Genomic DNA, 72,089 nt, shown 5'->3' on the forward strand with positions numbered 1-72,089 from the left:
ATGAAACGTTCAACAAGAAAAATTATTCTTATTTGTAGTTGTAATTATCAAAAAAAATTTATGCGATGAAAAATAATTTCAATCTTTGAGTTCAATAAAGAATAAAAATCCAAGTAGGTGTCATGTGAAAAAACTGGAAAAACCGTGACACTTTTGCAAAAAAGTCGAGACGGCCAGAAAAACAAAGAAAACCGGGACTGTCCTAAAAAATACGGGACGTATGGTCTCTCTAGTTTAGAGGATAATTTTGGATGTAAATATTTTAAGAATCTGGCAACTCTATATATCTTGCGTTTAACTCCTTATTCCCGGGTTCTCAATTCCTTGGGTTGGACGCGAATTTCTTGGGGGTTTGAAAACCTCGTGTTTTGTCCGTATTTTAACGTATTTTCGTTGTAAAAATGAAAGAAACCGCAATACGAAACCTATTCGAAGCTGGTGAGATTAAACTTCATTTATTTAAAGATAAAATACAGCGCTTTTGTGTTAGTTATTCTTGAGCAGTGTTGGTTTAGATATAAAAGAAACTTTCTAGGAATTTCTATGTTTTTTTTAGTTAATTATTATAAGAAGCTTGCAGCTAATTATTGTTTTGTATCATGTTGATAAGCTGAACTCGACCTGTAATGAAGAATAATTCTCTTCACTCCGGGTGACCCTTAATTAATGGTTGTTTAGGTAATAGAAATTCACATTTGGAGGGAATGGGCCTTAATTTGGGGAACACTTAAAGCAAAATTTCTCAAAGTGTAAGTCGCGACTCCTAGGGGGCGTCGCCAACTTTTGTCGCTCGTGGTGGGTGGGCTGTCCATGTGGCCTTTTGCTATGAAGTAGTTCGTTTCAAGACCATAGTTTTTTTATTTTAAATCGAGCGCAACTTTGGTCTATCGCCATGGGCAATTTACTACAGAGCGAGTTGTGCCGAAAGTGAGTGTGTGTATCTAACAGTCTCTGAGTATTCAGTGTTGTCTGATTTTTTAGTATTGTCATCTATATATTTCAAAGTGTGACTCAAAGTGCAATGATTGAATATCTGTACTGTTGGCCTGTTGCTCTCTGTGGGGAGTTTTTAAATTGGGATATCGGTTTGTCTTCACGGTTGGTTGAAAGTTGCGAACCACAGGTAACCACCACTGGTGCCTGAATCTGGGTGCTGACAATGCAAATCTGTCTCTATGTTTGACTTGTGGGTACAGCTTACCCACAACATAAACCTGATTAGCAGAAAGATAATGAATCTATAAAGTTAGTGTTGTGCAGTGAAATACTAATTTAGAATTTTAATTGTTTTGTTGTTGAAGTAAATTGTTTTAAGGAGATGGAAATTCTATGTAAGAAACATTTTAGAGTGTCAATCAACTGCTGTGTCCAAAATTGCAGAAGTGGAAAATTTTCTTCATATTATATGTATGTTACCAGATAAGTAGTTGCTATAGTTCTGTATGCCTCGAAGTTGTTCCTAGGACTATTTCATGCAGGTTTGGACAAATTGAAAAAAACTATTTGGCTCTAAGCAAGGTTTTTATTTAAAAAAATTGTTGTAAATGTTTTTCAAATTTCCTTGTTCGCATGACTTTCACATGTAGGAAGACCTGTGCCACAGAATGAAATCTGAAAATTTTTGTCATCCTTTCACAAATCCCGAGGGCCATATTGCCATGGCGACTAAAGAATCAGCATTGTTGCCCAATATTTTCTATGTGTAGTTACTAGCGTGGGAGCTCCAAAAATATTTGTTTGGCACCTTGTTCTTTGATTTGTCTAGTCCTGTTGGGACTGTAATTTTCTTTGTGGCTGAATTGGAGTCTGAGTACAACTCAGAATTTTCAGATGTCGTGTCACCGATTTAACATGGTAGAAGGGGACCAAATCCCGGGAAAGACTAAAAGAAACATATATTAGTCATTCTCAGAAAAATGTTTGGATACAGTAAAATCTTTCAGTTCAGACGTCTCCCTACATTGGATGGTTTTGAATTTGACCACCCATATTCCTATAGCACAATATCCACAATACTGTACCACCCCTACATCTTGGGACACCTCTTTAATGACTATTCACCATTCCGTAGTTACGAGGAGGGTAAGACATGGTTGAAGGTAAGAGCCGTGGTAAAAGAAAACCTGTGTTCTCTATAAAAAGTTTCCTTACTCAAAGTAAGAGATGATGCTTCACTCTGATTTGTCAAAGAAAATCGCGTGTTAAAGGGCAAAAGGAATTCTCTGCTCCTCATGGTTTTTGCACGTGGTATTTCTCCTCCCCCCGGGTCAGTTATAGTCATGGATAACAAGCAAGTCAGGAAAAATTTCTCCAATTTAAAAAATGAAATCCTGATCACTTGTTAGCGAATTCAGTGAAATAATCGGGAATAAAATATTATAATATAATGTGTGGCAGAAATATGTGTGGGAGGTCCTGGGGAAAAAATTTAATACATCCCAGGAGTGTTCCCCAGGACGACCAGGCAACTTCATGTTCGTTACCGTAACATTTGCGTAATGCATCCGTGTAATCAGCGATCTTTCACCATTTTCAACTCTTTCGAGAGCTTGAAGTTACAACAAATATCTGTGATAGGATGCCATGTTTCACTAAGTAAATAATACTAGCATGTACGTGTTTACCAGCTCGGTAATGCTAACCACCAAAAAACAGCAGTAAAAGTTAAGGAGAAAAGGAGTAACTCATCAGTTAAACTGACAGAGAATACTGTTTATCAGATAACTGTCATTTTAATAACTATCTGCCGATTAAATGGTGGCAGGGAATACAGCTGTAACTTGAACGATTTTAATAGAACCTGTTGGTGTTCAACTTAGGTTTTACTGTATTACAAAATTTGTCTAATATGGTCCCTAATTTCTTTTTCGAATTTGCCAATCCCCCGCCTCAGAATCTAATTTAGATACTATCACGAATAGAAAATATTTAGGCACCAATACTGATTTTATTAGTTGCCATAAATTGTTGCCTGTCATTGTCGAGTCTTGATTTCATGCATTCATTTTTGAGATAACATGGCAACTGTGAATGATCTCAAATGTGTAGTTAATTGCAATGTTTACTTTTAATTGTATATCTTTTGTAGGTCAACGCCTGAAAGTGTCTTCAATAGATGTTATGTGTGCTGCCATGGCATATCACAAAACTGTGAAACTTTTGGATGTTCATGATCCGTATTATAAAAATGTATGTTAAAACTTGATAGTTATATCTACCTCCCTCTCACCTGCTCCTCCCATTGACGAAATTTAAAACTATTTTTTCTTTTCTGTGTAGAATCTTCCTTCATTGATCCTAATGCAAAATTTTTTATATCATTCGGGTTGTCAGTTCAAGTTACTGGCTGGAACAGCTTCGGTATAAGGGACACGCCAACTTGGCGACTTTTTTTCTGACGATAAGTCGCCGGCGCACTCTATTGTTCTGCGTTGCCGTTGCCTGCTGGGTTTTTGTTGTTCTAGAATGTTCTTTGTTAAAAAAAATACAGTGAGATGCCGCTGGTGGTTTTCTATTGTTTCTAGCACATCTTTTATAACTTCCAACTGCCATTTTCAAACGTGTCTTCATTCTATCTCTCTCTTTTTCTTCCAAATGACATCACTTTATAGCCCCAGTGTTTTGAATGATTTGAAAAATCGTTGGAGATTAGTTCATTTTCTCTTCCTTCCGTATATTTAATGTAGTGTGTGGGTCAGATTATTGGATATCTCTTTCCTCAGATTGTACCTTTAATATTTTCCAATATTTATTCTTTTCTACATACAGGATGCCCCTGTATACTTTTTATTTATTTTTCTTATTTTATTTAAAAGAACCTGGATTCCCGGAAAGAGAGTCTGGGTTTTAATTAATAATTATTTTTATTGTAATTATGGTTGGTTTTAGCATGTTTATGCTTGCTTGAGCATCAATAGCATCCCACAGCCTCATATCATATTTATTAACCCAGAAATCATATTTATAATCCAGATCTTATTTTTTTTCATGATATTTTTCATATTGTTTTCATTATTTTCTATGCTGGCGATTTTTTTTTTCGGCACCCGTAATGTGTCGAACGGCGTTGGCGACTTTTGATGGGGTCGTCGGACATGTTTGGCACCGAAAAAAAAGTCGCCGAAAATCGCCAACCTATCCCTTATACCAAAGCTGTTCCGAATAACTAGAATACGAATATCGATAATACACTATAAAGAAAAATTATTACCAAGGGGAGGAGGGATCAATACAATGAATGTACCTGACTGGTGTTTGTGGTATTGTAATAATCAGTGGTATTGTAATAATGAGATCGGAAATGCCTATGGGACATACATGTCCCACTGGTAGAGAAAATGTTAAATAATTATTTATTTTTTTGGTTTATATTCCCTGCAATCATTAATTTTTAAGTCTTTCTTATTTTGGTAGATATTGGCTGCTGGAGCTCTCTGTGCTGTTTTCACATCGTCCAGAAAGGAGCTGGATTTTGAAAGTGTGATTGCTGTTTATTACGAGTAGGTATGCTTATTATTTTTTAAAGTTTCCTGTTCTCACTCTCTCTGTGTTCATGGCAAGAAATTGATGCTGTTGTAAACAGGGTTGTCAAACTTTCTCCCGGGTAGATACCCATTTCCCCCCCCCCCCCCGGGCTGGGTTTTTTATGGGGAAAATGGGTTTTTTAGGGAATATTCGTTTTCGAAGAAAATGTGTTACTTTCAGGTTGAAATTTGAGTTTGAGCTTAGTTTATGTATTCCAAAAATTGCTGCATAGTGCAGTGTTTAGAATATGTATATTTTGAAATATTTTTTAATGATTTTTTAGGAACAAAAATGTGATAATAAATAATTTCTTGGAATCACAAACACCCTTTTTTATAATTCTTCTACCTTTTTATGTAAGCATTTAGGTATGAGATCCACATATTAAAATATTTTACAAGAAATCACTAACAGGAAATTGTAACCATGGACCTTAGTTTAAAAAATATACCTGATATATGTGATAAGCATACCTACAGAAATTTATTTATAATACGCACGCACGCACTCACGCATGCACGCACACACACACACACTTCAAAAAATATTTATATGTTTTTGCAATACTTTTTTTTATAAGTTTTATACAGGTACATCAGACTTTCATAACTGAAATATCAAGAGATAAAAATAACATTATCTCATAATGAAAAGAAAACTGTGGGATTCTTGAATTGAACATTGGCAACGAACATCTTCATCATACAACTCAAGGTTCAGATATAATTACGCAGAAGTGGGTGTGTTTGTGTGTGAACAATTATTCCCTTACTTATAATCATGGTCAATTTTATTGATCAAATACATAGTTTAACATTCACCAAAAATGTATATTTAGACATAATAGAAGATGTAGGCTTACACATAAAGGATGTGCATTAGGGTGGATCGAAAAAAAATATTTTATCTGCAAATCGCTATAGTGCGGAAAAGTAGCTGCTTTTAAGAAAAAGGAAAAACGACGTAAAAAAATTTAAAATCGATTGACATCGTGCTGACCAGATGTATGTGAGGTTTTTACTGCTTGCAGGTGGCAAACTGGTGTATTGTGGGTATTTGCAGTATTAGGGTGGCTCTCAGCCATAGGTAATTTTTCAAATGTTAAAATTTTGCTGCTCCCACCCCTCTAATTCTGTTCCAGTCAACAAAAAAAAAGGATCTATACAAAATTTTAGCTCAGTCAGAAAACTGAGGTGGCCCTGAAATCAGAACATATATAGTAAGTAATATTAATTCCATTCAAAAGAGTAGTATAGATGTCCCTATTTCAATTTTTTTTCCTCATAGAGGAACTATGAGGACACATCCCCAGGCAACACCAGCAATTGCTTAAAAATATTCTGAATCAAATTTTCCAAACAAGTTTTGTCTTGATTCGAAAAATACAGTAGAGGTCAATTATAACAACAGCTCATAATCATTGTCAAATCAGAAAGCTTGATATAAATGAATGTTTTTTTGTAGCATTGGCTCTTTGACAATCACCTGCAAATCACTCGTTAAATCGGGATTCTCGTTATGAGCCGTACTCGTTGTAACACTGTACCTGAAATAACATGAAATATTTGAGAAATATTAAGTTTTTTTTCAATTCGCACAACTTCTATTAGAGAAACACATTTTGATTTACAGCAATATTAGAACATTATTTTCTCCTAAAACAGGATTTAGTAGCAGTTGGGTATTTTTTCCGGTCTCCTGCAATGATTTGTTTCATAGATCGTTGCCAGAGACAATGTTTTTTTAGAAATTGGATTCAGAATGTGCTGGGAGTTGCAGAAAATAATGAAGACACATTTAGGCAAGAGGAAAAAAAATGTCAAGATATATATATATATGGAAGAGTATACTGCGTTTGAACACAATTAATCATAGCGTATGAGGAATTAACTTTGCTTATTTTGTTCCAACTTCAAGGCATTTGAGGGATCACCCAGCGGTTGTCTGATTGAGCTAAAAGTTTGCTCAGGTAGCTTTTTGTTGTTGGTTTTAACAAGATGGGGGTGTAGGAGTTTAAAAGACATCAATCTCCTCAATAATTTTTTCTACTTCGCTTTGTAGGATCATCTACTACAACAAAGCATTCGAAAAGATGACCACCTATGAATACAGATCACTACAGCAGCATATACCAGTGACTTCAAAAATTGTTGCTCGAGTGATGAACTATGAAACAGTGAAAGCATTGCCTATGAATGTGAGTAAAAGTCTGTTATACACACACAGATGTTTGATGTGATTGACGCTACTCAAAGTTGCTATGATTTGACTCAAAAGACAGAATAGTACAAAATGTAACATAAGCACCAATGAAAGTGTTCGATCAATTTGATCTTGCAAAAAATTATCTTGAAATTTATCCATAGGGAAAGATGTGTAAGGTTTTTTTTGCAATCGAGCGGTCTTAGTGAAATTTAGGTCTATTATTTCGATTATCAATTGACTACGACAGTTGCAGTTGCTCTGCACGGCTCTGAAGGGGCTAGGAAAGTAATGTTACAGAACCACCTTCCCATTGTCAGTTATGTTCTGTATACATGTTTTTCTTTTTATGATACTTTACTTCCACTAGTGCAATGCTGCTGTTGCTCTTCGTGTAGTTTAGAATATTTCTGACATTGCATGATAGCCTTCTATACGTTTGGTATATTGCATATTTGGATTAATACATGGAGCCTATTATAGATTTCTTTCTAAAAAAAGTTACTGCATTCTCTGAAATTTTGTTCATGAGGTGCCTGAAGAATCAGTGGTCCTTAGATCTCATGGAGGAATTAGAATTAAAACTTTTTTTTTTGTGACATTCAGGCTTGAGTTTCAGAGTGGTCGCTAGTCATTTAAGACATATTTTACTATCATCCAAAATCAGATCCTTGACTCTTAACACTCCGATGGTGGCCCTTGATCTAAGAGATCCCATGCTCCAATTTTTTCACGACCATTCCAGGAGTTTAAAGGAGAGGTGAGGGCTTCCCCCACCCATCTTCCTACTAGGAAGAGCACCACCTGATACTATATTAGTCACCATTATTTGGTGCATATCGTACTGTTAAAAGTCTGGTGAATCTATGAGTTCCTTTTGCCATCAAATAAGTAAATATCTGTATTCTTAATTATATAATTTTTTGAATTTTTATTTCTTTTTTAAAATTTGTTTGTAGATAGTCATAAATATATTGTTGATATCAGGTGCAATTAAGTGAGAGTAATTCTAGTGTTCTGCAATAATTTTCAAATCTGTATTTTATAAATACAACTATTTCATTTTCAAAGTAATTTTTCAAGTTTTTGTTCGAGAATTTTTCATGTTTTAGTTGATATTTCTTAAGAGTTTTATATTAATACATCTGAATTATTCAATCACTTTTCCCCGAATAATATGATGTGTATTTGTGATTATGATTGATTTTTAGTCATCTCGCAGATCTGATGCCACCATTGGTGTTACTCCAAAGATGCCACCATCACAGTGTTAAACTGTGCAAATAGTTGAAAATATACCTTTTTCTCCTATACTGCAAATCAAAAAGTTATCACACTATCTATATCTATTCTCAGAGTAATTTAAGGGGATTGATGTAGAGCTGTGTCACATGAGCAAAATTCAATATGCTCTGAAGAGGGATGATTTGAAGATCTTGGGGTGGGGGGTTTGTAGATGGTATATACAGGTCATTCTCATATTAGACAGAAAAAAATGAACGAAAAGTTATCAAAAATATGAATTTCCTTGTTACTGTTGCTTACATCAGGTTTTAATTGCAATGTTAACCAAGAAATCAAAAAAAAAAAAAAAAAAAAAAAAAAAACATTTCCAAGGGGGCACTTCCTTACCTGCTGATAGATAAAATTAGCAGTATATTTTTTTCACAATTAGTGGTGAAAAAAAATTTTGGTTTAATCATGTTAAGAGATGAGCAAATTCAATATGGCATTTTGTCTGTTTCAGCACTTGATATTTATGCTTGACAATTGCAACATGCTCCATCTATTTTGGTAGCTCTTTAAAAAAAAAATTATGGGAAAAAAATTGTTGAGGGATTCATTGTTATATTGAGCACCGTTGTAGCAAGGTTTCACTGTATTCCCATTACCATAAGGGGCTGTTCAAGTATTTACGTAATTTTTAGCCATTTTTGACCCCCTCCTCCATCAGCGAAAGTCAGCAAAACGCTGACCCCCCCCCCTTGTCAGCGAAATTTCGCCATCAGCTCTGCCCCTCTGAATCCTAACTCATATTTTCATAAAGGGTGGTTGATGACGTAAGCATTATCTAAACCCTCCTCCCCCCTTGTGATCAAAAGTCAGCAAATCGGAAACCCCCTCCACCCCATCGATGATGACGTAATACTTGAACAGCCCCTAACAGGCTGCAAAACATTTTGACCATACTTTTGCTTCACACTATCAGTGAGTTTTTTGAGCCATTGTTGTGCAGGCAACCAACAAATGCATGCAATACATGTGACAATTTATCTACTGTAAATAGTGGAGTCACCATTTGTGTTAATTCAACCACGCAACATCGAAGTAATAGTTGTATCTTTTCTAATTAGAGTTGCTATTAGTTCTTATTTTTACTGTGAATCTTTCATCGTGCTGAGTTTCAGTGATGCTTTCATGCTCATCTATTTTTATTTATGTATTTTTTAATTTTCAGTATCTTCTGTCTTACTTGAGGGTTTTACAATTCTCTGTGAATGCCAAGAATGTGAAGAAACTTGATAAACTTCGTGAGAATGCTTGGATGATCATGCAGATCCTTGTTCGTGACCCCGTTGTCATAGATCAGAAACCAGAATATTTAGCTGGGACGATTTTATACTTGTCATTCCTCAGGGAGGCCATTGCCTTCCCTACAAAAAGTCCTATGCAATGGATGGAAGTAAGTAATTGATCACAATGCAGCACATTTGAAAAATTTTATTTAATGGTAAATTGAAGTGTGAATATTTTGGTGTTGAAAGAGTCATCTTGAAGTCATTGAAACCTCTGGTAGTTGATCAATCTGTTATATCTATATTTTTTTTCGATTTCAATTTTAAATTTATTAATATATTAGGGTAATGAACACTATACATTTGATTGACGAAAACCACCAAGGTCCCATAGTAGTTACTACAATGAAGTTAATTAAATAAAATTTTTCAATCATCAAACAATATAAAGTAAAATGTCGTTATTTAGTAATTTTTGAGAGTAAAAACAAAAAATTATGAAAAAAGTGAGCAAAATAAAAAGGGATAGGGGTTGTGGTGGAAAACGTAATTACACAAACACATATAATATATAAAATACGCAAACATATAATTATGCAACAGGCAGGGGTGCTTTAGTGATTTCAAAAAAAAAAATCTATAAACCAACAAGAGATCCCCAAAGCAGAATGTTTTGCATAGTTCTGCAATCAACCCTTGGCTGACAGGAAATATTCTGCAGTAAAAAGTCCCATATAGTGTTTCTTTACGACATTTTTCTTGAAAATTCTTTTAGATTGTTCTGTGAATACATAACAGATTTTGGCATATTCTGCTTTGGGGCATGAGATTGTGTATGAATTGGACTGACACAACAGAATTGACAGCATGGATATTTTTAAAAATTTAACCGGGGTGGTCAGTGACAAAGGAGTGATTTATACAATTGAATAATCGACGTTAGATTTTCCCAAAATTCCAAAACAAACATGGCTAGATTTGGAATTTTGGGTAAATCTGACATCGGTTATTCAATTGTATTATCAAACCCAAAAGGTAATTCATTTCCAATTTAATATGGATAATAATAGTGATTATCAATCTGAGGATGAAATTGAAAGTAATTTCCAATATTGAAAATTTGCAGCAAATGTTGTTTAAGATTTTTTTTTGAAAATTGAAAATGTGGTAGACTGGTCACTTGGAAGGCCATTATAAAATTTGGAGATTAGAAAGTCTATAGGTGTTTATTGAGAATAGTTTGTTGAACACTAAAAGCATTGAGTGTATAAAATTGTGTCTAAGCCATTTGTCTAGTTGTTTATTACATTTTACATAGACATTGGGCAAAGAAATGTACACAGTTATTCAAATTGAATCTACTTATTTGAGCTAATTACTCCGTTAAGAGTTGGAAAATTAGTAGGCCTATGTTGTTGGTCGATACAGGTTATTTCAACCATATCTGACTTTTGCATGAAAAGATTCAGATGAGGTGAAAGTTGCACTGTTGGTCTGCAACTATGTATGTCTGAGGTTACTGATCTCTATTTTTTTTAGGAAGATGCCATCTTTTGTGATTAATGCAAGCCTTGCTTAACCTTTTGCCTTGTGCAATATGTTGACCGCCGAGGAGCACACAGTCGGAAAATATAATAAATACCTAAATTGAATTCATTTATGTAATCACCAAGTGATGAACATCATTATTAGGGGTGTCAATGGAAGGAAAAACACAAGTTTCTGCAAAAAATAATGTATTTGACATAAAACCAGTCAAATTTTAATTTAATGCTGTGGAGTGAGCTGAAAAAATAGCTGTGCTGAGCTGGTCAGATCAAATGCTCTCGATGGAAGGAAATTAGCGAGAACCTATAGCAAATCGTTCCACTCACCTGTCAGTAAAGGAAAGAATTGCATTGCCAGTAAAATGCTGCAAGGGGAATTATTGAATCACCCTGTACTAATATTGAAGAAACGATACGTTTTGAAATGCACATTTTGAAATGTACATAACTTAGTTTATTTAGTCAAAGCTTATTGTCTGTGCTTATTAGGTAATGTTGAAAGACTTCCAGAAAGAGACACTCTTCGAGGTGATTGCAGCAGTTCGCAAAGCAGTACCAGCATCTTACAGGTGAAAAGTTCCACAGGTAAATACAAATTGTATTTTGAGACTAGTGTTTTTCATTTTGAACATGTTTTTTTCAACCACATACCATAGTTTATTGCATACAATCTGCAGTGGCACTAAATCTGTGAACAAAATATTGTGGCATATATAAGTGCTCCAGTTCATTAACCCCCTAACTGCAGACAGCATTATACATGATTCATTACCCAGTGCCATCCTTATTTAGATCATAAAGATTAAAAGTATAAATATGTGGCAGTTAATGCATTGACTCCCTAGGACATATATATATGCCATAGCTGCCAAGTCTCCCGAATTTTAGCTTCATCGCTCGATCTCCCGAAAAGTTCTTGATTCTCCCAAATTTCACAAAATCACAAAAAATCCCTAATTGTCCCTAAAAATTCCCTACTTCATTAAAAAAAATCCCCGCTTCTGAAAACAATCCCTAAAGAACTTTTTGTGGGGCATGAAGTCTTTTGCCTCTGTTTTTTTCCCCCTTTCGAAATGATGTCACACGTCGTAAATGGAGAAATTCCTTTTTTAAGGAAGTTTTACAACCCCTCTGATGGTAACAAGAAAGTTGTTTGTCTTATCGTGCAGGGAAATAGCATTGCAGCCAATACCTCCTGGATAATAATTGAAGATTATAGTGACGCGCATGTGGTCTAAATTTCTTTAGTTGAAGTTACATACGTGCGATATAACAAAACATGATTACTGATAAGCAGAAACATATTTAATCAATTTTAAAGGTACTTATTCCCTGATGAATTTCCTTTCATCAAATGTTCCAGAAAAGGCTGACTTTTCCTTTTTGTACAAGTTGTGTTACGGACATAAAAATTGGTCATGGTGGAAAGACTGACATCATTACTCGTGTGAAATGAAAAAAAAAAAAAACATCAAGCAAATGTCAGAAAGTCAGTGTTCTTCAAAAATTGACGCTTTTTTCCCCTTCATCTTGCTATGATTTTGGGTTCATTCGCACAGAATGTTTGCTCACATCGTTTCTGATTGAACACAATATATGTATATATTTTATTAGATCACCATTGACGTTTTGGCCTCCAATTTCACTTGTTGTTTGCATAGGGATTTTATTCTCAAGGGGTTAACTTCCATGTGTGGAAAATCCCTATTTTATTTGGAAAAATCCCTTTTGTATTTATTAGGGAGTGGTTTTAGCATAAAATACGGGTCAGCGCAAAAATCTCCCTAATATTCATTTTCAAAAGTTGGCAGCTATGATATGCCCATGGCAGTTAAGGGGTTAACATAATGAGTGAAACATTAACATAATGTGTAAAAACGCTGATAACTTTTCAATTTTCATATATAAGGCAAAATATTTTAGTTCGATTTTGGGCTCAACATTATGATGACCAACACAGCTGTGATCTGAATCACTGCTGTTGGAATCTTGAAGGCTCTACACTATAAATGCTGGGGTTCCTCTGAAAATTACAAATAAATATGATTGGATTTTGCTTTTTCCTTTTTTAAACATACAAACAAACCAGTTGCAACCTCACATTATCACAGCTTTTCCACCATGCAAGATTCTGGAGGCATGACAAGTCTTTTATTTACCCACGGGAAATGGATCCCAGGGACAGCAGATTGTCTTCTCAAAACCTGTCACCCTGTCCATGTTGACCCAATGCGGATCAGAAAAAATTTAAAACTAATTAACAGATTAATCTGCGCACGGATAAAATCAAGGTTCTACTGTATTTCATCATGAAAATTGCAGGATATAGTTAGTTTACAGCATTACAGTGATTACTTCAAAACGAAAAACTGAATTTTGGACAAATTTGTCAAAGTTGTTGAATTGTGAAAAAATAAAAGACTGCTACAAATCTCAGTATGGAAAAATGTATTTCAAGAAAAAAAAATGCTCATGGCTAGGTGAACATATTTCAATAAGAAAAATAGGGCGAATTCAGATATTTAAAGGCAAAATATGACAGATCACCGATTGTTGCAAAAAATGTGCATAAATTGTTGAAATCACCAACTGTTGCTAAAATTATTGAAAAAAAATTACCAATAGTTGGGAAATAAGGGGCTTTTGGAAATCGCAGCAAATTAAAATGTTATCAAAGGAAAGAAAAGACACATGAAATGAAAATGTATAAGTTACAGCCTTGATAATCATAATAACTTATCAATCATGGAAAACTATTTTCATTGAGTAATAAAGTAAAGATTTTAAATTCAAATAAGCTTCTTTAAAAAAAAACCAGGACAATTTGTATAAAGAATGTTGGAAAAGCCAAATATGTGAAAATACAGGAATGTTTCGTAAGATACTGGACACATGCTCACACTAGCCATGTGGTAATCAATGACCTGCCAGATTGTTTTTAGAGATTTTACGATTTTATTGGTCTTTTTGGGTGTAGAAAAGTTGAAATGCTGGTTTAGACATATTAACCATACAATTCATGAAAAAAGTTTTTCCTGTATGTTTTCTTGATTTTTCCATGCTCATAGAAACATTAAAATAAAAAAATGAATGTTATTCCTTCTTGAAAATAGGTGATTTGAAAGAAAATTAAATTTGCACTGAAATTAATGAAATTTTTGTTTTGTAAATCGTGTGGAATCTCACATGTTCTGTGGAAGAAAAATTAAGTGCTTTTATATATGTAAGAAAAATATTTTCTTCCAATTTAAAAAAATGCTCCCAATTGGGAACATTGACCATTAAAAGACTAAGTGGTAATTGGAACTGATTTTTCCCCAAACTTTATTAAGATGATCCCAAAATTTTGTAACATTCTGGTTGAGTAGTTAGGTCTGTTCAAAACTGTTTCAGTTCAGGAAACAGGAAAATTTTAATTCTGGACACCTGTGCATCAAGTGTTTTTTGTTTATGTGAAGTCCTGAGGATTATTTTTTCACGGCTATTCACACATTGTGTTTGAGTTATTGCTGTCTTTTTTATTTAGTCCTTTTTCCATGTTAAGAGTCTGGAAAAATTTGTCATCCCTTTCTTCTAATGGTTACAACAACATTCTCGTAAATTTATATAATGACATAGAAGATTGGCATGTGCAGAGATAACTTTTTTGTTTTGTTTTACAGAATGAGAAAAGAGGCAACATCATGTGCTTGTGTTTGGAGTCAAAAGCCAAATGTAAAGATAGAGAGTATAATTATTTGAAACTGACAAGACATAGTTGTTTTTTCCACTTATTCAAGTTTCCTTGAAAAAGTTTTGTTTTGGAACGATATAAGTTTGTTGTGTATATATATATATGAGACTTTTTGAGCTTATTTTAAAAAAATGAAGTCAATTTTTTTTTTTGTTTCATAGTGTCTGTTCATACATAAACTTTTGATGTTTTGTAGTAATGTTATATACATGTTGTACATGGGCGACTTTTTGACGTGTTAAAAACACGCTTTTTTGTTAGCGCAGGGGGAATAAGTTGCCTGAGAATATATGTAAAAATTGGTCTGTTATTATTTCAACTTTGTATAATTTTTACCCTGACAGCCATAGGGTCTTTAAAGAGGTTGTGCTGGACATTAAAAACATTGAATATTTTTTGTATCTGAAATCATTTTATGAATTGGATGAGAGTGCAGTTCATATGTATTTATACAGGTTGTCTGACTCAGTTGTTTATATTTCTGAAAATGTTACAGATGGCAGTGCACATCTCGAACCGGAAACGTGTTACTTAAACATCATGAATACATTAGGCCCTTGAATATATACACGACATATTTCAAAATACACCAGTTTATCAGAGGAATGTTTATCAGGTGCATGTATGTAGTAGCCATTTTCACTGCAACATTTCAGGATATTCGTAACTGGAAAAATTGTTTTTGTTAGAGCAAGTTTTTTTTGCTATTGAATGGTATTTAAATATTACTAATAGAACACGGGGCCCTCTGTATGATTAATATTAATTAAACAATTACTGAATTCCGTAACTTTCACAAATTTTTTAATGTACTTTAAATCTGTAATTTTAGGACAAAGCATTATTTTCATATTCAAAACTATTTGGTTGGCTGAGTTTTCTTGCCATCGCCATGCTCTTGATCTAGAATTGTTTACAAAAAATGAGAATGCGCTGGGATGCTTCTGATTGTTGGCACCTTATTTCTTCTATTTAATGATTATCCTCTTAGAGGTGTGAAACCTCTTAAAACTGATTAGTCAAAATTGTACCTTAAGTGAAAGCAAAAATGTTAGCAAATTTTCCACCCCTGGAATTACAATTGCTGCAAACTGTTACAATTTCTGACATCTGTGCATTCTGTTGCAATTTTGACAATTTTCCCTCATTCGCTACATTCTGTTACAAAAATGCTGAAATTCTTCAATTCTGCGCCATCTTGTGCCAAAAATAAAATTTCCCCAGAAGAAACTTTGAAGTTGCATGACGATAGAAGCTGACTTTTCGATGATGTCATTTGTTCTCCCCACAATTTTATTTCTTGGGGCCGCAAATGGAATTAGCTTGAGGTCCCCCTCCCAAGATTTGGCGCTTAGGTTTCCGACAACATATAAAATGGGAGTCAAGCTACGTGAATTGTCGCTCATCCTCAGAACAACAAAAAACAAAAACCCTTCAATTGCTGTTTGCGACTATTTTTTTTCCAAAAAAAGTTGACTCCTTTGATTTATTTTCACATTCAATCCCAGTACATCTGTTTTCACTCCCTATTTTTAACTGATTTTAGATTGCTCCATGTATTTTATTTTCTATTATTCATTTTCTACTATTCTTCTGATGTGTCATTTCCTTTTACACTATATACCAGCATGTTTAATGTTCAATGGAAAATAGTTTCCAGCTGTGCATTAATTAAAATTACTTTGGCTAGACCATGGTTGCGTGGTTGGTTTGTTTGAAAGGTATTTGATGTAACCAGCAAAGCTTATTTAGGCAGACTACCTGATGTCAACAAAAATTCACAACTTTTCTTTGAGTATATGGTAGACACACTGATGACGAAAATCGTACAGTAACAAGCTAGCCCTTGTAGCTGTAGTGACCATTTTTGTCACATATTCTGCATACCAGGGCTAATTGTATTGGGATCTACAGGTTATAGCCAATTTCAAAACACAGTTCCAGTGAACAGTGATCGCCCTTTTCAAGATCTGAATACTATGAGAGACATTGGGTATATCATAAAATACGAGATCTAACAAACCTATGAAATAAATCACCCTGGACCTGTCCCTTTTTATTAAGTCATCCCACGTGAGCTACAGTATTTTGAGATGGAGTAGTTATACAGACAGCTAGGTACTTCCACATCTGGGAATGTGATTTGCCTAGGTCGTTATTTTCTATGGACACTTGGGTCATAATTTTTCATGGGTCCCTTTATTAAAAAAATATCCTCTGTCCAATCATGTGAAGGAGCCTGGAAGGCTTGAGGCAAAATTCTCACCTGGCAAGACATAATTTTGGTGCATCTCTGGCATTTAAGCCGTGCGAGTAAAATTATCGGGGAGAGAAACTCGCAGATTTGTATATGCCACGCATGAGTAATATGGTGAGAGATAACATAGGCATTTTAATTCAAGTTCTTATCCTGGGCTTTATATTCACCCAGTTCATGAACTTACACATATTTATTGTATACTCTCCAAGTTGTGTTCCAGCTAGTTGAAATGAATCAGAAATTACAATGGTTTCTGCAAATTATTCCATCCAATACAGTCACGGATTGAAATTTGCAGAAAACATTTTCATTCTCATTTTTGATTTGGAAGATAGATGGCCACACTTGAACACATAAAACAAGTGCAACACTTGCATGAATTATCTTTTCGTTACTTTGAAACTAATCACGGCCATGGTCTAGACAAAGCAATTTTAATTAATGCTCATCTGGAAACCATTTCCTATTGAACACTAAACATGCTGGTGAATGACAAAAGGAAATGCATATCAAGAGAATGAATAGTAGAAAACTTGGAAGTAAAATGAGAGACTGAAAATCTGTTAAAGATGCTGGGAAATAAAATATACAAAGCAATCACACATCAGTTAAAAATAGGGAGTGAAAACAGATGTACTCGGATTGAATTTTTTGTGAAAATAGAATCATTCTATTAAATTTCTAATAGTTTAATCATTAGTTTAAATCAAAAATAATTTAAGTCTATAGTTTTTAATCACTATTAAATTTCTGAGAATTTCGAATAAATAATAAGAATGACTCAGGAAAAGAAGTCATCTCAAATTATGTTGAATCAAACTGAGATGATCAACAGCGAACTCAAAAAGAAACACCATTTTAAATAATGAAATGAGTAAATTCTGGTAAAAGAAGCAAAAAATATATCAAATGTTCAAAAATGCTTGAAACTGAAGAGAACAAAAGCACTACTTTTTAGACTTGCATCAGCGGCAAAAACAAGAATTAACTTTTACAAACAATTGCCTTTCTAATGAGTGCTTCAAGGCTCTCCTTTAGTGATTTTTTTTTAAAATGAATGATTACCAAGTCTACACAAGCTGAATCTAAAAACGCTCATTTTCAAATTTTTGAAATCTAAAAAACCGTATGTTAGGCCTCTCATTTGTTGATATTGTAGAGCAGCGGTTCTCAACCTTTTTTGACTCACGGAGCCCTTTTAAGTAAAAAAAAATTTATGGCGGGGAGCCCTTTTTGTAGGGGCCAATTTTTCAATTATTCATCAGTTACTGATTTATTTTTGATATTTAAAAATAGAATTATTTTTTAAAATTTTACTCTTATTTTCCTCGAGTGGCCGCGGAGCCCCTGGAGAGTGCACAAGGAGCCCCAGTAGAGAATGTAAAAATATAAATATCGAGAGAGAGAAAAAGTGTTTTTTTATACGGTATACAGATTTAAAAAATAATTTGAAAATGAGTGTTTTTAGATTTAGCTTGTAGACTTGGTAATCACTAATTAAAAAAAATCACTAAAGGGGAGTTGAAACACATTAGAAAAAAGCAATTGTAAAAGTAATTCTTGTTTTTGTATCTTGGTGGGGAGGGGACACCCCGTTCTTCTGAGGTGAGACAATGCCTTCTAAAGCAGCCTTGCTCTAGAAGGTATTGCGTGAGATAACTGTTTTTTGAAGTAAAAAGGAATCCTGTGTACGCTGCCACATAGTATATGTATATAAAAACTGTTTTTTTTTGTTTACTGCTAAAATTTTAGTGCTACAAAACGTAAGTGCTGCTACGAAAATAATTCCTGTTACAAAAATCAAACTTTAATTTTCCACCCCTGTAATTATTCAATTCATAATTTTTTACGTTATAAAATGTAAAAATATTACATATAATGGGATAACATTAGAACGTAGCTGTGTAAATTTTGGTAATTTTTTGTTCGATCTTTGAATCCGAATTTAATTGCATGCAGATGGAAGGAAAATATAAAAGTGGTCAAACGCGCGACTGTACCCAATATTAAAGGAAGAGCATTTTTATGGCAAAGTTTGACATCAAAATCATGAAATCAGAAGGATGTCATTTCAGTCCTTGGATGCAATTTGTACAAGGTGTTTAATTGGAATGTTGATCAAGTGATCGCAAGCACGAAATCGTATACGAGCATCGAGCACTCTGGCTAATTCGGGGAGCACCGTGTTGAAGATGCCTGCTCTCCAGGCTTGTGGTTGGGGTAACAATCATGCAAAAGTACTAATATGGCTTTCAGAGTAGAAAAAAAGACTCGTACCAAAGTTACCTAGGAATGAGGGGTGACTATGACACAGCAGAATTATCTCTCCCTATTTATTTCATAAATAATTTTAACAAATTCACACACAAATAATCGGGCATGGTAAATAAGTTGAAGGTTGTACAACATTTTCTCCCAGAAAATCATGCTATTAACGCTCACAGTATGGATACCATATTAAGAAATGTGCAGTTCTTGTCCCCGGTTCAGGGCCGGACTGTGGCAGGTGCGAAGGGTGCGGCTGCACTGCGCCGCAAAAGTTAAAAATGATTTAAGTTTTGACTAAAAAATAACTTCAATTTACTTTTTGACTTAACAGAGCAATAGCTTAAAATTTTATTCGTAAAATTACATGGGGGAGGTACAGGGGCGGTCTTAGGGCAGTGCGACCGGTGCAATTGCACCGGGCGCCAAACGAGAAAGGGCGCCGAAACGCGTTAAATATACATTACTAGAAAAATTTCTTTGAGATACGTATTTATAAAAATGTAACTATAAAATATACATGAAAAATTACCGAGATGAGAAATTTTTTTTCAAAAAAACCCCAAAAAAAACAAAGGTTTGAGTGTATATAATATTACGGTTACTTTTCGAAAAGAAAATAATCAATGGGCAGTGCACCTGTATACGTACAGTACATAGCGATTTTGGTCAGATATAAGTACACTCTCTCTCGAGCTCTTTTCGTTTACCTCTGCAAGAGATTTGGGGGGGGGGGTGCGACGAGAAGCAATTTCTTTGTTGTTGCGCAGTAACAAATAAAAATGATGGAGGAATCGTCCTCGGTTTCGACCCAATTTTTCTACTAACGAGAGCGAAAGTTCTGTTGTGTTGTGGAGAGTATTACAGGAATTGAAGGTTTCTTCTGATGTGGGAGAGATTTTGAGCCAGAGGCCTTTCATGCCTCTTTTTTCCCGACTTGTATTAAAAACGCTGAATCGAATCGCCAACAGTACAGTATTCCGAAAAAAAGAAAAACATTTAAGAAAACAAATGAGTGAATTAAAACCTATGATTAACTGACCATTTTAAAGAGGGATCCTGCACTTGGGCCTCGTTCCTACCTGTCACACGAGGAGAAACAAAAATGCGCTCACACGAGAAAGCTCATGCACTTTAGCGCTCCCGATCACTGGCCGGTCTCCCGACTCGCCAGACTTTCCTATTAGTTTCACCAGGGGCAGCTCAGTGGCACTGGGGTGTGCTTTAAAAGATCGTCAAATCCGAAGTGAAAGGGCAAAAAACAATTTTGAAAAATTATTTGTGCCCGCTGTAGGAGGGGCACCAAGTCTGAGGTAGACAGGGCGAAAAAAAGTTAGGGGAAATTTGATTTCTGCCTCCTCTGTAGGAGCACCAAATCCGGCGTACAGGGGTGAAAGAAATTACAGAAAACTATTTCTGCTCGCTTTAGGAAGGTCGTTATATCCGAAGTGGAAACGCAAAAAAAAATTAGGAAAACTTATTTGTGCCCTGTCTACGAGGGGCGTCAAGTTCGTGGTAAAAGGGCGAAAAAAATCGGAAAATGATTTCTGCCCGCTCTAGGAGGAGCGCCAAATCCAAGGTTAAAGGCCAAAAGAAATTCGACATGATATGTTATCACATAAAATATCGCTGTCCCTTTGAACGCATCAAAACGAAGCGATTGAAACTAAAGTTTTTTTAATTGGGGAGGGGGGGGGGCAGGGAGCCCAAAAATAGGTCCCACTCGGGTAGAGATTTTGTCTTGCGCCACCCCTGAGTGCAACGTATGTTGTGTGTGGAAAATTTTAACAAACCGTACATATACACAATTAATCATCTTTTCGGAGTTTCATAGATCTTGTTCCAGATACCCGGTGAGTAACGGTAAAGCCTCCTATGAGGCTTCCAGACAGTATCTGTCTAGGAGGCTTTGGTAAGGTGTGGCCACAACGGGACTCTAAAAAGACATATTTTTCCTTTCAAGAAACAAATGAGGAACGTATGTTGGAAATTAAATTTGATTCTTTTTCCAACCGACTTTCAAGAGAGGCCGAAAACCTCAATATAAATTCGATAAATGAAAATCTTAGTGAAATTTTCGATTTTAATTTTAATTGTATTAGTTTTCTATAAGATTTTAATGTAAGAATTTTAATCATCTTAAAGTTATTTTAAAGGTAAGTCATTTCGTCCACGTTAATCTTGAATAAGAATTAAACATTTTTTGTTAATCGGCCGATGCAAACTTCACTAGTTTGAAAAAAAAAGGCACCTTGGCCGCAGCGGTATGTAACCCACATGAGAAAATTTCATTTATCAATATAAAATCACTCTCAAGGAGAAGATGGGAGGTGTTTAACACGGTCTTGTAGAGAAAATATTAGTTTTTGTACTGGCACATCTATCCAGACTATAAATATTTAAAAATATGTTTTTGTTAATAAATTTTTAACGTAATTATAACTAATGAAACCTCTCTCGGGAAAATAATAATTTTTTTAACCTCAGGAATGTTCAGCCCAAACTTCAAGAATTGTGCATTATCGTTGAAATTAAAGTTGAAGTCCCTGCGGTTAAGAAAATTCTACAGAGAGAAAAAAGCAACCCCTTCCCAGTGCCATCTTAACGCATGGGCCCACCCGGAAGCCTCAAGAGTAGAGGGGCCTCAGGAAAATGAGATCTAGTTAAAATTTTCTAGAATTTACTATGTAGGGCCTCAGAAAAACCACTTGGCCAGGGGAGCCCATGCTCTTAAGTGGGCTCTGCTCCTTCCCCAGGGCCGTAGCGTGCTTTCTCGGAGGAAGTCTTTTCTTTGTGTCTCCTTGAAATGGTTATGCTTAGGAAAAGGAGAAGTTACAAGTGCTCTCCATTCGGCTCGTTTCACCGCCCAACTTGGCTCAGAATAGTTACGGGCCTGCCCAAGTTGCATGGCTTTAGCTGGTGTTTGCCTGCCTCTTCCGGTCCTTAGTACTGGGTCTGAAAGGGATAATTTCAAATGAAATTCATGAGCTTTATAAATATAAACGAAATCATACGGAAATATCACTTCGTAACGAATCTATTTTTCCAGTATGGACATTTTTACTAACTCTCTGTGGCCTTACAGCACATAATGCGCTTTGTTTGTGTATACGTTGTTAAAAGAAGGTGAGAAGAGAAAATCTATCTTCCAAGAGAAGAGAACGTGAGTTGGAATGTGGCTTCCGTCCTGGAAGGTTGTCTGTTTTGAGTGTGCTTCAAAATAAAGGCTTCTTCGTTAAGTTCCGTAGTTTCGTGTATAAATTGGACACCCATCCAATTTCAAGAGTTTGGGGATATTCCGCCACCTCACGGAAAATAGACGCACCTTCGACGCGACGTCCCCTTATAACTTTAATTTAACCACTTTTATTATCATCTTAGCCTTTTTATTACCATCATCTTTTACCATAAAACTCAATTGAAATAAGTATGAAGAAGATAGATGCTGTGAGATTAGTACCCTGCGTAAATGTGTGACGTTTTGCTTTTTTAATGTTTTTAAATCTCTTAATTAAATATCTTAACAAGTTAAATTCTCTTAACAAGTTGGGTTTTTATGTTTGTCTACAAGTTAAATCAAATTCTAGAAGAAGTTTTTCCGTCTTTGTCCCTTAATATCCAACCAAGAGGTGTGGGGGGGGGGGGATGGGGGCGACAAGAGTCTGATAACATGGTAGAATGAATCTTTCCCGTATTTTACGGGACAGTAATGACTAGCAAGAAATGCCTCCTCTGACGCATCACTCTGGATTCGCGCCTGGGGAAGGGAGGGGGGGCGCTGACTACTGTTTTTGAACCGGGCGCCACTGGGTCTAAGACCGGCCCTGGGGAGGTATAATGCATGCTTGCCCAGTTGAAAGAGTACATTTGCGGCCTCTTGCGGGTAGATAATCGGTTCTCTAGCACTGACAGCACTAACCTTTGGTTGCCTGGGGGCACTATCGTCCAAATTTATTGTCGAATGTGGTTTTTTTATGACCATGAAATAATAGTTTGATAGTCATTCTCGTATACCAATGTGAACCGGGTGTGCATCAGGGGTATTCGTAGACACTGGGGGGGGGGGGTCTTGGGGAACCATTTTAGAGGGCCGACAAAACTGCTTTTTGCATCGGGCCGCAAAATACTTGAGCCCGTCCCTGACCTGGTTTACAGTAATTATATTCTAAGATGACATTCGAAGCATTTTTTTGCACTAAATGTATGTTGCATCTAAGCCTAACGCAAATAAGATTCAGCTGTTGGTAAGAGTAGAAAAACACACACACACACCCTTTATAGTGACTTGTGCAAGAAAAAAAAACATGCACAAGAAATATAGAAACATTTTTTTTTTAATTCCAGCTATCTAGACATTACATAGAAAGTAACAAATACACCACACACGGAATATGTATTTTGCTAAATATATGATTTGGCTAACAACATGAAATACAGTTCAGAAAAAGTCTTAAGACAGTGTAAAATATAAATCGCCTATAAATTCCTCTCTGTATATAGAGTTCTATAGAAAACAATCTTCAAATGATTCTCGACATCGTAATCGTTAAAAATTAAAAACCCCACAGGATAGCCCCTTTTTTTGCAATTGTTCGCCCTTTGCATTCAGGCATCCCTGGAGCGACATCTGATGAACAGAACGAAATCATTGGTGAATTTATATCAAAGCTTGTGTGCTTCAATCTATATGCGAGGTCCTGCCTCTCAAAGATGCTATTTTGACTTTAGCTCAATTCAGTTCGTAATGAAAACTTATTTCGAAACATTCCTGATCATTGGATACTTTGGAAAGATTGCGAGTCAAATATTTATTAAAATCATACCCTGTTTGAGCAAACTAAAAATTACAGTGGAACCTTTGTATAACGGACATCGCGGGAATTAAATTTTTGTCCGCTAGCGAAAGTGTCTGTTAAGTTATAGCGTGGTCATAAATCGACTTTGTCGATATAGGAGTCCCTAGCGGCTACAAAAATCAACGAATGCGAATGAAATTAGAGACAAGTGTTTCAAAGTATGCGCTCGAGAATGGAGAAAAAAATAACCAAAAAACCCCTAGCTCTCGCGGTTACGGTCGCGGCAACAAAATTTCCAAAAATTAAAATGACAACACATTTTTATGCATTGGAAAATGATCGGCGTAGCAAAAAGCCATGAATGACTTTGAAACGATACCTGCATAATCATATACGCCGGCGCAGACAAGGATCTCGCCAAGGGATTGGTGAGCTAACCGCCTTGGAGGGGGAATCTTCGGCGGCAGAAATGTGATCTGCATTGGTTGTTTACACGTTTCTTTGCGTCTAGCCAATGCCGTCTTAATGCATGGGCCCAACACCTTCTATAGCAGAAAGCGCGAAGCTCGTGATGTCACTGAAGTCGCCCATTTCACCATATATTTATTGGATTCACCCATATAGTTATTTGATATACTGCGAGAAAAGGTAAAGATTTCTCTCGCATACGTCGACCTGCTTTATCCAATGGGTACAGGTGAAATGGACGACTTCAGTGACGTCAAAGCTTTCTGCTGTAGAAGGTGTTCTCACGGCCCGGGGGTCTCAAGAGAAGAGGGGCCTCACAAAAATGAGATAGCTTTATTCGAGTAGAATTTGCCTGGTAGAGCCTCAGACAATAACTTGGTCGGGGGGGGGGGGCCATTGTGTATTTTTAAGAGGGCCCTGCGTCTAGCGCCGGCATTTGTGGTGCTACAGGCACCGTTCCAACTCCATTTATACATCATTTATGATTTTTCACTACGCCAGTCCTTTTGTAATGCATAAAAGGGAGTGTTGCCATTTGGATTTTTCGAAATTTTGTTGCTGTAACTATAACCGTGAAAAATAGGTTTTGTTTCTCTTATTCTCCAGCGCTTACTCTGAAGCACCTATATCACATTCGAATTCGTTGATTTTTGCGGCTGCTAGGGGTTCGTATATCGGAGAAGCTATTTTATGGCCACCCTAGTATATAGCGAAATACTTCAAGACCCAGTTTCACAGTCTTCAAAAGTGTCCGTCATGGAGGTTCCACTGTATTGGTTTCCCCCTCCCTCCATCATTAGACTAGACAATCACGATATCCTCATCAGCGGACGAGGGTTTTTTTTTTAACTACCATCTCTTGTATACGGTAGGGCTTCTGCTGTAGGTCGACATGTAAGGCGTGGTGGTCCAAGGGCTAGGGGCCGGTCGACTGGGGTAAGCGTAAGCTACTGGAGTGACTGGCCTCCTGTAATAAGCGACTGGCCACCTCTGGGTGACCATTTGCGAAGGGTAAGCCACTGGCCTGGCTGCTGCCATGTAAGTCTTAGCTCCAGGAGAATACAAGAATGGACCCATCGCAGCAACTGGTTGAACTGATTGAACTGGTTGGCGTATCGCGTAGTAGCTTTGAGTGGGTGCGTACATCACCTGGGCGGGCTGCATTCCCTGCATTCCTGTGTTCGATGATGCCGGACTACCGTAGATACCACTGTCAGTAAACAGAAGTTGCTGGATCGTTGCTGCTTCGTTTGATGAAGATGGAGAAGAGGCCGATGATTGAGATGCTGACGACGTGGAACTCTGTCCACCGGTGTGGTATTTCAAGCTTCCATACTCGTCGCTACTGAGTCCTCCAAGACCTCCGGAGTCACCGTAGGTGCTGCTTCCGGCGATGTTGACTCCTCCAGTTCCATCAGAGGTTTCTTCTCCAGTACCTGCGTTTATGTGGATGATTCTTGTTGTATGCTGGGGAATTCTAAAAAGACACGGAATTTAATAGTAATTATCGGTATTGCTCCATACCAGAATATATGGTGAATATATATGAATATACATGCTTCACTACCGAAAAAACCGAGAAACACCCAGGCTCTCTCACACAAGATAATTTCAGCACATTGTCCCATGGAAACCCGGGTGCCTCCGGAGATCATTTGAATTATGAAAATGACATCGCCGACCATCACTGGCAGAAAATACAAGTTTTTAACCATGCTTCGTAAGGATCGTCTTAAGAGCAGTATGGATCCCCCTGGGCAAAGCGATTTTTCTGAGTCTAATATAATAATTCTGATATCTAATTACCAATTTACATGCTTACTATCTAAATTTTGAACCAGATCCCGTTCTCATGAAGCCCCCTCTACACTGCAGGCCCCCTGGCCGTGTCACATGGGCCCACGGCCCATGTGTTAATACGGCACTGTGCTTTACACCAGTCTCCATCTCTTGATGTTTTAATTTCGATTAGTAGGCCTACTGCGTAGTGCTTGTCATTTTGGAAATTAGAATAAGAAATATGCCAAACGTAAAGGGAATGGCAGATTGTACTCACGGTATGGGTATTATCTTTTCGGTGACATGGTGATGCCTGCTGCTGCCGCTGGCACTCATGTGGTGACCGTGATGATGATGATGCCCCCCTCCGCCGCCGCCCATATGAACTGGCACAGCGATCGGTACGTAATGACCATGGCCACCGCCGCCACCTCCTCCGCCTTCACCGTCTTGCTTTTGCAGAACCTTGGCTACGATTCCGGCTGTCAGAAGCTCGATGAGCTTATTGTGTCCTTTTCTTCCAGCTTCGACTTCGATAGTCAAAAAAATTACAAACAAGCTGCTGAACAAAGCCCATTTGCACAACCGCCCATTGAGATTGTCATGTTGAATGAACATCTGTGAGAAATAGGAAGGAAAATATCAATTTTTTAGTTCACCGTGATGCATCAGTCAAAATATAAGAGATGTTTTCTAATAGAAATTTCAAACAGATATTGTACATACCAGAAGTAATGAACAGGAGCAAATCCAGGGCGGGGGAAAAAGCAATGGGGATATCCCCCCCCCCTCAAGAGCTTGGGATCGAAAAATAATGATTCTGTCCCATACAATGTGGAATGTATAGGTACAGTACAACCTTTACTCCACACTTTAATAAATCCCTGGATCCGTGCCTGGTAATGGATTATTCCCGAAAATTATCAGATCAAGTTGTTTGGATTTTACAAAAACACCCGAGAGAGAATGTGAGTTTCTTGAAAAAAGAGAGAGAGATACCATCTAATGCTTTAAAAACTTCAAGGCATGAAAATTTGATTCTATATATCCGAAGGATTGTTGTATCCGATCTAAAAAAGAAATATGATACAAGGAGGGGCTGGAAATATCGTTCGTTGTGTATCCGGCGGTTCATTACAATGGCGTCGTAGTCGAGGGTGCAGTCTCAGTATTCTGTACCACCGGTCTAAGCGCTCAAATAATTCATTCAGAAATCAAAAAATTCGCCATATAAAGCTCATGTCGAACACCCCCCATAGGTGCATAACACTTCCGACGTTTCTGGTTCGTTATAGGTTGGGAGCGCTATAATTATTTCATAAGTATATTAGGGAAACACCCACATAATACGCTTTCGGGCATGCACCAATGTCTTAGAAAAATTCATCAGAAGAATGTTCAAGAAGTTGGATGTATTAAAACACACATGAATTATGCAGAATCTCCGTTATTAATACCTTATCAAAAATCATCTCAGTAAGTTTGAAAATTGAAGTACTAAGAGAAAAAAAATCACTTTTACCGGTGTGATGATGTATATTTTTCTAAATGGCAAATTTGATGAATGTGTGGAGAAATTTATCACAGAATTTATCTTCGTTTTACCACTTATGAGTTTCGCTCGTGTATTAAAGGCATTTTGCCATAAAAACTTATTTTAATTTAAAATATAAAGGATATAAAGGAAAGTAAAAAAAAAAATTATCATTCTTTCTTCATACATGTCACTACAGGGAAACTTGGTTAATTCCAACGTGGTTGGTTCGAATTTCGGATAATTCGAACTTTTAAGAACTCCCCCTCGAGAGTTTTCTATCTAATTTAATGTTAAAATTTATAGTTTAATTCGAATTTTTTTTTCGAATATTTTGGATAATTCTGTGTTGGAGGAACAAAAAATCACGATTAAATGATTATGAGCTGATGTAGACAGATGGGGAAAATCCACGAGCAATCAGACGTTGCTTCTCTCGACAAATTTGTCCAATCCTCATTATCAAGGGGCTAATTAGTTCATTGCTGACCCATTTTGAAGATTTACTGTTGACCAATTGTTACTGTCTTTAAAAATAAAAGTTAAAAATTCGGACTTTTTAACCTTAACTTGTGACTCGAAAAGCTTGCTAACATTCTGTCCGCTGAGCAACGTGTAAGGGATTGTCGGGCCAGTCATAAAGATAGGCTTTATAACTTGTAATAAAGAAACGAGCACGTCTTCCTTTGAAAACGATACCCATTGTATGTCAGAATGTACGTGTCTCAGAATTTAATTTGCTTTTCTATTTTCAGAATTATCTTTGCTGGATTTATTGTTTTTAGCAACTCATGTTCGGAAAAAAAAGATTTGATGATCCGAAATCGCCAAACTATCATTGCCCTCCAAAGCGGCAAGCTATGCGTTTGGTGAACGTTCGGTGAATTTGGCGGGATTATGAAGGGACTTCATCAATTTTTAAAGTGTTATAACTTCATAATTATTGGTCAACTAAAAAAACGGGAAACACTTTCCACATTAATTTTTCACAAGGAATCACGCATGTAATTATTGAGCGGTCGATAGTACCCACATAGTGTTCTCAGAAACCACCTACGTTCTGTAATTAGATCTTATTGAAACATCGCAATGCTTAGATCCCCTAACTACCCTTTCAACTACTGCAACCTTCGAAGATAGGAAATTGAAGTGTTTTTCGTAGCCGATTGAATGAATGAATGAACGCCAGGACTCTGCCACCGAACTTATCCCGTTGCCGAGGTCTCTTCCGTCCCAGCTTCATGACAGAGTCTTGAACAAAGTATGCGTACTTAACAGTCTGAGTACGCATCTAATGGCGTGTCTGCCTTTTCAGTGCTGCCATTTATATTTCAAATTGCGAGTGAAGTGTAATGAATGAATATTTGTACCGTTGTGTAGGTCTGTTACTCTTTCTGCGGCAAGTCTTTTCAACTGGGAGATCGGCTGGCATTCGCGCTGTTGGGAACCGCAGAAAAGCAACTTCAGCCCACCACCACTGTGGAGCCGGTTGTGAGGGTGTTTCTTGTAGCGGTAATGTTAACTGATTTCGCCCCACGTGATTATCAGATGTTTGGTTCATTCACAAAAAAAAACCATCTTGGAATAAGACTTTGCAATTCCGATGGGGAAGAAGACGGTGCACGAATGGTAACAACGAAAGCACACACAATTTTTCTCTCGTTCTCATGTTTTGAAGGGTTCCCGTGAAGAACTTGAAAAATTAAATTAAGTTATCCATCTAAAACTGTTTTACAATCCAAGGTTATGTATGTTTAGTTCAGAAGCGTTCAATTTGAAGAGCAACGGATATATTCTATAATGATTTCACAACCGTGGTCGCAGGTCACTCTAGTGCTGTCTACTTCACCAACTCTGGCCATATCGCTATCGATTTACTGCCCTTAATGAGATGGGTTGGAAATGAAGGAGATTTCTAATTGGTGGTCGCCTCAAGTTCGTTAGGGAAAACATCTTATCGATATCCTCTCTGGGGTTCGAACTCAGGACCGTGACAGCAACCTTCGCGGTGGCAGACGAGCATCTTATATCCCCGCGCCACTCGGGCGCTTCTGGGGTCCAAGCGCTGCTTGGGTCGAGAACGGTTTTAACACTCGTCGAATAAGGAAACTGATTTTTCTGCGATCAATGACACCCACAGATTCACAGACTATTCCGTTTATGGATGCAAATGAGTTAAACAGCACGATTGTTACTTTTTTTTGATAATGATGAGGATCATCATTTTCTTTGGGAATAATCCGGGTTGGATTTTTGTGTACCAAAATAAGTCCATTCGCTTTAACAACAAAAACTGTAATCGATCACAAGATGATGCAAATACGAAAGTAAAAAATATTTAGCAAACTTATAGTCTATCATGATTCACACTAGTTGAAATATACACTTCTTTTTGTTACACTGTATTTATTATTCATATTAGAGGTTCGTGGTGTCCATGATTTATCAGATGACTTCCCGGGTCACAGTTGAGCAAGTATGGTCTCTAGTCCTAGATTTCCCAAACTTTTTTCACGTTACCTTTAGAAATGAGATTAGAATCAAATCAAATATTTCATTGTACTCGTGGAACTTCGGTGGCACCCCCCAGAATTCCCGTTACACGTTGTTGAAGGGGGGGGGGGTTATATAATCACACTTAATATAATAACGGCTCTACTACTTCTTACTAAAATTACTACGCTCTAATTACTTCTTCTAATATACAGGGTGATTCACGAAGATGTATACAGTTTCCAGATGCTATAAAATAGTAAGAGTTGTTGACACGGATGTACTTTTAAAGAATAAATGTCCTGCTACTGAGGAAAGTGACAAAGGCGATAGCACGTGTTTCCTGTGACTAATGTCACAAAAGTGATTATAGCCAGTTTCCATGAGGAAAACTATCAAGGTCGTGGGAGATTTTTCTGGATATATCGTGTCTGACTGACGTCACTTGCAGAACTGCAGTGACAACGTAACTCTTTATTTGGATTGGAAATATCGTTGCACAACAATTACGGATTCCGTTTTGCTTAATTCAAGAACACAAAACTCTTTCTCCATTACATGCACAGCCATTTTGAATAAATATAGATGGCAGCACTGAAAATTCACACACAACACTATGTGCTCACTCAGACTAAGGTACACACACAATCATACTTCCAGCGCAACTCAATCAGTAGTGAATCACCCATGGATATAGACCGGAATTGGGATCAGTTCAAAAGAAAGAATTTTTTTGAACGAATAGTCTCGTCACATACGTACTATGGCTTATGTTGAGGCGCCTATATAAAGGTATTCTAGATGCTCTAGCCTTTGCCACTTCCCTCAGTAGCGCTACACAAACTTTATGAGAACATCTACCTAACAGCTTGCAGTTGTGGTTCGCGTTTTCCAAAAAAGAATCTTAAAACTCTGCTTCTTTATGTATCATTATGAACAATAATTTATTCTCCCAATATCTTGCTAAAAGCCTGACCAGCCTAATGGCCTCTAGGCCCCTAGGGTGCCATACATGGTAAAATAGTATTTCCTTCTAATTAATTGATTAGGAATCAGGGTTGCCAAATATATTTCAAACCGGAACTACCCACATTTGTTGAAAAAATGAAGCAAGTTGTATTCTTTTAAAAAAAAATTCTTGAGAAAAAATTTCAGTGATTTTGAATTACACAAGAATAAAAAAAACTACGATTTTTCGAGACTTTAGAGCAGAGTAGGCAATACACTATATAGTCAAATATCATACACGGTAAGTGGACACCTGAACGTGAAGACCCAGATGCAGTGCAATTTAAAACCTTTAAGGTGCGTAGTTTTGTTTTGATTGAATACCGACTCTAAGAGGATATTTCAGTTATCTTATAGATAACTGATCTTAAGTCAGCCACCTCGATGGGCAATTTGCCTGTTGTGGCGTTGTATTTGTTTGTATTGTATAACAGTACCCGAGTGGTGCAGTGGCAAGACGCTCGCCTGCCACCATGAAGGCTACCGCTGGTCGATTCCGGAGAAGAGGGTAGATAACAAGTTTTTTTTATCGAACTTGAGGTGACCACCGATAGATGACGCCTTAATTTCCGACCTAACTCGATCGGTAGTAAATTGCTGTACGGTGATATTACCGGGGTTAGTGTGAGGTAAAGTAGTAGTAGTTACAGTAAAACCCCGTTTTAACGAATACCGTTATAGCGAAAAACTCGTTTTAACGAACACTTTTCCAAGTCCCCCATATAAGTTTACATAGGAACAATGAAAAAACCTGGAATTCCATTATAACGAAGTGGTTTCTTTGGACTCTTGGCGTTTGTTAAAACGGACGGGATTCGACTGTATATATTTGTAATAATTAATTTAGTCACGCCCCGTTTTCATACAAAGAAAAAACTAGATGAGTTTTTAAGAGGATAACACCTATCATCTGAATGTTTGTTCCGCGTCCGAAATCTTTAAACATAATACAAATAACACTCACTAAGTGGATAATCAGTTTTTCAACTCATTTGTTTCACCACCAACTTGCACAAAACCCTTCAAAAACACGTTCTCACATAGTAGGCATGCTTATATGAAAAGCTATGTTTGCATAACATTTTAATTTAGTGTAAAGCAAACAACACTATTTTTCATGACTTGATAAGTCGACAGATAGGTTAAGTGGATATTTTACTTTCGGTCCCAGTGATGCTATCCAATAAAGATAGCCTTTTATCACGTACCATTTTCTTAAGCATTCTACAGAGTAGGCTTTCAAAAGTCATTGAACATTTACTTATTTTCTAAATGGTTATAATAGTTTCACTGTAAAACTCTAAAATGGTTAACAGCTTATTGCCGCAGAAAAATTTCGATTCATTCACTATTTTAAGATAAAATAATGTGGTTAGAAAATTCCATTACTTACCTTGTACAAATATTAACCAGCAATGAAAAGTTGAAATATTTCCTTTTTCCTGTGATTAAACACTGATGTACGAGTAAGCACCTTCAACAGATGATTCTCTTGTATGTTCAAAGTTCAATGAGAATCCTATTTACGGCTGCAGGAACAAATGCTCGGTGAATCGGCGTGGCCTTAATGACAGGCAAACCTCGTCCGGTGGAGTAAATATATTTTACGATGATGCCCAGATGAGTTTTTGAGGATGAACGACGTCCCCACCACGGCTCGGTTGAGATGATTGTGGCCGTCGGGCCGTGACATCCCTCACTTTAAGTGCGACACACATTTCGGTTAGAATGTGTGCGATCATCATCGACAGGCTTACGTCATCGATGACGTCGAAGACGAGAAGAGAAAAGAAAAATCTTGAGCCAAATAAAAAAAGTATCATAGCAGATTAATTTGAACCATTAATACGCCTCGGGTGAGTTTCCAGCCATATCACAAACACAAACAACTGAACCTTGCCGCTTTCTTTTGAGTGTCAGTGTGGATGCTTCGAAGTAATTTAATGTAATTTAAAGCCACTTGACGCCCATTACTTTTTTCTTAAAGAGCTTAGATTTCTTTCCCTGATTTCTACCATTGAATCGAAGTAAAGGGGACCCAAAAAGGAGTGAAGGAGAAAGTTCGAGATGTCTAATAAACGCGTTCAATGTACCGAAAAGGAATTTGCGAAATTTCGAAAAGTGAAATAGCATAAGAACTTATAAATAACTGAATCTGACACACATAAAAGTTTATTGAACATGTGCATAAGAGACGATTATTTCATTATAAAGCACTTGTCATCCTATAAATGGCAGAATGAAGTTGATTTTGACAGAGAGATGTATCAGTAAAATGGAGATTTAGTTTAACCCTTTAATTAGCAAGCATTTGGAATATCCAGAGGAGAAAAATTTTGAGGGGTTTATATTGAGCAAATAAGGTACTCTAGATGCAATTACATATGACAATATATATATACATTGTCAATACTTAAAAAATATGGTTTATTGCACTTCAGGGGAACACACTGTATTTATATGATTTATACAGATTTGAATAGTATAAAAATGTCATTTATTAAAGACACAGATATTTCTGGATATTATGCCGAGGTGAAATCGGAAAAAAAAGTCATTTGGTCTCCACCGGGACGACAACCCAGGCCCCCTTGCAAACCGGCAAGGCTTGCTACCTTTTACACCACTAGAGACATGACCCTGCCTTTTTTATTTCACGTACTGCGGCGTGAGACAATGAAGTATAGAGGCATTACAAGCCTTCAGTTTACATTCAGAAAATGGCCCGTAGGTGTGTACCCACACAAGCATTTTCCTCCAAAATACAAGGGTCAAAAAACCATTCTTGCTTTTGGTTTGTCAGGGAAAAGGAGACACGTATACCTTTGAGCCATTCTGGTGGTAATTATAGAAACTTCATGAACACCTCACAAGTAAAGATCTAATGTTTAGGAGTTGCTAAGAAGCATCAGTGCTGAAACGAGCTCATAATATACAAGGCTTTTATCTGAAAAACTATAAGGAACTCATGTTGCTTTTTTTGAGAGTAACACAGCCAAATAAAAGGTTAATAACAAAAATGCGACCTTTAAAATATGTATTCAAACAAAGCTCGCTGCCCGGGGCGGGGGGATGTCTTGCAGTGTGTGTGGGGGTGTCAACATATTTCTTTTTTTTTCCTTCTAAATTTTCATGTGGCGTCTAAAATACGTTCATGCACATTTCAGAACTAAGATTTTTGAAATAAAAAAAAATTATATATTGGGGGCCATTCAAGTATTACGTAAGCAAATTTTTAGCCATTTTTGACCCCCGCCCCCCCTTGTCAGCAAAAGTAAGCAAACAAAACACTGACCTTCCCCCCCCCCCCCGTCAGCAAAATTTCGTCAGCAGCTTAGAATATTTCATATCTTCAAAAAGGGTGGTTGATGACGTAAGCAAGCAATCTTCAAACCCACCCTCACCCCTTGTCATCAAAAGTCAGCAAATCCGAAACCCCCCCCCCTCGATGCAGACGTAATACTTGAATGATCCCTTGAGAAAAAAAAGATGGCAACCTATACAGTAGGAAAATATAAAACGCTACAAAAATATAGGGTGGTTGTGTCATGTACACATTTTAAAAAGGACGTAAGAAATCTAACAACTGACATAAAAAGGTGAGGTTTGCACTGAAGTACTTATCATGACCTATAGTTTTTTGATTAATTAAAAAAAAAATTTAAATTCATGTCACCAGGTGACACTTTGTAAAAAAAAAACACACACACAATAACAACAACAACAACACAACTCGGAATAACACATAAAATACAACACAAACAGTGCATAATTTATAGTTGTTTATGACAATTTCCTTTACATAAAACTGCCACATTTCAAAATGAGCGCCCTTTTCAGCCACCTTGGGCTACATCTAAACAGGTAAAAGGGTGCTTGCTCATGTTGAAATATGTTAGTTTTCTGTGACGCAAATTGTCATAAACATTAATTATGCAGTATTTGTGTTTAATTTTATGTGTTATGTAAAGTTTTTTTAAATTTACAGCCCCACCTGGGAGTAGGATTTAAACATTTTGTTTTTAAATTTAACAAAATAAAATTCTATACCAGTGATTTCCAACATTTTTTGATGTCGTGGACTTCCGTGGTGAAAATCAATGCTCCGCGGATCCCTTGTAACAAAGGTTAATTTCGAGTAATCCAACACTCCCATGGTCCCACATCCTGCAATAGTTTAATCTGCAATAGCACAAATTATTCATGGGCCCGTTTATAGTTCATTTATTGTGTGAGAGAAAAAAATATAATAATCGTCTCGGGCATCCCGGCTGGAGCGATGTCACCCTTGTGGGACGTGCTCACCTTGCGTAAAATCTAAAACGTATAGTTTTATCATTTGCATATCGTAAAAAATTGAAGTAATAAATACAATTTCACAGTACTAAATGTATCATTAATGCAATTGTAGTAAATGAAAATAATATTGTGGACCTCCTAAAAAGCATTCACGAACCACTGTTTGAAAACCCTGCTCTAAGCTATGATAAGTATTAAGTGCTTTAAACCTAAAATACTATTTAGTTATAAGTGGGGTTAATAAATTAGTATTTGCTCAACCCCGGCCTAGCGAATATGATTCTCCACATGGGATTCCCGAAGGGTTCTATTTCTTCCAGTAATAAATTAATATAATAAACTATCACACCATAATATTCTCATTATTTGGAACAATTTTCGTAGCGTAAACAGTTTTAAAATATTGTTGTGGAAATAATGTAATTTTATGAAAAAAATTTTTGAGAAAAATTTACCAGAGAGACTATACAGAAAAATAGTTTTTTCCCTTTCGGAGTAATTTCAGTATTTGTAGAACAATTCTTCAAACAATTTGAGCTAGGGGTGCCGTTTATTCTTCAAAAAATAATTTCATTGAGTTATTTTCGAGCAAAGAGATTTGCTATTGGAAAAAAACTTTCTGCACTTACAGCAATGTTTCGGGGTTGACTAGTTAACCCTTTAAGCGGGAATCATTAACCCCCATGTAAAATCCCAATATCTTTTTTTTTTAAATTAAACTTTCTTAGGATTTTCAGCAGCGATATAGGGAAAAGTGTTCTATTGAAAAATCAACTTTGTGTAGACAATCAATCAGTGTCTGGGCTTCTCAGTGTTAAATTAGCGATTCAAAAGGCGAGATATCTCGCCAATGCCGCTTAAAGGGTTAATAAATGAAATCAAAGGAATGGAAAGAAAAGGCCGAATTCAAGTGACTTGTGTATCGAAGATTCTCACGGTGTCTGTTAAATCACTGGAAAATTTTTCAACATTGTAAAATGTCTGGGCTTTTCACTGCTAAAATAAGAAGGAAAGAGATTGACGAGATGACGCCTAAAGGGTTAAATATACTGTGCAATTCATTAATTTAATAGCTTGAGGAGTTTATTATGGGGAACTTTATCAAAGACTTTTGAGAAATTTAGGAAAACGGTATCAGTTTGTGGGTTTTGATCAGTGGCTCCCGAGAGGTCGTGGATGAAGAGGGTAGTAGAGAGAGAGAGAGAGAGAGAGAGATTACCTTCTTTTCTGCTTCTAATGAAAAAAATTTTTAGGCATGTATAATTTTTTACAGAAATATGATCTGGTTCAACCTTATTCTTCTGCCGGGATCCCGGAAAATGAGTTCAGATTCCCGGTTGCATTTTAGGTGCGGGATCACGAAATTGTTTTCGCTATATCTCGAGAAGTTCGCAACGCAAATAGACATTATTGGTATCGTCTTTTAGCTATTCCGAAGACAAATCTAATGATATTAATTTAATCAGTACCTACTACGCAAAGGTAGGCACAAAGAACGTTAAAACTTGCGGCTGCCTATGACACAGCCTACACGTTTTTTTTTTTAAATTTTATCTACCCAGTTTTTTCTTATTTGTGAACTAAGTTGTTATACAGGTATTAGTCTCGAGTAATTTAGTACGTACTAACATAATAATAATTAGTAAGGAAATGAATTAAGGCACACGAGAGAGAGAGAGAGAGAGATTCACAGCATTGTCTGCAGTGTCATCTTTAAGAAAGAAAACAGTATCTTACATTCTTGTACTGGACTACAGATAAAGCCAGTGTACAAGTTGTTGAACTGAACATCGTTGAATCAATTACTGTAGCATGATATACTGTTGGAGAAGCGTTGTTGTCAAAAAAAATTGTTGCTTATTTTAAAGCTGAAAAATTTCAACATTTTTTTTTTCACTGATTTTGTTGAAATATGTTGTTCCTCTTCCGGTAAATAAAATGTAAAAATTTAGTCCATTGGAATGAGGAAATTATTATTTTTTTTTCAAAATATATACAGTGTATTGAGAATTCACTGCCAAGCATAAATATATATGAAGAAAAGCACAAAATTCAAATTTAGTTCAGTATTGGTACGTTGCAATTCAAAAATATGTTGATTTCAAATAAAAATATGCATTGAACTCGACGTACATGAGCGGAATTTCATTGACTTTTCATTGACTCATGAATTTCATTGGGTGGGAATCTGTTGTTGTCTTTGATGGATGTATGCAAATGCGAAAATATTATGTTTGCAAATAAGTGATTTGCTATTCAAAAAACATGAGCTGTATGAAAAAGTTCGAAGAAAATTGTTTCCAAGATTTTGGGGCTAGATCAGCTTTTTTGTCATGATACAAAAACAAGTAATTTAGAGGAGTTCTCGACGGTGGCTTTATTGTGCATAGGGATCGAGGAAAAAACAAGAAAAATATGCATCCGTCAAGAAATATGACGGATGGCAATTTTTGTTTTCCTGAGGATCATTGTGTCATTTCCCACACTGTTGAGTTGGCCAAGAATAATTCCGAACACTAGATCCGGAAAAAAGTTTTAAGTCATCCAAAAGATAAAACACCGTCTTTATAACTCGCAATTGCATTTTTAGCCGAACGTAATTTCAAAATATAGTGATAGACAGAGTTACGAGCGTCTCGACTTATAAATAATCCAAGTTACAAGTCAAACATATTCATTTTTAGTGAATATTGTTAGGCTTGTAAAAAATATTCACTAAAAATGCTTATATTCGACTTCAATTAAGGATTAACGTTCCCGGGGTTTTTCTCAATTCCCGGTGGTGAAAGTGGGAATTTAAGTACTCCGATCCCGGAATTCGGTTATGATGAACATATCAGCAATTTACGTAAACTTAAATTTATTTAAATTTGGACTTAAACAGAAAAAAAAGTATCATATTAAAAAGTTATTAATATTTTTAAAGTTTATAAATTAATATCAATAAAGTTATATAATAAATTAATAGTTGTCTGTTTATTAATTTGTTATTAAAAGAATTTGAATAATTAATACAGTACATTGATTTGTAGAAATAATTTGTTCTCTTCTCACCGAAGGTTGGACTCCAAGTTAATGTGTCTGGGAGGGAGGAGGGGGAGTGAATGTATCTCTTGGATATTGGCAATAGCTCCTAGTCCTAGTACCTACAGTTGAACTTATCGATGACAGACACCAATGGGACCAAAAGTTTTGTCCGTTAACGGAGAGTGTCCGCTAATGGAGCGGTACGGTATGCAGCAGAACCTCGTCTATACGACGCGACGTTTGGCTTAGGTAGCAATTGGCTCTTGTACATTTTAATGTTAAAATGTTTTCGTGTTGATACAAAAGTGATACACCAGCGGTTATGCACAATCACCAACTGCCTCGACAGAGAAAGAAAGTTTAAATAAATTTCATTTTATTTATCATTTTTACTGGTTATACATAGCTCCAAAATAAAGTTGAAAAGTCTGATAAATATAGAAAAATTTATAATTTTTCTTCTCTTCATTAAAACAACAATTATTCTTACCCGTATATGTGCACTACAAACATTTTGCAATAAAAATTAAATTAAATTAAAATAAATGGGAGAAGAAGAGAGAGATAAGAAAAACACATTCAAAGAACATTCTAAGTTTATATATAAACTTAGAATAAACTTTATAACAAATATATTGTTTATAATTTGTGTTAATTGCATTTATAATTAGGTTGCTGTATTTTTGAAATATATGACATCCATATTTTTATGGGCATCTTTTTATCAGCCACCTCGTTGGGCATTTTGCCTGTTGTGGCGTTGTATTTGTATTTGCATTTAATTTTGGCTTTCTTCATACGTTATCAACAAACAAAACCAACATTACCATTCGAATTCAACATCCTCGATCATAGATTAATTAAGTAATTAATTGACGATTTATCACATTTAGCAACACGAGCTTGGTATTAAACATAATGTTAGTTGGATATGATAAATTCTGAGATTATGACCAAAAATTAATAAATTAGAGTTTGAAAAAAAAAAAGAGTTTTCCTGATTAACTGTCCGCTATCGGGAGCTCCGCTAACGGGAAGTGGAATATTTTTTTATTATTTTTTGTCACAAAAACATCTCCCTATGCATCACACAGTGTAACATAGGGCCATATGTAATGGTACAATCAGAATTCGTATATACACATTTGCCTCGGAAAATATACAAAAGAAAAATTATAATACTTTATACAATTGTGAAGAAAAACGATGGTTTTAAATAAAATAAAAAAAAATAGAAACAACAACAACAATAATAAAAATAATATGAAAAACAAATACAGTAATATGAAAAATAATAATAATGAAAAAAAATATTTATTTGAAAAACTCTGTGTGCCCTTCCAGAGAGAAAGAGTGAAATACATTAGAGCTCTATGTATCTATGTAAAAATCCACGGGGCCGAGGATCCGCAAAGTTTCTGTTAACGGGGAATGTCCGTTATGGGAGGCTTCAATGTATGTGTCCGAGAAATATCTCTCGCATCGTGGGGTAATAAATATACATGCCGCAAAAATTTTTATGTTAAATTTCTTCATATAAATATTTTTAATAAATAAATTGAAATTCAGTTTAGGTTTATGGTAGTTTTTATTTTGGTTCTTGTTCCGTGGACATGCATTACCGGACATGCATCAAGTGACTCAAAGTCAATAAATCGTTTTTCATTGGTGTACCCGAACGTTACTAATGACTATGCAAATTTTATCTTCCCATATTTACATCTGATTATCACGATACATTTCAAGGTCTATTTTACGCTGCTCATCTATTTTCAGGTTGCTATACGTTTCAAATGACATCATAAATTACAAACAAATAGGTAATATCGGCTGAAGAGTGTTTCACATGGATAGTAGAGGGAGACATTATCGTACGTTAGTGGTGAAAATAACGTTTTTCCCCCCTTTGTAACATGGCAAAGGCTACCGAGTTATGTCAATTGAAAATAAGAATTTTTCGGACAATGTCACATGTTTGAATATTTTTACATCTATTTCAGTCATGAAGTTCAGTAAACGTTCACTGTGATGTGGTGTATTGAACGCACATTGTGTGTGTATAACTGATACATTAATATTGTTTTAATTACATTCCCCAGCCTGTGGCACAAGTACCATCGGAATCGCGTAACGGGACATTCAGGTACGGGAAATAATCGGTATGAAAAAATGTGATAAACAAGTACCCAGATTTAGTTACAATAAAAAAATGATTACGTAAGCTCCTCACATCTTTTTGGGATACACTTGCCTTCTACGCATTTCTAGTAATCTAGTAATAGTTCACAAGCCTCGTTCGCATGTCTGGGGTACAGCAAGCCTCCGACGCATATCTAGGGATGAGTAAGCATTTGACAGGGAGCGGCAGATATTCAGAAAAAATAATTTATTGGAACGCGTGATTTCCACATGCTGTACTTTTACGCTTTTTATGATCAAATTTTATAACATGGGTGCACAAATTCGGTGTAAGGACTGCATTGTGTGCAGAAGTGCTATTGCGGGCAGTGTTGCCATCAGTCAAAAAATTTTCCAACTAGATTCTTCATCCAGAGCAACTAGAAATCGGGCTTAAATAACCAGAATTAGTTTTAGTAAATAATTGTGATTATACATCCCGTATTTTCCCTCACGTTCACAAGAAACCATTAAATTGAGTGAAAATACGGGACCATCCTGTACAGAGGAAACTTGACTAAACACTGGAAAAACAACTTTCAAACAACAAGAGAAACAACTAGATGGATATGTTTTCTAATTAAATGGCTGAAAAAAAAAAAAAAAACAGATTCAGTTGGAAAGTAACTAAGCTGCCGACACTGATTGCGGGCCATTCAAGAGCTAAATTACTTTTTCGAGGGTCACACGAATGGGCTCCATGTCCTGTAGCATTTTCCCTAGGCTGGGATCATTGGTAGGCCTTCCCGGCTAGAGTATTAACCGGCCCCTCTATAGTATCGTGTGAAGAACAAAAAATTACTAGAACCACCAGGGCTGGATACCTGTCAGCTCCATCCTTGTGAAGGGCCATGGCCACATGTGAAAAGACGAAATAATGCCAAGATCTATTTAAACTTTGCTTCGATAGTTGTATAGGTCTTTATGAGTGTTAATCAATGTCAGTAGTTCTCCTAATTCGATTTCTCATATATATTACATTTAACTGCAGCTTGCATATTGTTTTTTCAAAAAATGATCTGCGGGCCGGATAAAACTCTCGAATTGGTCAGTTAAACCCTTCGGGCCAAACTTTGTGTGCCCATGCCTTAAAATGCACTACTATCAGGAGAATGGGCTTTAAGTTTCATGGTCAATATCGTACGTTTTGATGAGTAGTATGACATGTATTATATTCGCATACAACCGTTTACAATTTTAATATTTGACCCTGTTTTTTCGTAAATTTTAAGCAAGAATAAAATATTAAAATGAAAAATTGAAATTTTGATACGCTTATACATTAATAATGTACTTATTTTAACTCTTTGAATACTGATGATATTTTAAAGTACCATCAACTTTTTAACGCCCGTAACATCTCTTGCATACGTTATTGAGTGTTGGTATTTTGCAGTATAAAGGCTGTAGAGCTACTTTACGATTACCAGGTGACAGCACAAGTGTGAAACGATTAGTTTTTTTAAATGTATTAATTAATAAAATTCGGTTAGATGTTTCGCTTCCTGTAAAAGTGTTTACTGCATTACACAAAAGTATTACGCAATAAAACACTCTTCTGCAAAATGTTCTCCAACAAATTATTGCTTTCTTTGTGATGAAATAAATAAATATGCATCAGATTGGGGGTTATTCAACATATTTGGATTTGTATTTTTAATTTTCATTGTAAAGGTATAGTACTAACGAAATTTCCAAGCATCAGGTTAATTAATTCGTTGTGCACTGAATAAATTTTTGAAAAAAATTTTTTTTCATTTTTCAGGCCTTGGTTAGAACTAAAATGACCTACCTAGGGCGGCCTGACGAGGTGCCAGAGAATAGACTAGATACCTGAAAATACCTGAGTACTTGGGACAAATCTCGAAATTCTCTATTAAAAAACGGGACAAAACACATAATCCATTAATAACAACTGAAACATTTAGAAAACTCTCTTTTGGGATCCATTGTAGTATAAAATTGCGAACTTACAATGTATTACGAAAATATTATCGCACTGTTTCTACACAAAGGCACCAAAATGAGTAAAACATCAGTATAGGGCTATGGTATATCGGACGTCCCTAAGTGAATCGAAGGGAACCATGCACACCATGAAGGGGAAATCTTTTTTTATTTTTTATTGCACCCAAAACTTTTAATTTGTTGCGCAATCAGAAATCTCGTTTCTAATTACATTTTTAATTTGGTTGCTTTATTTTTGAAATATATGACATCCATATCTGTTATGGGCATCATTTTCTCAGCCACCTCATTGGGCATTTTGCCTGTTGTGCCGTTGTATTTGTATTTGTAAATGCTTTATTTTTTTGAGGTCATTTTTCTAATTTCAAAATATTCCATATGAACCTCTATGTCGTTTGTGCAGATTTTTTTGAAATTTTTACTTTCATCGAAAATGTTAGCGCTCTCTAGTGGCTTCACAGAGAACAAAAATAAAATAACTAAATGTAACTACTACTAAACCAGACATGCACCTCGTCCATATTCCTCGTACTGAGCACAGCGCCAAGTCTTGGTTTTTTTTGTCTTAACTGGTAATATATGTCATAATTTTCAAATGTTTTATCTAATAAAATATTACACATATAACAAATGATATATATTTACAGTCGTCGGATGAATTCTAACATTCGATTAAGCGAATAATTTTGGTTCCATAGAATTTTATCCGTTTAAGAGGGAGGGGGAAATCGTTTATCCGTTACCCGATTACCGGTTATATTTGAAATAATTCTATATCATTCGATCTTTGATTGCACAAAGGAAAAGCGAGACAAATAGGTGTACCGAAATCCTTTTTCCGGACAGTGAATTTAATAGCGGAAAACCGGAACCGTCCAGGAAATCCGGCCCATGGGCGGAGATACGGGGGGGGGGCACCCCCAGCGTCAACGGTGGAGTCGACTGATCTAATGTATATAAGAATTGACATCATCATCATCGTGCCCCCAGGAAAATAATGACCGTGCCCCCCCACACTTCCAAGTCTATCTCCGCCCATGATCTGGCCACACTAGACTGAAAGATTTTCATAATTTGGTACTGAAATAGTTAAAACCAAAGAATCTACTCGGTATATTTGAAGTTTTCTATCACAAAATATCCCTGAAATATTTATTTTTTTCTACTGAAAACATTCCATAAGTTTTTTGGGGCGATAAGAAATCAGAAAAGAGAAGGTTATTTAACTTCTTTTTTTTTAAAAAAAACTTCATTTTCTATATCGTTTTTTTTTTACTTTTACTCTTATTACTTTTATCGTCTGTTTTTTTCCGATTTTGTTTTTATATTTCTCTGATTTTTTTTCTTTCCATGTCGTGTATTTCATGCCGTGCAATTGCGTGTGGCGTGCCGCCACGGGTGTTGTTGACCGTGCCGGTCGAATGGACGGTAATAGCTACTAACTGGACACGAGGATGAGCAAACTCTTACTGATGTACAGTCAGTCCAGTATGAGGGTTACTCGGTCGTTTCACCTTCACTTGAAGAATCTATCATGCGGTTAGAAATTTATAGCCGTTTAATGCATAACTTCCTCACTTGACGGTCATTATCAAAGTTATATTATTGACCGATATGGTTTATTTCTTTTAGGCATTTTGTTCATGGCCGTGTAATGTGTTAATGAACCTGTTACCTTCACTTTTATTTCTGCGCAGCTCCACTTTTCAATTTATTGCAGCATATAAAGCAAGAAAAATGCGCACCATAGAATCGACGGACATTGTTTAATTTGCTTTTTTTTCAGGAACCTTAATGAAACTGGTAGCAAAATTTTGAATTTTTATTGTAATTAATATCAACTATCATAAACTTAGACTATGATATACGTATGCTATACGTAGTTTACATACATTAGAATGCATGGAGTGGCATATCAAAGAGTGGAACGGGTCCTGGGGCAGGCCTTCCTAAAAACGAAATTGAAAAATTTTATTCTTTTCTGAGTTTAAATATTTTATTTCAAAAAGTAATTGTGTGTGTAAAATTTTTCATTCATTCTTTAGTTTAAATGTTTATCCACCAAAAACTCTGAATATTTTTATTCATTCTGGAATTTGAATATTTTTCCTCCGAAAAGTCTTTAAAATTTTTTATTCTTTCTCGAATTTAAATATTTTTTGCCGAAAAAATCATTGAAAATATCTATTCCCTCTGTGATATTCATATTTTTCCTCCAAAATATCATTGAAAAATTTTATTCATTCTTCAATTTAAATATTTTTCCTCAAAATGTCATTTTAATTTTTTATTCATTTTAAATCTAAATATTTTCCGGGGAAAAAGGGATGGAAAATTTTTATTCATTGTTCAATTTAAATAAAAAGTATCTTTACTTTTTACATAAATATTCTGTTTCTCTCTCTCTCTCGATACGGTGTTGCACTTTTGAAAGATAAATTGAAAACAGTCCTAATAATGTTTGGGCTTTTCCTCGGTCCAAGAACATTTTGATACAACCCTATTTCCATTACCTTCTTAAAGAGAAACCCGACAGTGCTTTGGTCTAGGGATACAGGGAATCGATCTTACATCTGCCGCCTAGCAGTCGAGTGGTTAGGGAACTAGCTTTTCACTGTGCAGGTCTGGGTTCGGACATGGATGTTTGCTAACACTAACGAATTCCCTGGACAGATCATGCTGATCCCTTGGGAATACGTGAGGATCGCGTTATTATTATAATTTTCTAATTTTTTTACAATATCTTATATATAAATGTGAAAGTATGTATGTATGTATGTATGTATGTATGCTCTTTATACAAATCTACAGTTTTAGACCGATCGTCGCCAGATTTTGCATATATACCAAACAGGTCCGGGATTGAACCGTAGGCTACTTTAAAAGTTCGTCAGAGCTGGGCAAATGCCCGAAATGGGCAAAAAACTGTCGGGCAACAATGGTTTTGGGGGCCTCAACAATCACTTTCGGAACGTTTACTTTGGTTACCGTGGTTTCCAACAATGCGTTTCAGACGTGTATATATGCCTTTAGAATGGTTTGTCACGCCTTTAACGCTGCCATCATTACAGTTTATTCCTTTATAATGGTTTGGCTCTTTTCCAATACTCCCAGTAATTGAAGAAAACCCTGGAAGCGCCAGATATTTTTGCTTGCATGCATACAGGGTGTCCTGTATGCATATGTGGCCTTTATCTCATCAACCACCCATCGTTGAGATATAGTTTCAATTTAAAAAGTGCTTAAAAGGAGTTTGAACAATATTCGCTGCAGAAGCTGGACATCTGACGTCACTAACAACGGAGAACAACAACTACGACGATAAAACAGGGAATAAAAATGTTCAACGCCAGCTGATGAACTCAATGCTTGCCTCAAATCATCAGCACTCTACTTCACCAAACACCAACTCTGGCCATATTGCTACATTGCAATTTACTGCCATTAGTGAGATGGGTTGGAAGTGAAGGTTCTGTCTATCGGTGGTCGCCTCGAGTTTGTTAGGACATCAACACTCTGGCACGAAGCTAAAAAATTATTATTATCCACCAACATGCGAGTTCAACTGCAAAATGACTCAGCACTGCTATCGTTTTCACATCAGTTGATCAAACTTGGCAATGGAAGAATTCCCGTAGACCCAAGCACTGGACTGATAACGTTCCCAAATGGATTTTGCCAGTTCTTATATATATAAACTCAGTTCAAGAACTTGCAGACAAAGTCTTCCCAAACATTCAACAAAATCACCGAAACCATGAGTGGCTTTGTGAGAGTGCGATTCTGGCACCGAAAAATGAGTGTGAACAAGATCAACGGAAAAATCCTAAAAATTATTCCGGGAGACTCCACATCTTACAAATCGGTTAACACTGTCACAGACACAGCGCAGACAGTTCTGTATCCTGCAGAATTTTTGAACTCCTTTGGATATTCCGGGTGTGCCACCACACAATTTGACCCTCAAAGTCGGAGCACCTGTAATGCTTTTAAGAAATTTGGAGACACCGATACTCTGCTATGCCAACAGACTCTGCGTGAAGAAATTGCACAATTACATCATTGAAGCAACGATTCTAACTGGATGTTACAAAGAAAAAGAAGTCTTCATTCCACGTATCCCACTCATCACCGACGAAATGCCATTCACTTTCAAGCGGTTACAGTTCCCGATTCGTTTAGCTTTTGCCATGACAATAAACAAAGTGCAAGGCCAGTTGTTAGCAGTGGCAGGTATCAAGCTACTTGAGCCCTCGGACACCTTTTCGTCACCTGTTCGTGTGTTGGTAATAGCAAAAATTTGTACATCTACACACCAGATGGAAAAAGAAAAAATATTGTGTATCCACAAGCGATTGCCTGAAGATTTTAATTAAAATATTTAAAAATAAAAGTAATTTTTTCTTACTTGATGCAGAAATTTTTTTGATTAAGAAGTAATTAATAAGCTATACATATATAAATTTTTTACGGGGCGGGCAACGTCGCCGGGTATCAGCTAGTCTTATATATAAATGTGAAAGTATGTATGTATGTATGTTCTTTATACAAATCTATAGTTTTAGACCGATCGTCGCCAGATTTTGTATATATACCAAACAGGACCGGGATTGAACCGTAGGCTACTTTAAAAGTTCGTCAGAGCTGGTCAAATGCCCGAAATGGGCAAAAAAACTGTCGGGCAACAATAATTTTGGGCCTCAACAATCACTTTCGGAACGTTTACTTTGGCTACCGTGGTTCCCAACAATACGTTTCAGACGTGTATATGCCTTTACAATGGTTTGTCACATCTTTAATGCTGCCATTATAACAGTTTATTCCTTTATAATGGTTTGTCACTTTTCCAATCCTCCCAGTAATTGAAGAAAACCAGGGAAGCGCCGGGTATTATGGCTAGTGTGCAATATTTACTGAAAAAAAAACTTATGGATCTTCCTAAAAGTCTTAGCTTTGAATTTCACTAAAATCCCTTATGAGGAAGAGAGAAGTTATATGATAATTTCCTTTTTGAGTTGCCTGTTGGATCATCATCATCATTATTATTTTTCTTTATATTTTTAACCGTGCGCAAACAAATTCAATGTGAAACTGATGACCTCCCACAAATACTTTTAGTTTATTTTATAAACAAATTATACAAATTTAGTCTAATTTCGTCTCAATAAACTTTCCATTCTTTTAGAGTATTTTCTAACTATCACTCCTCTTATTGATTGATCCCCGTGTATGCATTTGTTAGCGCAAACGGTTTTTCAAGTTCTACATTCAATAACTGATCAGATTTAGGGCTGGCCCGATTAATCGATTTATCGACTTGTGTTAATCGCAGTTAAAAATCAATTGAAATATTTATTATAAGTTTGTGAATTCGCTTGATTTGTTTGAAAAACCGATTAAATAACGAAACAGTATGATCGAAATCAGTGAATGACCTAAAATAACCGATTTTTTAACCTTTTCAGACCAGAGCATTCATTTTTTGGAATTTTCAAAACATTTTTTCATTTTTGTTACTCAAAAAATGCATTAAAAATATAAATGTCAATAAATCTTTATTTTATTTTTTCAAATTTTCAATTTTTGTTTTTGTGTTATATGTATAATTCACTTCGTTCAAATTTTTTTTCCAGCAAGATGTCAGGATGTATATTTATATTCGCATGCAATTATTTTCCAGAATTTTATTATTGCTAAATTTAATGTAATAAATACACTTTTCTCGGCGAAACTCTTGGAAATCATCTTAAAAATTCTCCTAAAATTTCAACTTCAAGTGCTGCTCTCTGATGAAAGCCCCTAAAGTTCATATTCACAATATTTCTAACTCAAAACTTGCACTATATTTTAAGTCAGGGCTTAACCCTGACCCCTGAATCCCTTAAGACCCTGAGGTCAAAAGAAAAAAAATTCTACAGTGACGACAAAGCAACCAACATATTCGTGGTACCAGGATCTGAAGAAAAAAAACAAGATTCAAGTGAAGATATTGCAGGTTTTGACGAAATTATATACATTTAGCATATTAAGTAAATGCCTTTAAGCAAAAAAAAGCAACCTTAATGTATTTACAAAAATATTCGATTAAATTTTTGTTAATCGGTCGATTAATCGATTAAAAATTTTTGATTAACCAGTTGAAACTTTTAATCGATTCACAGCCTTAATTAAATTATATTGAGAATAATTGGAATTGTGTAAACTGAAACGGTGGGAGAAAATGATCGTATTCACGACTTCGTTTTCTCCAAGTGTGTTTACGGCCGAGTGATATCCAAAAAAAGGGTGGTCTACTTTAAAATCGAGAAGAGACTGCTTATTTTTAACTCGGTTTTTCCCCCCCGTTTTGTATATTTCGTGCATCGGTAACATTCGAACCGAAATCCAGCTCCGACCCCGAAATTATTATTCGGATGTACGGGCTGTAAAAAACAAAAGTCGATCCGCTCCAAAAAATTGAAACGGGCATTACTGATGAGCGGAAATTTCGTCCCAGAGACCTATTAGCTATAAAAACGCCCCAAGGGGTATGTATCAACATATGGAATTTCGGAAATCCTAGACGCGACTTATTTAATATTTCAATATTTTAATTTCAGAATCGATTACTATCATATAGACATTGCATATGAATATTATTTAGAGTAGAATGCGGATGTATTTTCAGAATATGTTTACGGATACGATCCGTGCTGTTTTCTTTCCACCACTTTACATGGAAAAATAATCGATTCCATATTTTGGATAAATATTGTCATTATATATTATTTTTGTATAAATAAAATAAATTTTAATTCATAAAAAATTGATTTTTAATTCATAAAAAATTGATTTTTAATTGTTAAAAAAATTGATTTTTAATTGTTAGAAAAATTGATTTTTAATTGTTAAAAAAATTGATTTTTAATTGATGAAAAATTAAATTTCAATCGATAAAAAACTGCATTCTCATTTCTTGTTTTGGCAAATGTATTTATGTGGTGAATGATCCATAATTCGTTGAAAAGACTTTTCTTGAGGATTTACTGAGGTTTATAAGCATTGTTAACATTACTATATTAATTCTTTAATATATTCAAGTCATTATCATCTTCAATTGTTACGATAATTAATAATTTTAGAAATGTGAAAATAATCGTTATTTTTGAAAAGAAAAAGAGAAACTGATGTAAAATCACGTCTTTAATTACATAATGATTTTTTCCTCCTACAAAAGTATGGTAGAGAAAATTTACAATAATCGAGACAATGTTAAAAAAATGTTTACACTTAGTTTTAAAGACGCAAAAATGATGTAAACCAGTGTTTCCCAATTTTTTTTGTGTTGCAACCCTCTGTAGCGAAATGCAATACATGGAATCAAAAATGTATTTTTAAAAAATAATTTACATATAAACAAATCAATAATTTACAAATCTTCTCAAAATTGTATGTGCAAGCAAAGCTCCAGAACCAAATGATATCTATCTCAGGATCCTCAGGGGATGCATCGATTGATAAGGGACAATTCTAGGTTATGGTGGTGCAAGGAGTTTTTCTCTAATAGGGTTGTTAATAAATGGAATAGCTTACCCCCGGAGGTAGTAAATTGTAACACAATTGACACATTTAAAAAGAAATACGATAAGCATGTTGGCGTAAATCGAGAAGCCATCCATACTTATACAAATACAAATACAACGCCACAACAGGCAAATTGCCCAACGAGGTGGCTGACTTAAGACCTCTATAGAATACGACAACCATAAATATTCTTTATGGGCATTGTTTTATAATATTTTACCATGTATATATGTTGTTTGTAGTTTTTGTAATTACTTTTTAATTGGGTTGCTGTATTTTTGAAATATAATCACATCCATATTTGATATGGACAACTTTTCTCAGCCACCTCGTTGAACATTTTGCTTGTTGTGGTGGTGTATTTGTAGTTATATAAACATTCAAATGGTAAATTACAATTTTACAGCTCTAAATGTGCTATTTATGCAATGGAAATAAATGAAATGATTTTGCGGACCTCTGGAGTTTCCGCTAACTACAGGTTGAAAAACACCGTCAACGATCGAGGCAAACAGCATGAAAAATACGAAATTATTCAAGACATTTATTAAAGACATCAAGTGTGGCATCTTTTACTAATGAAAAATAATTAAATAATTAATTTTTCTCTAATGAACCGTTCAAAAATCAGCTCCAAATTATGAAGAAAATACTATACGTTTGTGCAGTACTTTTAGTGACTAAATTTGGTTTTTTTTCAATTATTTATTTATGAATTTAATCATAGAGCTACTATTTTCTTTCTTAACAGTCAGAGATTTTATGCTTGTATTTTATATTGCCTTAAACCAAAGTAAGGTAAATTCCTAACTTTTTCCCTTATGCTTCAGGTGTATTCCCTGGATATGCGTAGAAAATTCTTGCGTATTCATTGAAATGTGTTGGGACAAGCAGGCATGGGTAAGGAAATGCCTAGGAGTCTTGTTCCTTAGAAATACGTTTAAGTTTGCGTATTCCTAGAAATGCTTAAGGAGCTTGCGGACCCCCCATGTAACAAAATTAAAGTTTGCGCTTTTTCGCGGAATGGCTCATCAGATATTCCCAGCTGTACAGGTTGGGAAACAATACCCTAGAATAGCAAAGAATTTCAAAAGAAAATTCTTAGCAACCTTAGATATTATAGCCCATTATATTGTGATGTGAAACATCAGATATTACAATGCGTTTTATTAACGTGAAACATCGCATACAATGGCATCGTATTACTCTATAATGAACGTTATCGTTTGCTACAGAAACTTAATGTTTGATAGAAAGAATGTATCAATATTATTATCAGTTATTTTATCGGAAATATAATGCGTACACACATATTTTGCATAATCATTAATAATAATAATAATAACGTGATCCTCACGTATTCCCAAGGGATCAGCATGATCCGTCCAGGGAATTTGTTAATTATTTTTCGAAGTATTTAATATTCGTATTTATCGAAGTATATATATATATATATATATATAATTCAATGCATCAATCTACATTTTCTTTAACATTCACAGTGCTTGAAACCATTTTCTACTGATTTCCCACCTCTATTCCAATTTAAAAACCGAAAGGCGATCTAGATTCCCATCTCTATCCGAATAAGAAAGCACGCATTAGTACAAAAAAGGTCGAAATCACTCCAATTACAAAACAAAACATCCATCCACCCACTGAAAAAAAAGTCGTATAAAAGCTAATTTTCTTCACTTTTTATCAATAAAAGAGGCTATAAAAACTACCACAAATATATTACGAAACAGTTGAGAGAAAAGTATCACTAAAAATCGATGAAGCGACAGTAGAAAGCAATTCTTGTCATAAGAGAGTGAAAGATTGGAAAATGTTGCTTTTTTTTTCACCATCATGATTTAAAACGAGAAAAAAATTAACCCAATTTTCATGGGAAAAACGTCGCTATTTGTTCAGTTGCGGACTTGACAAAACGATTCCCCCCTCCTATTTTTTTGCTGCTGTTGTATATTGTATATTGTAAAACGAGGTCGGTATTAGTACCATGACGACTCCCTTCTTTAATAACACCAACACTTGTTGTTCATCATCAAGGTGCTGCCAGTTCCACACGAGTAGATATTTGAGAGCAGATCCCAGAAAGAACCAAATTGGCTTCTCTTTTTTGCGTCGACTCCACCACAGAAAAAAATTGAGCTTTATATCGACACCATTTCTCTCTTCTTCAGATAAAGGAAAGAGATATTATTTACCCTTCTTCATTGTCGTATTTATTTATTATTTGCTTCGCTATTTCACATATCTCTTATACGCATTTCTTGCCATTGATACTGTAATAATGCCGAAAGGGGGTTTTGAATACCTCGACATCGAAATACAAATAGTTTGGACAAGACTTCATGGTTCGATAGCTGCTTGAATTATAGAGTATATAGTATACATTGAGATATCTTTGTCTCGATGAATTTTTTTTTAAGTTGTCAATCTGTCCCGTAATTTATTTGGATTTTTTTTGCAGTTTATTAATTGACGGCGTGAATAATAATTATTTTTTAATTTACCTTTGCAATGTTATAATTATGTGTCTGGTATGAGATTGTGTGAAATGTGATTATAATTAGAATTCTGAGTTCAAATTATCTGAAACTAGCTGTTACCCGTGGTTTCTCTCGCATGGATGTGTTAATCGAATTCCCCTCCCCCCCCCAATATAAAATTTGAACCCCTCATGACCTCTCTTGAGAGGGGGGGGGTGAATTTTAACAAATCCCGTCTTAGTGAGTCTCTACATTCTAAAATAAAAATACTGACCAAATTTCATATTTATAGCTCCTGCGGCTTGGCATTATTTCTCTATATTACCTTTAGACCACCTTATGACCCCTTTAGGGGTGAAATTTCGAAGACAAAACCCTTTTTAGTGGGTCTTTGCATCGTCATGAAATGAAACTACTGACCAAGTTTCATATTTGTAGCTTGAGCGTTTGAATGAAGACTGTGTTTTATTTCCGAGAAGTGCCATTATCTCAAGTTTTGGTTAACCAAGTCAACTTTTTCCCTCGAGAAGCAGCAGTAAAAAATTTTTTTTTTGGCATATGCTTCGTTTTTTATTGCAAAAATACGCAAATGCCCATCTTTTTGAAAATTCTATGCCAATGCTTATTCCCGGCTCCAATTCACAGCCTTTTCTCAATAAGCAGATTTGAGAAAAAGCAACCTCAGCGTTCAGTTGGTTGATCCTGGGAATCTTTTCTCAAGTTTTTTCTTAATTTCAATCAAGTTATCTAATGTTGTTTGCAATCAAGAAATAATTATTTAATTTTGGTTACTTTCTTCTCTGTTTAAAAAAAATCTTAGTCCATTCACCGTTTGCATACGAGTTGTCACATTTGATATTTATCCACTTTTTTTACCATAATGCTTTGATAAAATTAACGCTGTTTGGAAAGTATATGTATAGTATTTTATACTGTTGAAGTTCTAGTTTTTTTTTGTTTTGCTGTATTTTTTTGAATGATTTATATAATTTTCGATTTGTGAAAATTCATTTAACTTTCTGTTCAATTTTTTGTCCTATTTTTCATTTTTTAAATATTTATGCCTTTGTGTTTTGTTTTTCTTAGTAACGTGAAAATTTTTCGTATGTAATTTGTCTGCTTTTAACGATAAATGCTATTCTGCTATATATAAACCCATATTCACATCACATACTTTCCATCTTATTTTTTTAAACAAATACATTTTAATTTTATTATGTAAAAACTAATTGTTCACCCATACTCTCTTTGTAACGGGGCATTTAGCCCTAAACAGTACAGATTTAAAAAAAAATTGAGGTGGGCTGTAGGTACACACGACCCAAGTTTTGATGTGAATACGTTTTTTGTGTTTACCTTTGCGTGGTAGTAGGTACTAACATAATGAAATTGGTATCATCGGATTTGTCTTTGAAATAGCTAACAGGCAATACTAAGTACCGCCTATTTGGGTTGCAAACTTCTCGAGATATAGCGTAAAACATCATTACGAATGCGGGCCGTGAGCCTAATATTAGACCGGAAGAGGTATTCGTACAAAAGTAATGCCATTGGATTTGCCTCAAGAATATCTACCAGATTTCTGTTTGCGTTGCGAACCTGTCGAGATATAGCATAAAACAATTTTGTTATGAAAGTGGGCCGCGAGTCTTGTGCTCAGATCAGAGGAGGTATTAAAACCAGAGTAGTATCACTGAATCTGTCTTAAAGAGATCTACTCCACAGACATCAAGAACCATGAGCGGCCGTTTTTTTCGAAAAAACGGCCACTCTGCAAACGTTAAAACGGCGTTCCTTTTGAAATTTATCGGGAGAAAAAGAACACCACATGCATGTAACTTGGGGAGGAAGAAAAACCGTATGCAAATCTGCGTCACAATGATTGCCTCAATCACTGACTGCCCTCCGACGGCGTATGTGGTTTCAGCACGATGGAGCTCCAGCCTATTTTGGGCGAGAGGTACGGCGCTATATGGACGTCATTTTCCCAAACCGATGGATCGGACGAGGTGGTCCTGTAGCCTGGCCACCATGATCATCCGATCTGTCCTGTCTTGATTTCTTTTCGTGGGGGACAGCTGAAGAGTCTGGTGTATGTAACTCCTCTTGACTGAAGAGGACCTAATCGCAAGACTTTCGGCTGCTGCTGGGGAGGTTCGCGGCATGCCTAGAATATTCCAGATCGTTTGCCAATCCCTCCTTCGCCTCTGTTCTTCTTGCATCACCGTTGGCGGTCGCTCTGTTGTGCAATTATTGTAAATTATTCATTAAAATTGCTTTGTTAACGTATACGTTATTCTTGTGTTTTCTTCTCGTATCCTCGGTTTTACTATGTTGCGCCCTGTAGCACGTTTGCATTTCATTTTACATCATGCATTCTTTGACGAAAATTGTTTGTTTTTGTGTTTACTACCTTTTCTGAATCACCCGGCATACTTCGAGTCATGAGAAGGATGACCACCCACTTCTGGCCCAGGGATCCAGAGAACGATCTTATCTAAAAAAGTTTTTGTTCATTATAAATTTTGTTTGATTTCATTCAATTCGATAAGTACAAGGCATCGCTCTTAGGGATCAGGGTAAGCTGCTCTGGATAGGACGGGGGCCACGAGAATGAAATGTCGTCGAATGGAAGCCATGGGCTTAAAAAATGTTGAGAATCACTGATTTAAAAGACCTTATTCACGTCAAAAGAAGTTTTATGCATTTTATTTGGTCTAGTTTCTTTAGTATATATCTTTTCCGAAACTTATTATTAGGGGAATATCAATGTGGTAATCGGTAAGTCAATATATAGTCAATGCATTCTTTATTGTGAGCAAATCCTTTTTGTATATGAAACAACGACCTAGAACTTTCTTTTTATTTCCCCTAATGATATACCATAAAAATAACATCGAATTTTCAAGCACTGCTCCATTTTGTTTATTTTTTGATATCGATCAAGACACTTTAGAACGAAAACGTTTGACCCTCCTTTTATTTATTTATGAGCCAATTTTCTTTGTGCGTAAATTATAAAGATTCAGACAATAAATCTCTCGAAACGCCATAATCGTAACTTCACGGGACATTAGTTCATACGTGTTATTTTTCTGGAATATAAAAAATAATACTTCTCTTTTCAAATCGAAATATTCTGATTGTCCATACATATTGGCAGTTGCATGAATGGTGATTTGAAGGGATTATGGCACATTCGGTTTCATGATAATGATCATCATTGGATTTTGTGCAAAGTTACAATAGAAACGATCGAAACGTTGCAACAAATTAGAGCAGAACTTTCAAATATTATTCAAGAACTTTTTAACATTTTTTTACCTCTCTCACTTCCATTTCAATAATACAACTCCAGAAGATTTTGCTTTCAGAAAATTACAAACCTTATTTGAGGAGCTTATTTTCAAAAAAAGAAACATTTCCGCTTTTGCTAAATTTATAGAAGTAAAAAAACTTTTTTTTTCGGAATGGACTGCTTTACAAAAGTAGAAAATATCCCAATAGGTAGCAGAATACGGGTGTGGTATAAGAATGTTTGAATGTAATGCTTCTTGATCAATATCAAAGGGAGTTATCTATATTCAATATTTGGAAACGTTCCATTTTGAAAGAAAATTAGTGGAAATGTTATCTTTTGATCAAAACTGGAGCCAGTTAAGGCTGACAAATTGAAAATTTCTTTTCTCGGCTCCCTTTTGCTTCCGGAAGGTTTCTCTTAGCCAAGTAAAGAAGCCTTACTTCTCTCTAGTGAATAACTTAAAAAACATGATTATTCTACAGTGGTACCTCCCTTAAAAATACTCGCCACAGAGAGCAACAGGCCTACAACGGTACAATTATTCAATCGTTACACTTCACTCATAGTTAGAAAAATTAATAGCAGATGGCAGCAATGCGCATAACAAGCATTACACAGTAAAAAAAATTCACGTTACGTTCACAACGCGTACACGCACATTCTAACAGGTACCAATTCGTTAGATACTCCGAAGAGGAATGTTCACGATGTGCATTTGTTTTAGTATTAACAGTGGTTCCTCCCATAACGGACGCTCACATTAGCGGCCAACTCTACCAATGGACACTTTACTGAATTACGTCGATGGGGCTCAATATGTATCTTACTGTACATTAACAGACACTCCTCGTAAGAGAACAAAATTTTAGGTTCTATGGGTGTCCGTTATCAAGAGGTTCTACAGTAGAATGCGACTCTGAAAGCACTTCTGAAAAATGTGCCATTTTGAAAAATAATCGCTTATATAACGCCAATAGAACAACCGCTTTGTTATGTTCAATTTTGAATGAAACATACAGAAGTGAATAAACAAATTGTATGCGTTCCCTTTTCGTAAAAACGACCAATTATAGAAAAAAATTTCGACCAAAAACCGTTTGAATAGACAGTGTTGCATTATGTGACAGAGCTCACCCTAAAACAAAGGTCTTCAAACTTTTTCTAGTCGCGAACAGGGCCGTCTTAACACCATCATTGGCCCCTGGGCCTAGTGATTTTGCTGAGGCTCAACCGGCAAATTATCGAAAATTTGAAATATTTCTCAAGATATTTTTGTGAGGCCCTTCCTTTTTTGAGGTCTCAGAGCCATGCCCAGGTAGGCATTGGTCGCGAGCACCACCTGTACCTATCATCAAAAGAAGAGTACCTTTACGGTAAGCTTGACATGCGAATACATGATATCAGGATGATTTCACCGGTTGAATGCAATTTACACAAGGTGTCTAATTAGAATGTTGATCAAGTGCTCCCGAACATGAAATCGAACGCTATCATCGAGCACTGAGGGTGCTTCAGGAGAGCACCGTGGTGTTCGCGAGCAACTGGTTGGATATGTCTGCCCCAAAGTTTTAGGAGCCGTTGAAAAGTGCATTTCAAAAAAAAAAAAAAAAATAGAGGAAATTTTTCCTTTTGAAAAATGTTTCTCATTTGAGGTACATTCAAAAGCTGAAAACTTTTTAAAATAGACCGATAAGTCGCAAAGTTGATAGTGTTGCTGGTTTTGGGTCTCACCTGAAAATGGTTAAGAACCCCTCCAGTGTCACACATCGTCCGAAATATTTCCGGACACTGTCAAATCAATGATCGATCCATCCTACAGCATTATTTGAACATACGGTGTAACCACAAAAAAAATCAATTTCCATCCCTCAAACAAGGGCATAGCGAGGAGGGGGGACTTGGGGGTCTGGTCCCCCCCTCCCAAATGTGAGAAAATGACCGAAAAAAGGGGGAAAAAATGGCCAAATCTGTTGTTCTATCACTTTGGTCTCCCCTCCGGAATGAAAGTGGTCTCCCCCAAACGAAATTTCTGGCTACGCCCCTGCCCTCAAAATTACAGCATTTTGCAGGATTTCCGTGCATTAGCTCCGATGAAGGCAAGAAATTACTAGAAGCAGCATTTTTCCTGTAGTTTGACATACATACACTGACACACACAAACACAAGGCTGTCTCAGCTCAACAAGCAATTCGTTCCGTTCCTATGGTCCGTTTCATGTCGGTGGTCGCCCGCCTTGTTAAGCCTTTTACGCTTGACGAAGTATTCCTTCAGCAAAACTTTGTCGAGAAGCAACGAATTTGCTCACGGATCTATGGAGACAATCCACAAGAAGAGAAAAGAAAATTGATCATAATTTTCTTTCTTTTCTTTGTGTGTGTGTAGCCCGAGGTTGTTCCGTTTGCTTAATCGAGTGGCTATAACTCTATCTATATCCTTTAAGCATTACCTGATAAAATAGCTTTCCGACGAGATCCAAAGTAATCATCGGAACATGATTCTGCCGCAATTCAACTGTCATCATTTCCATTCGTGCCTATTCTTATTGAATTTATTTAAGAGATAAGAGGGGAATGAAACGATATGCATATCTTATAAAATATGATCAATTTGAAAGAAACAATAGGAAGTATTTGTTTCTAAAAATTTTATGGGCACTAAAAATGTTTATATTTTCATATGGGGTTTTCTTATCACGTAAACATTTTGTTCTTACATCGATATAATCTTCCCTAAAGGAATGTTGAGAAGAGATACATTTCTGCGCTCGATAATATTTTATAGCACTGCTACAAATATATGAATAATATACAGCACCACTGCTATAAAATGCATATAATCAAGATAAATTTATTTTTATTTGCACCATCAGTTTTTCAACATACCAATGAATTACTCTCCAGCTTTTTTAAGATAAAAATGAAATTAGCTGTAATGTGATTGTGCTTTGTTTATTGTACATGTTTTTTTTAGGACCGAAATAGCTTGTAAAAAACAAGTAGATATTTTATCTTTCATGGATATACAGGATGGAAACTCAAGTCAGTTTCACCTGAAATTACTCGTGAACCGCTGACTACAGAAGCATACTTTGAACAGTGAATTAGGAAAAAATATTTAAATAGCGTGCTCGTCTCAGGCGTGTCATTTATTTTACTAAGGGCTGCATATGTACCGAGATAAAAAATTAAATTTCTTTATTCGGTCTAGTCGTTGTGGTGGTCGAGTGGTTATAGTGACGGACTCGCGATGCGAGGATCCGGGTTCGAACCCCACCGTGGTGGTCGGCTGAAGTTGGTTTTCTGTGGTTCCCAACTTCAAGGCGCAAATGCGAGGTGGTGTAGCATTTGTGGTATAGCAGTAGTAAGTAGGGCCTCCAAAAAATGGCTCGGGGATCCATGATGTTCTTAAGTCAGCCACCTCGTTGGCAATTTGCCTGTTGTGGCGTTGTATTTGTACCTCTGTCCGCTATTTTCCCATTAATAAGTTGTTGCCCTGTCTCTCCCGAGGCCCCCCAAAATAAATAAATATATAAAAAATACACGTTTTCAAGTGTATGCAATTTGAAGTGCAATAAAATTTGATATATTTGAATTTAAAGAATTTCTGAAAATGAGAAATGTGAAGTTCAGAATGAACGAATTTGTCCGTTAGTTTATGCTCTTCTTTCCTTCATTTTATTAGCGATTTTTTAGTTCAAATATCTCAACGAACACTTATAAAACATTAAATTTTTTTTGCGCTCAGGAGCGACAAGGCTACATTTCTCTATTGAGAGCTGGAAGACAAGGGACCGTAAAAAAAAATTAAATTTTGCATCTTGGAGCAGATTAAATAAATTACAAATTTAATAGGTGGGTGGAAATTTTGTTTAAATACTTTTTCTAATTGAAAGTATGTTTCTATAGCCAACGGTCTACGACTTATTCGAGGTGAAACGGACCTTAGTTTGACCCTGTATAATACTTCGAACTTGAAAAATCTCATTTACATGTATAACCTCCTCCGTATAAACCAGGGATTCTCAAACCTTTCGCACTCCCGGTACCCGTGATATTATTTTGAAGTGCATCGCGGCACAGACATCCTACACTCATCCTAGAGCTGGTGAATGAAAATACTCTTCTACCCTTAATCTCCATGATACGCTGATCGGGAATCACATGCTTACTAATGCTACTAAACCGGACGTGCACCTCGTGAACATTCCAATTTTTTTTGCTTGTACGTATTATGCGTGCATTTTTAATGAAGTCAGCCTGATTGCGCTCTGTGGGACGACATTTTTAAATAGAAGACCAGATCGTATCCACACCTCGAAGTTCAACGTTGCCTCTGCTTTCAAACCCTCTCAACCGACTGCACGGCGGTATTAAGGCTTTAATTTTGAGGTTTCTCTAAATTATTATTTTCAAGTAGCACACACACTTTTTAAAATACTAAATAAATACAGTAAAACTCGTTCATACGGTTCAAGATGGCACCATTATATGTATGCTCTCTATTAGGTTAGTGTCTTGTCGAATTATAGTTCCGTTAATTACTAGACACCTCTGATTTTGGTGCTGAGAATGTTAATCAGGTTGTTACGGTCAAAAGTTCTTAGCGTCAGACATGAACATATGTACTAGCTACTACATCAACAATTTGTTGTATTAAAAGGAATTCATTCCATTATATTTGAACAAAACTTCTTCCTGATATGAAATTCAAGAGCTCAATTTTTGTTACTTTTTGAAGTCTTGAAATTTTCCTGAGACTTGGTTATATTAGGACGCAAAAAATGGAAAAATAAAAAAAGTAACCCATTTTAATACCGGTGAAATTCGGTGAATTTCTATCAAAATTTCACCGGGTAGATTGCTTTCAAGCAATAAAGAAGGTGGAAAGTTTAGCAATTTAGATTTTTTGTTTCGGGGTGGTATTAAGGCTTTCATTTTTAGGTTTCTTCAACTTACAGTGAAACCTGTACGAAATGGAACGTCAACAGACTGAAATAATATTCCGTTTCAGACAAGTTTCCGTCTCATACAGGGTCCGTCTTAGACAGGACCCTGTATGAGGACGTCTGTATTACTTTCAGGACGTGCCACTGTCACAACGGAACGTCGTCTTTTTTACTAATATTTTTATTATACTTGATAACAATATCTACATTAGAATCAATCGTAGAAGTTTCATTCCTTTCGGACACTCTTTGAGAAATAGTTTCTGTAAGTCGAATTTTTAATGTGCGATTGTTATAATGAGTTATATAGTTATAATTTTTATGATGAGGTTATTTTCCCCACTATAAACCATAGTTTCTCAAACTTTTTGTTTCATCGCCTCCCCCTCCCGTCAAGTGAACCTATAGGATCCTATGTTATGCCCGTAGCTTCTATCGCTCTCCATAGACGATTCCATCGCCCACCGGGGGCAATATCGCCCAATTTAGGAAACATGACTATTCTGAATTCCTAAAAGTATATAGTCATCTTTTCTCTCTTTCACTTCAAGGAATTTATTCTTGAAATTTATTCACTGTGAGAATCAAACGTTGGTGATAGCGAAGGATTTAAAATGCGCTCCGATTTCAGGTAAGTTTAAGTTGCTCGTTGCGTTCTGCACTGTACCATTTTTGTATGTTTATTGAAATCGAATGATAAAAATTTACTCGAATAATGACACAAGTGAGACAAAATATCGATTCAATTGAAATGTTTATCACAGAATAGCTGCAGAATTACACCAAATCTGCCATCCACCGGAATTATTCACTCGGTATGCGTGAAAGCGTGTGTACCATCGTACGGCTCGGAGTCCGACTCGAGGTAGGCAGGGTCTTCGTTAGCCAAGTGGTTCATCAATGGTTGCAATTCATCCACCTCCAAGCAACGTCGTCCAAATGACTCATGGCAAAAAAGAAAATGAGCGGGCGCAGTGTGCAATATGTTCTTTGTACAGAGAGTGGTTTCGCCTCATCAACTTCATTCCATGTCTTCAATATGCAGCGAGAAATCACGTGGATGGTCACTGAAACATCAAACAAATGTATTCAAAATTCAAAGCACTTTCGAATAAAAGTTCACAGCCTACAAATATTTATATCAAGGTATATATTCATTGTAAACTCATTAATTCTTGGTGAATAAGCCTACATTGAAAGAAAAATAAAATAACTAGTAGAGGGCAGTGCTTGGCTTGAGGTGTTTCAATTTGTCACTCTTATGGGCCTAATCCTATCAATATAGTGTGGTCATTTACGACTGAAATTTTTATCATGATGGACGTATTTGGGGATTCCGAATAGGCAGACACTTATTTTCCGAGCATGACAAGCCAAAAAAAAAAAAAAAACACATAGGCCTACTGGTGAACAAAAACACATTGTAAATGCTCTAAATAAAATACTTTAAATAAATTTGTTGCAGTTCTTGGATTCTTCCCGCCTGTGTGTGATAGCAATCTAATTAAACTATTAAACTGGTCACGAATAGCTCCTAAACAGGCCGCTAGAGTAGGGGGGCCTCCCAACCTGTATACGCGTACCTTCGGTATGAGGGGGAGGGTTACGTACGTGCAATTCAGGAATACCCGAAAAATTATCAGCAACGATGGATAAACGGAGTAAAAAGAAATCAAAGAATTGCAAGCAATTATTTATGGTGCAATAAAAGTGTGTATGCAATATTATCTCACATTTCTTGTTATACGAAAGCCTTTTGTCACTTCTGTGGATACACCAGTGACATCTTAACACATGGACCAACCCGGGCTCTCCCCGGAGGCGTCTCATGATAATGAAGTCTGGTTAAGAATTTCGATATTAAGCTCGTGAATTGGTAGGCAAAGGTATATCTAATCAGAGGGGGGGGGGGGACTCAGAAAAACCGATTTGCCCGGGGGCCCATGATGATCTTAAGACGGTCCTGGGATACGTAAGCTTCCTGTGAATTTCTATTTAGCGAGTCTTTTATCAATTTCTAAAGATGCCCGACATGTGCGCATTTTGAGGGTAAGAAAGCTTCATAAAATACGCATGTCTAGCGGTAAGCAAATTTCTTACGCATTTGAAAGGGTAGATAAGCCTCCTACCGATTTCTAGGAATACGCAAGTCTCTTATGCATCTATGAAGATACGCAAGATTTCTGAGCATTTCTAAGAGCATACAACGCAATCTCTTACGAATTTATAGGGGCTATGAATGCGTAAATTACGCAAGGTTCAGACTTATTCAAAAAGGTTCTTGAAGCTTGAATGTTTGGGAATCATTTTGAGCTATGCTAGAGATCGCGAACAACTCACGTCTAGAAATTGATTCATTAAGAAAAAGTAATTATTGTTTGCTCAATCACCTCTCGAAGTTTGTACTAAGGATTCATAATTACCCATGTATCAGTGGTTCCCAAAATTTTGAGGAGCGGCCCCCTTCTGACGAAAATTCTAATGGTGACCACCCTTATTTTCCAACTTCGGTTGAAATTTAATCGCTAGATGGAGCTGCACCGATAGCATTCATATGTGCGTAATCAATTCTGCATTTTTTGATTCTTTTGAAAACCGACATACTGAGATCCAGATACGTAAGTGTCGTGCTTGATGTGTGTGTGTGTATGCATTGTGTACATCAGCCTGTGTTTGCCAATCAATGAAAGTGGAATGGTTGTAGGGCTTACTATCATCAAAATCTGCAACTACATGATTACATGATTTCGTATAGCCTGGTAATTAAAATTGTAATCCTGGTAATCATGTAAAATTTAAATTTTGCAGGGTCTGCTAGCATGAAAAAATAATATATGCAGAGCGCATAGCAAACAGCGGAATGACATTTTACTGGCGAACCGTTGATCCTAGAGGAATACTTCCAGTTAGAAAAAGTTTCCAAATAACGTGTAGTACTCAGATATGTCATTCATGTTTCAAGGGAATGTGCAGTTATTTAAAAAATAACTTTTTGTACAGTCTCCCATGTGCCTCAATACCCCAATTGAAAAAAGTTGTTGCAGTGTTTCTCCTGAAGCCAACAAAAAATATTTCACTTTTCTCAGCGCAATATTCACCGAGATATTCGAATCAAAAAAACGGGGGAAAGTCGAGAAAAAACAGCATTAAAAGCGGGTAAAACGGTCTTCCCGCATTGAATGCTGTGTTTTCCTAACTTTCCTCCTTTTTTCGAATTAGAATATCTCAGCGAATGGTGCACTTAGAACGGTGGAATTTTTCTTGTTGGCATCAGGAGAGACAGGGCAATAAATTGAGTTTTGCGGCAAATGGGAACTGTATGAAAGTTTATTTATTTTTATTTTATAAAGATATAAATAAACTATAGAACCCCTTGCAACATGAATTACATATCTGAGTACTACACGTTATTTGAAAACTCTTTCAAATTGGAAGTTTATCAGTGGGAAAACTGGAATTAACGGTTCGGCAGTAAAATGTCATACACCCATATTTCTATGCACCCTGTACATATATTTTCATTTTCAGCGTTTAAGATTTTAAATTTTAATGGGGGGGGGGTTTCCTTTTAAAGACATCCTGTAATTTCTAATTTACTAGTTGTGTGCTTTACGTTTAACTAGTGAGTGCGTACATGAATGATAAGTAGCTGAGCTATGAGTTAAGGTGTGTTTTAAGTTCAACATATATGCTTATTCACGTTGAGAAAGAATATAAATAAATTTATTTTAAGACATTTAAAATTTCGAAAATCTTCCGCGACCTCCCCCTTCGTTGCTCGAACGGCCCCTCAGGGGGTCGCGACCCACAGTTTGGGAACCACTGCTTTATATTATTTGGATAGCGATTTATATATTTTTCTCATCATACATTGAGGTAAAAAAAATTATTGCGAAATTTAAATAACTAAATAAGTCATCGTACGATAATCAAAAACGTACGATAACATAACACAAATCAACGTATTTGTACTGATGCAGAGAACACAATCCGCTCGATTTGCTCTGTCACGAGGATCATCATCACAAATAGCTTCGGGGTGTTCCTGTCCTGAATTTCGAAACGTACTCTACATACGGACTCCATGCCTAAGGGCTTTCTTAGAGCATTTGTGGGAATACAGACCGGTATATATGCACGACTACAAGTAAATAACCATAAATACATATATATAAGGAAGAAAATACAACGTTGGCTCGCGAGTTCCGTTAAATATGGAGGGCAAAAACGTTCACAGTGAAACGAAATCCCTTGGTGATCAAACGATTGCTTTGATGATCATTTGGGATGGTACTAAGCATGAAATCTGTTTCCTTCGGCGATTCTCGGAGTAATATTTGATACACACGAGTTTTTCGGGAAGAGTCTACTGTTCAAAATGGATGATTTTAAAGCTTGGTATTATTTGGTTCAGAATTTTATCATATTTTTAAATACGATAATAAAGGCCCATAGCATTCGATAATACTCGTAATATAGGTTTTATAAAAATAGGGCAACAGGAATTTTTAGGAGTTTAAATTTATTTATGTATTTAGAGAAAAAAGATTTTTTATAGAGATTCCTGTTGTATAACTTCAGGGTGACAATTTCCAGACTTGAAAAATCTGTAGTTTATCACGTGATGAAACACTGAAGGAAACATGTCATACGTATAAAAGGGAAAATGGGATTTTTTCGTATATATATTTAAGGTTAATTTAATATTTTTATCCTTCACTGATATAAGTACGCGGCCTCTCATTTTGGTTCGAACAACCTACGTTTCACTTCCGAGTTGAATGGTATTACTATCACGGATGCGACTAGGGTCACCGATTTGGGAATTTTCATCGACGAGAGGCTTAGGATCTCTGAACATTGTTCAGCGGTGGTCAAAAAAAGCGATTAGAATGCTCGGTTTCATTTATTCAAAGGCCTCTTCATTTTCTCCTAAAGTCATTCTTCCGCTTTTTCGGGATTGGTTCGTCCTGGACTGAAGTATGCAGTAAGGTTTTGGAGACCGCATATACCTGCAGAGGGACATTGACTTCGTCGAGAAGTTGCAGAAAAGAGCTACGCGTGCTCTTGTTGGCACACAAGATTTCAGCAATGAAGAAAAACTTGATTCCTTGAATATATGTTTGCGTTGGAGGGACGCAGTTGTCAGGGAATATGATCAAAGTGTTTGAAAATTTCAACGGGATGGATATGATGAACGATGGGACAATTCCAGACTATGGTGTCGCAGTGAGTTTTCCCTAATAGGGATGTTAATTAATGGAATAGCTTACATCCGAAGGTCGTGAATTCTAACACAATTTACATGTTTAAAAAGAAGTACGATGAACATATCGGGATAAATCGAGAAACTATTCATACTTAGATAAGACAAACAATTTTTTTATGGGAATCTTTTTTTCAGCCACCTCGCTGGGTAATTTGCCTGTTGTGGCCTTTGGGGTTGCATTTGTATAAAAGATTGAAATCATTTCACCAACTTATAAAAGAAAATTATGACTGTAAATATGAATATTGTATCTCACATGTCATTTTTTACGTTTTCCTTTTTTTTTGTAGAATTCATTTTTATCCACTGTTTCGCAGTAACGCTTCTTCTTCCAAATTGACGATTTTAGCAATAATTGGCAACTTTGATTATACTTTAAGCATCATATTTGGCAACAATTGCCTATTCTCCGCCTTAATTTCCCATATTTTTCAAGAAAATATGGTCAGCTTATAATTGCAAGGACTGAAAAAAATATTACTCAAGACATTTTTCATTCAATCGAAGCACAATTTAAAATTTTTTAGGGATTTTTGTATAAAGAAACGAAAAATGGAAGAATATGGTTTTGAGGATTTTAATACGGTTAAAAAATTGGAAGCCTTCCGGGTAAATTGGAAGCATTGACACCTATGCAACTTACATTGCTTGCGACCTGTGATGTCCGTGATGATGGTGGCCATGATGATGGTGACCATGATGAACTGGAACGTAAACTTTCTTAACGTGGTGGTGATGATGGTGGTGATGGTGATGTCCATGATCACCTTGCAGTAGTTTAGCTATGATCCCAGCTCCTAAGAGCGTCTCCAGTCCGTAGCCATGTTTATGATGGATTGCGTTAATCATCGTAATTCCGATGAAAAAGATCACAATGCAAAGAGTGACAGGCCTGAAAAGCTGCATGTTCTCTGTTTGTGAGTGGATGATCTCAGAAATACTTAAGGGCCAATTTGTGGTTTATTTGTATGTTCCTGAAATTGAATGATCGGAATTAATAAAATGAATGTTAAGTGTGATAATAATACTACACATAAGAAAATTATGCAGGAGCACTAATAGAATGGTGAGTCATTGATAGCGGATAACACATAAACTTGAAATTCAGATTTAAGAACACTACTGCCAAGCCGTACGTGCACCTCGTAAACATTTTTCTGGGGCAATATTTCTCAACCTTTCTGAACCCAAGGACCAGTAAAATGTATGAAACAGTTCGACGAACCTGTTGTGTCCCGTATGATGGGATATTCGATTTTTTTTATTCATTCGCTCCGTTTTTTCAACGGTGCTTACTTGAATTTGTAATATTTACTAAAATCGTGAATGAGAACAGCGTTTTCGTAGTTATTGTGATAATTAGAGTCCCTGGAATTTCAGGTAAAACACCGTAAATGCATTTTTTGCCTACTTTTTAAACTTTTTTTGTAAAAATTGTCTATTTTGTATTTTTGCTGAAATAAATTCCTATTTCGGTAATGTTTTATGTATATTCGTGACACATATTTATACATATTTAGAGAACACACGCGTATTTTAAAGGATACATTCTGTAGAACTTGGATGTTTATAGCATTGAGAAAATTTCAACCCTTACTCAGGGCCGTAACTGGGGGGGGGGGGAGCAGAAGGCAACTACCCCGGGTGGAAAAATTTAGGGTGCGGCAATTTTAGGTGGGTACAAAGAACACCGTTACAAAATTGTTGAGTTTTAAAGTTTTGGTGGCAGCAAAATAATGTTTGCCCCTTTCCACAAAGATCATAGTTACGGCTATGTCTTAAGGGCCGGTCGATTGCCTTCCAGATGGAATGGTTTGGATTTTAAAAGTGTTCCCGCGCAGCAAAGCAATTCCCCCCACCCGGTGCTGGAATAGGCTGGGGATTTCGAAACTTCTCAAACAAGTTTTTCAAGTAACCAGAATCATATGCAAAAATTAAGTGGAATTTGTGTAGTTAAGAAAACGAAAGAACAACGCGCGAGTAATTTGTTGACTAAACTACCAGAAAAAGATGTTTTTTTCTAGCGCCCTCTGCTGTTGACTTAAAAAATTAATCTCTGAATTGATGCATTTTATTGGAATATTTTTTCATTTTTCAGAGAAATTTTTTCTTACGTTTTAAATTATAATTTTAAAATAAAATTTACTACATCTGCGTGTGAACTCAATTATAGTAAGATTTGATGCAATTAGTACTGGTTAGTAAAATTTTTACTTTTTGTTTTGGTCAGTGGACAAATTTTGTTTCATTTCGAGTCAGTTTAAGTTTCGATTTCATGCGCGCGTAAATAAATGGATTTTGTTTCTCAGCGCCATCTACCTTTAACATTAAATACTACTTTCTAATTTTGGTCATATGTCTTCACATTTTCTATCGTTTTTTACTTATCCAAGAAATCGATTTCTCAATAATTTACAGGATAATTGATTACTTTGATTAACTGTGCCCGTTTATAAAATAATCGGGTTCAGTGAAATATCAGTTAATACGATGTTTCTTCAGTGTTTTATGTGCTCTGAACCATTTAAATAACTTTAAAACTTTTCTTTCAATGGAAATTTCTTTTTTAAAAAACTATTTTTTTCTATATATTTTCTATACATTTTTTTCTATTTTCACGCCAATTATTATAATCTGTTATTGAAACAGTAGATGCAGTCTAATGCCATGTTTTTAGTTACTTTTACTTTTTTCCCATAAATATCTTTTTTTAATGCCAAGACCAGCAAACCGTCCTCACCAGGCCAGAGAGCCACAAGCCAACCAGCAGCAGGACCCGTTAAACAATTTCACCCCCCCACACTTCCCCACTTGTTGTGCACACTCTCACACACATATCAATACATAAATATGGGGGGACCATGCACCTGAACACCTGTCCTGCGGACACTGGGGGAGGGGGGTCGATGCAATAAGAGGCACTGTTTCCACACCCTCCTTATAACAAGATCATGTTCCCACCGCTCTGTCTCTAGGAAGAGTTATAAACAGGTGGTCAACAAAGACCTGAGCACCGCTGGAAAACCTAACAATATCAGGATCATGCACAGTCTCACCCCAGGACTCTTTTCTTTCAAACCAAGTACAAGTCCGGTTTACCGCTATGAGCAATATACTGTTAAATGAGTTGTGCCGGAAGTGTGCATGCGAACAGTCTGAGTGTGTATGTAGGCTTGTGTTTGATTTTTCAGTGCTACTACTAAACCAGACATGCACCTCGTTCATATTCCTGTGCGGAACTTCTAACGGATTGGTACATGTTGGAATGTGCGTGTACGTGTAGTGAAACCTGGCGTGAAGTTTGTTTCTGTGTAATGCTTGTTATGTGTAGTGCTGCCATCTGCCACCAGTTTTTTTAACTACGAGTGAAGTGTAATGATTGATGATTTATCGTTGTAGACCTGTTGCTCTCTGTGGCGAGACTTTTTAATGGGGAGATCGGCTCGCATTTGCGCCTCGAAGTTGGGAACCACAGGAGACCAACTTCAGTCGACAACCACTGTGGCGACGGTGCAGGTTGGGAAACTGAAAACCAACGTCAGCCGACCTGAAGTGTCCGATGGTATAAACAAATTGGTCAGTAGTGACCATTAATATATCAAGTACACTATGGTAGACCATTAATATATCAAGTACACTAAGGGAAGGGGTGTTACCCCTATTGTACCCGCTCCCTCTCCGCGTATGACTATCCATAGAACCCAAAAGAGGGAGACTAAAAGGGGGTTATCTTTCTAGGTGGTATAGAAATCATAAATTCATAAAATTTTTGTATATAAATATCAGTACAGTACTCAGAAATCATCTTTATAAGTTGAAAGGAGTCCGACTCCCGGTCCAAAGAGAGCTATGCACGAATTTTTTCTTTCTTCAAGTACACTATGGTACTGTATATACTGCCACTGTGATGGTCAAGGGGTCATAGTGACGGACTCGAATGGGTTCGAACCCCAAAGTTGCCACAGTAGTGGTCGGCCGAAGTTGGTTTTCTGTAGTTCTAAACTTCGAGGCGGGAATGCGAACCGGTCTCCGCGTCGAAAATTTAGCTACAGAGAGCAACAGGCCTACAACGGCACAAGTATTTAACATTAAAATTCACTCATAGTTAGAAAAATTGACGACAGATCGCAGCACTAAACATAATAAGCATTGCACAGAAACAGACTTTACGTTAGGTACACCACATATACATGCACAACTTCCAGCATGGCCCAAGTCAAGGAGGAGGAAGAGGTGCTGTATTGTTAAACGTGTTACAGTGTTAATGGACGGTCCTCGTATAACAATCTGATTTTTTCCCCTTTAAATATTATATTTGATCATTTTTGTCGCACCACGATCATTTTCTGCACACAAGGGCTAATTAGACCAGAACCTACAATTTATTGCCGATTCCGAACGGTAAGCTTGTTTTTTAGACTCATCGAGAGGTTCGTGCGCTAACCCCTCGATGGAGGACTTCCTGCAGTTATAATATTACCACATTATAATATACTGCCATTATAATATTACCACTTAACTGTACATGACCGCTAAAAAATTCATCTGTGGATTTTCTAAATCACTGCTATAAGCCGGAACGTGTATTCTGAGTGTATATGTCACCCCAACATGTTTATGTCATCAGAGTTCCGCGTATTTCACGTCCTAGTGGTGCTGTCATCTACTACACCAAACACCAACTCTGATCATACCGTCACATTGCAATTCACTGCTATTAATAACATGGGTAGGAAATGAAGGTGCTGTCTATCGGTGATCGCCTCAAGCTAGTTAGGGAAATGTCTTATCTATAATCCTCCTTTGCATTTGAACCGTGAACTATTTGCGTAGCCAAAGGGTTAAATGTTAAAAAAATCATGTTTAGAAGATGAACCCCGGCAATCTGAATTATCAGCGAATCTGAAAAAGTCCCGGTCCAAATAAATGGAGATTTATTGCAATGACTCACATATATGGGTAGTACTAGTCTTTTTGTGAGGAGGGACAAACGCGATTATGCCGCCTCCATCACAGCAAAATAAGATTATAATAATTTTGTTCCTGCACAATTTGCCACCCTGAGCAGTTGTTTCCAATCTTGAGGTCAAGATACTTCCATCACAGAACACCATGAATCCAACGATATGGAACGAAGCTATGTATATTTCTAAAATCACTCGCCTGAACAGTGAGAGATTGGTGGCAATGTGTATTTGCCCTCAAACTAGCGTTGCCATTGAAGAATTTGACAAAAAAAATCCAACGAAGCAATACTAAATTTTATACTAAAATATTAATATAAATTGTTTTACTGTGCTAGAACATTAATCTTTAAAATGAATTACCTTTTGAATTAGATTACAATCGCTGGTCGTTCAATTGTATTATAAATGGTTGATTGATTAGATGAAATGATAAATTTATAATTAAAAATCTCATAAGCATATGATATCATTCATAATACTATTCACTCCAAAAAATATAATCCAATTCACTGTCATATTTTAATCAAAAGATGGCAGCACTAATGACAATGATGATAAATCGTAGGAACCAATACGTAAAAAAAAAATATCTCCGATTTATAAATAAATTATGAGTTAAGTGTGTCAGATATTTAAAACTGATTGGTATATATATATATTTCAACTTAATAATATTTACTAAGCACCATCAATCCCAAATTTGTATTTTTATTTTATTTTTTCAATGACAAGAAAATTTTTTATAATTTCATTAAAAGAGGGCAGCACTGCTATTTTTGAGACTTCCGTTCTATCGATTTGGTGAAAATATTGTGTAAAAAAAAAAAATTATATAGCACAGTGATGGTCCCAACGTGGGCGTTAACTCCCCCTGAGGCGATGGAATATTCCAGGGGGGAAGCGGTAGAAGCAACGGGTATAACATAGGATTCTATGGGCTAGATTGCGTTGG

The 72,089-nt window shown here is 36.1% G+C and overlaps 3 protein-coding genes across 3 annotated transcripts in view; 1 reads left to right on the forward strand and 2 right to left on the reverse strand.

Moving 5' to 3' along the window:
- Positions 1-308: 308 nt before the first annotated feature.
- Positions 309-14,916, forward strand: koko (cyclin Q). The gene is made up of 7 exons (XM_089237073.1): positions 309-438; positions 3,089-3,189; positions 4,414-4,499; positions 6,586-6,721; positions 9,185-9,409; positions 11,279-11,374; positions 14,452-14,916. Exons 1-6 carry the CDS (start codon positions 402-404, stop codon positions 11,360-11,362), a joined length of 669 nt encoding a protein of 222 aa, XP_089093199.1. The 5' UTR covers positions 309-401; the 3' UTR covers positions 11,363-11,374; positions 14,452-14,916.
- An 8,463-nt stretch (positions 14,917-23,379) lies between these two features.
- LOC149081662 (uncharacterized) lies at positions 23,380-32,814 on the reverse strand. The gene is made up of 3 exons (XM_089236839.1): positions 32,519-32,814; positions 26,368-26,708; positions 23,380-25,788 (listed from the first exon to the last, which is right to left on the reverse strand). The coding sequence occupies exons 2-3, from the start codon at positions 26,706-26,708 to the stop codon at positions 25,161-25,163; spliced, it is 969 nt and encodes a 322-aa protein (XP_089092965.1). The 5' UTR covers positions 32,519-32,814; the 3' UTR covers positions 23,380-25,160.
- A 28,875-nt stretch (positions 32,815-61,689) lies between these two features.
- LOC149081663 (uncharacterized) overlaps positions 61,690-72,089 on the reverse strand; it is a 15,229-nt gene continuing 4,829 nt past the window's right edge. The window contains exons 2-3 of the mRNA XM_089236840.1: positions 66,814-67,144; positions 61,690-61,968 (exon numbers count right to left, since the gene is read on the reverse strand). Of these exons, the coding sequence (XP_089092966.1) occupies positions 61,923-61,968; positions 66,814-67,076 (309 nt within the window). The 5' untranslated portion in view covers positions 67,077-67,144 and the 3' untranslated portion in view covers positions 61,690-61,922. The remainder of the gene's footprint in view (positions 61,969-66,813; positions 67,145-72,089) is intronic.

This window comes from Pholcus phalangioides, unplaced genomic scaffold, assembly GCF_987345545.1.
Source record: "Pholcus phalangioides strain wild (caught in Gottingen) unplaced genomic scaffold, Ppha-v1.0 ptg000009l_1, whole genome shotgun sequence".
NCBI lineage: Eukaryota > Metazoa > Arthropoda > Arachnida > Araneae > Pholcidae > Pholcus > Pholcus phalangioides.

Coding starts and splice junctions, on each gene's coding strand:
- koko (XM_089237073.1), top strand. CDS start 402: ATGAAAGAAACCGCAATACGAAACCTATTCGAAGCTG. Junction 6,722..9,184: donor TGAAAGCATTGCCTATGAAT/GTGAGTAAAAGT, acceptor TTTAATTTTCAG/TATCTTCTGTCTTACTTGAG. Junction 9,410..11,278: donor GTCCTATGCAATGGATGGAA/GTAAGTAATTGA, acceptor TGTGCTTATTAG/GTAATGTTGAAAGACTTCCA.
- LOC149081662 (XM_089236839.1), bottom strand. CDS start 26,708: ATGTTCATTCAACATGACAATCTCAATGGGCGGTTGTGCAAATGGGCT. Junction 25,789..26,367: donor GAAAAGATAATACCCATACC/GTGAGTACAATC, acceptor GTGTCTTTTTAG/AATTCCCCAGCATACAACAA.